At 38.7% G+C, this 60,948-nt stretch overlaps 1 protein-coding gene across 5 annotated transcripts; it reads left to right on the top strand.

Annotated features, from left to right (window-relative positions):
- The first annotated feature begins 7,241 nt into the window (after positions 1-7,241).
- LOC129534543 (uncharacterized) lies at positions 7,242-36,962 on the top strand. Of its 5 annotated transcripts, none has more exons than XR_010134113.1 (5): positions 7,242-7,468; positions 33,268-33,395; positions 34,480-35,824; positions 36,309-36,472; positions 36,629-36,962. XR_010134113.1 is itself a non-coding variant. In XM_063707275.1 (4 exons), exons 1-4 carry the CDS (start codon positions 29,084-29,086, stop codon positions 36,650-36,652), a joined length of 318 nt encoding a protein of 105 aa, XP_063563345.1. In that variant the 5' UTR covers positions 29,073-29,083; the 3' UTR covers positions 36,653-36,962. The 5 variants fall into 5 exon arrangements, 2 of the variants coding, with proteins under 2 accessions (XP_063563345.1, XP_063563344.1); XR_010134114.1 differs by lacking the exon at positions 7,242-7,468 and adding an exon at positions 29,073-29,165 and having other exon boundaries at positions 34,480-35,834; XR_010134112.1 differs by having other exon boundaries at positions 7,251-7,468; positions 34,480-36,472.
- The last annotated feature ends 23,986 nt before the right edge of the window (positions 36,963-60,948 follow it).

Below are 60,948 nucleotides of genomic sequence, written 5' to 3'. Positions count from 1 at the left end.
CAGTAAGGGACTCAAGGGACTTCATGGGAAATGTGTGGTGTGTGGAGGAATCAACAGACTGTACACAAACATCCTAACTCTGCCTTGCCTTTCTCCATGTGTGAAACTTGTTTTTGGTAAGTAGAAGTCGCTTGTATCACTCCTGGGTGGAAGTTTTAAGGGCCAGTGCAGGAGCTGATGATAACAAGGCTGACAGAATGACATTTTTCCTATTGAGAAACCTTTGTGGAAAATTGCACCATGAAACTGCAGCTCGAAACTCACTGAAATCAAAAAGGTATGTCAATAATAGAATATTTCTGGTCTTCAGCATCTTAGTTTTACTTCTGTTTCAGGCAGAAAAGAGGGATACCAAATCAATTACAGTGCTGCCCTGTAAACTCTTCTTCCTACTCCCTGTTCTCTGACATACAGCTGGGCCTGCTGGTTCTTTGCTGGTAACCTCCGGGGATAGGGACACTGCTGTCTCCTTTACTGGTGTGTTAGAAGCAAGGGCTAGTCTTTCCCTGATTTCCTGCAGCAAAGCAGAAACCAAGCTGTACTTCAAAGTAGACTTCATTGAAGATTTGAGGAAAATGGAAGAGAAATGCAACACTGAGAACACTTTACAGTTATTGGCTAGGCACAAGCCTGTCTCCTGGCTCCCTCCCTCTCTCCTGCCCAGATGGAGACTTTCTCCCCAAATACTCTCCATCCCTTACAGTCATCCCAATGTCAGAAATGCTCCAAAAATCTCCCTGCCTTAGACCTCTGGCCCCAAAGAGAAGGAAAATGTTCTCTCTCCAAAGTTTTCTATAAAATCCTTATTTCTTACTCCAGGCCTGATCATTTCCCAGGATGACTGATTTTGGGATCACCTGCTCCTTTAGAATAAACTGCATCTTCATCTTCACGTACCATGATCTTACCCTATGACTCCAACAAGACAATCACATAACTGTGCCAGAAAGTAGAAAATAGGCTCTGCTCTGGCAAGAAACACTCCAACTGGTCAAAAGCAATCAACACAAACATTCATTTCTCATTTATGTGAAGCCTGATCTACATTGAGTAGTCCTACCGCATTACGTACATATACCATCTGGTAGCCTCTGGGACAGCTATGGCAGGAAAAGGAAATTCAGGGGGTTGAGGGGAGTATGGTGGCCTACATCATTTCCACCCAGATAGCTAGAACTCAGGCTCAGGGGTGCAGCCAACCCCAGGGGAGCCAGGGAAGCCAACACTCTCTGTGAGTCCAACAGGAAGAAGTGCATTAGTAAACGCATAGCAGCATCTTTGCCACAGTACCTTTCCCAAGGTTTTAGGTAATCAATCAACAATTACACCCAAGTGAGGGATATTAACAGTCCAGCCCAGATGGAGTTGTACCAAGCTCAGCCTCAACACTTTTCTGATTCTTCTTATCAAGGTCTTTAAAAAAGTTCTAGGATGTTATCTCATCCAGGATCACCTTTTTACTTTAATACTATAGAAACATAAGTCAAAATGGAGGCTCTTGAACCAAAGAGTAGTTCAGTCACTTCTCATGTAGAGTACTCTAAGTGGCATCAGGAAATGAGTGAAATATAAAATATGTTGGATGAAAAACATGTCTCTACAGGTGCCGAAGAGAGAAAAATCTGTAGAGAATTTGAAATGTTTATTCTCAAAATTGTAAGAAAAAGTTACTATATCCCATCAAAAAGTAGATAATATAAGAAGTCACTGGCCTAAAACTCCTAGAGCACAATTTGAGGGAACATAAAAGAATGCCGTAACTAATGGAATAACTCTGCTAGTGAATTAGGAACTGCAGAAAATATGGTAGAAATGATCTCTTTTTTCAAGGGCAGACATTTTAAAAATAATGTCTCAAGGATAGCTTCTTGTTCAGAAAGGTCTTTTACATAGTCTGTGTACTGTATTCAGGAAAATTTCTCATGGTGTTTCTATAGTATTTATTTTTTAGAATGACTTGAAATTTATTAATTCCAGACCTTTCCTTCTTCCTTGCCTGGCAAAATCCTGTTCCTTTGTCAGTTTCTCTGTGAAGTTTCCTCTCATTCTGGGAAGGGTGAATACTTCGATTCTGGGTAATTCTGTTGCATTATTCTCCACACCTGTTTGACAAGATTTTTCACCTTAATATATTGTGATTTGTCTTTTTTATGTCTTTAGATAGTAGTAATACCTTCCCAAGGACAGGAGGTAGGTATTTTCATGTGTCTATCCCAGTGACTAGCACAGTACTTGGCACATAGGAGCCATGTGATCTATGCCAACTGCATGGATGAGTGGCATCTAAAGGTACCATTATTTCCCCCACCATACTTAGTCATATGTGTGTGTTTCGTGTGTTGTGGGGGTATGAATTATATCTGTGTAGCATCACGTATGAAGGGATGTATCTAAAATTATATTGAACCTATCAAAATAGTTCACTGATTAAAATACAGAAAAGGTTTGAGAACTATTTATATAGGCAATTCCACCACAAGAAGAAAGTCTGAGGTTCTTATTTGCCAAATAAAACTTGTCATACTCCACAGTGGTAACCCATATTTACCTCTGAGCCATTTCTTTCATAGTTAAAATCAGAAAATTAAAAAACTTTTTTTTTCTTAAAGGCATGTGAGACACTGTTGTAACCTCAGGTGGGTAGTTTATAATACTTTTAGTGTGAAATAAAAAAAAATATTGAAATTTTTTCTCAGTATAAACTTTTAAGCCCACATGATAAATAAGCATTTACAACAAATTTCTTCATGTGAGTTCTGGTCTTCTGATTTACCTCATATTTTCTGAGATGTAAGCATGATAAACCTTGCTGAAAAACAAAAAGAGAGAGTGGTAGATTTTAATTGAATTATCACAGAACTGCATTGCTATGTTTTCCCATTTATTGTAGGCAATGGTATTTTGTTATTTGTCAACGCCCCCTGCAAATGTTTTTTTTCTTTCTGTAAGTCAAAAAAGTCTTCTTCAGGGCATTTAGGATAAGTTGTAATAACATATGTAATAAATAATTCTCTTCTATCAATGTACACAGTGAATATTATTAATGGGAAACTTTTTGCATGGTCCCTGAAAATAGCCAATAACTCAACTTGTCAGCATTTTGATAACTACAGGCTTCAATTCAGCATGAAGAAATATAGGATTCTATTTAGCAGTTTCAAAAGCAATGAATACAGATGATGAACTCTCTCCTTTCAAGCAAAGAGATGCAAGTTATTATACCTAGACACTTATTTCTAATAATGTCATTTCAATTTACTTCTCAGTTACCTGATATTACAAGTATTTGTCTAGGTGTTGGATCAGAATTTAATCACAATTTCAGAGTTCCAGGCCTGGTCTGAAGCACCAGCTGAAAATATTATTAGCAACTGAGTGACAATGTTTCTCATCCTTTCCCTATGCTATCTTATCTCCTTTCTTTTCTACCTTTCAAGTTTATTTATAAATATCCCAGAAATAGCTATTTGAATGAGAATTAATCATGAAATCAAGATAGTTGTTACCTGGGCATGGCTTTTGTCTTGATTCTCCTTCCATCTTTGGTCACTTCAAGACACAGATTAAGCCTCCTTATTTTTTAATACACTTCCTTCCTCTTTGCCCGAACACCCTCAGTCTGGTTGAACGAAAAGGAATAGATGTCCTCAGATAGCCTAGCATCAAGCTGTTCCCAGGAAGAACTGCACGGTGGCCAACTGAAATGGGCAAACTACCAATACCAGGATGCTCATCTCACTAGTAAGGCCATTCCTCAGACTGCAAAGCCTCCTGGCTCCCATTGTCTTGCCATTGGTAGGTGCCACCTGTTCCTCTCAACTTCATCCAGCTGTAGAGGTATGGGAATCTTTCTCCTAGAGTATAACCCATCCTTCTCCAAAGCATGTTAAGAGTTGAAGGACCATGTACATTTTAATGCTTTCTTTCTATAAGATTCCCCAACCTATTTTAGCTAGCACAAAATGTCGTGTTGTTTATGGTGTTAGTCTCACACCTGCCTCAACACTTAAGTTTGTCTTCTCCATTTTCCCATGCACCTGGGCTTCCCTCCTGTGTCAATCTGCATTGTGCTCATCCACTACTCCTGGAGTGGGCTATTAGGCTATAGGCTCCCCGAGGGCAGGTACCGCATCATATACTTCACTGTACCCAGAGGGTCTAGCATGGTGGTAGAACATGCTCAACACTGTTGAATGAATGCTTGAATAGTCAAAAAGCACCAACAGCAAAATGAGAGAAATGTTAGCTTGGGTACTTCTTTTATACTCATAGATTTCTCACATCTACTTTTTAATGGGATTTTATTTTGCCTGCAAAATCAACTCTGATGTAAAGAGCAGAACTATTCTTGAAGATGGTACCTTGTAGCTAGCTCCAGTGATGTCCTAGCAAATGTTTATTGATATAGCTGATTTCATGCTATCAGCATGTTGTCATCGAGCGTTGAAAAGAGATGTTCAGTAGTACATCATTCAATAGTATTTTCATCAGATAGCTACAATATGAGAAAATTACCTCGAATATAGATAACAGTAAAATGTAGCAAAAATAAGAAGTGAAGGAATACAAGTATTTATGATGTTTGTTTTTAATATAATTTAATTGTAAGTTTAACATATTTTTAAATAATAGATGTATGTAACAATTGGCTTACAAAATTCCTGAGAATTTCATCATTTCCTCTTATTACACTGTAGGAGTTGACTCCAGCACACCACTCAATAAGACTATTCCAATCTGCCTTCAGTACCCAAACCTTCCCCCTCTAGCCTAGATCCCATGCAGGACCACTTTAACCAGTTCTTTGCCAGCATTCTCCACCACAAATATGTGCTGTTTAATTAAAACAACTAGTTGTTTTGGTTAATAGCAGAGAAGTACAAAAGTTTGTAAGAAAAGGGAGTGAGATCAGAAAGAAGGTTGGGACATTCTTTGACGCTCTAAAACCTTACTACATATCTTGAGTTGCAGGTGAATAGCCTGCTTCAACTAAATATTTTGTATTTGGTACCATAGGCCACTTCTGTGCCTCACTACCTCCACAATCCAACTTGATTTCTGTCCCTCATTTTCTGTCTAACTGTATTTTCTGTCATGTGTGCCTCCTTTTCAACCTTCTCAATTGCAGAAACCTTTGAAATTATACTTCATTCCAAAATTGTCTCTTGACTTTGGATGAAAGGTGATGATTCCACCAATATTGCCCCACCATACAACACCAAATTTGCTCTTGTTTTTTTAAACCACACCAAAATACTTCCATGGTGCCTTGATTTTGTGGCTATATTATAAATGTATTGAATATTTTCATCGCCCTTTTCTATATATGCTTCAGACTGTCTGCTCTTCATGGGAAGTGCTTAGGAATCAGATCATGGGGTTTTTTTGTTTTGTTTTGTTTGCATCTCACTCAGTAAAGAATCATGCCCAGAATCATGTCTTTTCATAGATTTCAGAATGGTAATTTTCTTTCTTTTTTTAACTTTTATTTTAAGTTCAGGGGTACATGTGCAGGTTTGTTATATAGGTAAACTTGTATCATGAAGGTTTGTTGTACAGATTATTTTGTCACCCAGGTAATAAACCTAATCCTCTTCCTCCTCCACCCTCCACCCTCTTGTAGACCCCAATGTGTGTTGTTCCCCTCTATGTGTCATGTGTTCTCATCATTTAGCTCCCACGTATAAGTGAGAACATGAGGTATTTGATTTTCTGTTTGTGCATTAGTTTGCTAAGTATAATGGCCTCCAGCTCCATCCATGTCCCTGCAAAGGACATGATCTCATTCTTTTTTATGGCTGCATAGTATTACAAGGTGTGTATGTACCACACTATATTTAGCCAGTCTATCATTGATGGGCATTTAGGCTGATTACATGTCTTTGCTATTGTGAATGGTGCTGCAATGTACATACGTGTGCATGTGTCTTTTTAGTAGAACAATTTATATTCATTTGGGTATATACCCAGTAATGGGATTGCTGGGTCGAATGTTATTTCTATCTTAGGTCTTTGAGGAATTGCCAACTGTCTTTCACAATGGTGTGAACTAATTTACACTCCCACCAACAGAGTATACAGTGTTCCCTTTTCTCCACAACTTTGCCAGCATCTGTTATTTTTTTACTTTTTTTTATAGTCATCCTTACTCATATGAGATGGTATCTCATTGTGGTTTTGATTTGCATTTCTCTAATGATCAGTGATGTTGAGCTTTTTTTCATATGGTTGTTGGCTGTATCTATGTCTTCTTTTGAGAACTAGCTGTTCATGTCCTTTGCCCACTTTTTAATGATTTTTTTCTTGTAAATTTGTTGAAGTTCCTTATAAATGCTGGATAAAAATGGTAATTTTCATGATGAATTAATTGATAGATGTAGATTCATGCATGTGAGCAGCAACACATGAAATGGTGACTCTATCTTAGAGTATGAGTCCTCTATAAAAAGCAAGTGATGATGATGATAATGCTTTCAAACTTCTGGCACTGTTCCTGTGTCTTAGCACATTATTCATGCATGATAACCTATACAGAAATTGTGCCGAGACACACTCTCAAAAACCCGCAATCATCATGTCTTTCCTTATATATCTTCTAAGTTATGGATACATGGCACATAAACAAATTCCAGCTATTTTGTGCATTAAGAGTAATGAAGCCGTTTTATAGTTGCCTCATCCTTAAAAACAGAAACAACCATTAGATTTTATTTCTAAATGTTTAATTCATTGCCACACTCATCATCATCTGGGCTACAGATGGCAGACATACTTTCAAAAATTCTATTTCTAAGTAAACAGCATTTCCTTGAACAGCCCTGAAGAGAGAACATACATTATTTACATTCCTCTCAGTTCTCTGCATTTTGCCCAAGTTTACAAGCATATTTGGGATGAGACTGATATCACTGTAAAGCAAGTGTGTGCTCTCAAATTTGGTTAAGGAAAAAAACCAAACTAGAATAGAGGAAAATCCCTTTAAAAGAGATTCTTTTGGTTAGGTTGCTTTATTTTTTTAAAGTTTGCATATAGCTTACTCAGTCTTTTTTACATTCCTATTTTCTCTGCTCATAAATTCCTGGCCAAATGTAGTTCACATAATTAACAGCTCTCTAAATAGATTGAGTTTTCTGCCTTAGGGGATGAGACACTGGAAGGCAGAAACTCCTGCATTGTCTGGCAAAGCTCCAGAAGTGCCTAATCACATGCTTGAACTGAAGAAATATAACAGACCCAAATGCAGATGATAGGAGCAGAGACGGAGGCCACTGGGCACAAGAGAGATTTGGGATGGAGAGCTGGTGAGCCTTTCTCTGTTCTCCACATCTGAAAGGCTGGCTTTAGGCACAATATTTATGAACTTTAGCAATATGCACGAATCAAATGAGCTGAAAAATCAGACCAGGCAGATAAAAGTAAAATCATCTTACTGAAATTCCTGGAAACAACAGTTTCAGCCATTTGACATGTAAGTATATATCCTTTGGCCATCGAAGTATGAAACATAAAGAAAACTTTAAAACAAAAATAAAATACATAAAATGAAGATAATGGAAATCATCAAATTAATGAATTTACTAGACTTACAGTAATTTATACCTCTCTACAACATGAATATTAGTTATATTTCGGAGCTTTGCTACTAGCAACACTGATTTCTGGGCTGCAAGATAACTGGGGCAAAGGTTGTTCTGGGATCCTATTGAATTGGCTGGCTATGTGCTTTTAAAAAGCAATCACGTATTTCATACAGCTGAGATTAAAGTGGGACAGCAATATTTCGAACTTGAAACATTTGTGACAATTACAGACTTTGATCACATTTTATGTCCTTCTTTATATGTACATATATATATGTAAACTTTTTATTTTAATATATATAGTTTGTATTTTTGTTTCGATGCGGGATCTCACTCTGCCTCCCAGGCTGGAGTGCTGTGGTACAATCATGGCTCACTGCAGCCTCCACCTCCTGGGCTCAAGTGACCCCAGGAGGATCCCAGGAGCCTCCCAAGTAACTGCGACTATGGGTGTGAGCCACCACACCTGTCTAATTTTTTTTTTTTTTGTAGAGACAGGGTCTCACTGTGTTGCTCAAGCTGTCTTGAACCCTTGGGCTCAAGCAATCCTCCCACCTCGGCCTTCCAAACTGTTGGGATTATAGGCATGAGCCACCATACCCAGCTCTTTATATATTTTTACTCCTAGGTTGATCTGATACTTGGCCAACAAGGATCAACTGGAGGAAAAAAAAAAGTATATATATATATATGTTTCTAAAGATAGATTGCACCACCCGAATTTTACCTGCAATAAACTGTTAAATGTTGTTATATTATTAACTTTTTTCCAAAAAAGCAACCCAGTTAGAGAGCTCAAACCCTGCTTCTAACTTAGGGAATACTAGTAACCTGATTTCATGTATTCGATAACAATTAATTATTAAACACCTGCCCTGGGACAAACATAATGCTAGGTCATGTGTTACCAGCTAAAACAACAAACACGAAACTTTGAATGGGAATGGAAAAAGGGTGTAAAGATACAAATTACACTTCGCAGTTTTTCAAAGATCTGATTGTGGCTGAGCAATCCTGGCCCAAGAGCAGAGGCTGGAAAATAGAACCACCGGTTCTTTTGTTTCACCTGCCAGTTGTTTTCTTTTTGAATTAATTAAATATTTTATTTTATTTTATTTTATTTTATGTTGGTTTTTGAGACAGGGTCTCTCTCTGTCACTCTGTTCCCAAGTCTGGAGGGAAGTGATGCGATCTCAGCTCACTGCAACCTCCACCTCCCGGGGTCAAGTGATTCTCCTGTCTCAGTTTCCTGAGTAGCTGGGCGCCACCACACCCAGCTAATTTTTTGTATTGTTAGTAGAGACATGGTTTCACCATGTTGGCCGGGTTGGTCTTAAACTCCTGGCCTCAAGTGATCTGCCTGCCTTGGCCTTCCAAAGTGCTAGGATTACAGGCATGAGCTACCACGCACTACCTGACTTAAATATTTTTAAATTAGGAGATTATGTACCAAAAAATCCATATTTCTATATTCTCTTGAAAAATCAGATAATTTGGGCCAGTATTTCTGTAGCGCCACAACCCACTGCCTCACAGTAGTGACCTTTAAATGGGTCTTGAGTTCTTCAATTTAAGAGTTTCCCAGTTTCCTCAGGCTCAAAATGAATGCCTGGTGTGATTATACCCAAGGACTTCACTCATTTATCCTACTTACCTGGCCAGAGAGGCATTTGGGATGCCTGTCTTAGAATTCCATATAGGCATTGTTTTAGATCCTCTACTAAAATGTGTGTGACCTAGAGCAAATCACATATCCTTTCTGTGCCTCTGTTTACCTCAACCTCTAAAACGCGGATAATAGTATGGCTCATAGTGTTGATGTGAAGATTAAACAACTCTGGCAAAATACCTGCTACATAATATGTGCTATAAATATGTGAGCCATTGTAATTAATTTATTATTAATACCTATATCATAATCTTATAATTACATAATTAAGAATTGACACAATTATTAAATTGTGTAAACTATTAATTCTCTGATAGTTATATATTATCAGCAGGAATATGTCAAGAGTAATCAATAAACTGTAATTAGCTGTGATATATCTTGCTGGTGGTTTGTAGAAGCAGATTTACTGTGAAACTAATTAAACTTCAGAGCTCTTTACTTTCATGGACCATTTCCAAGGGCCTGAGAAGGAACCCAGAAATGTGTTCACATAATCATATGTTTTTGTAAAATATACCAAAGTAAGATATTTTCACTAGTTGAGACAATTGTCTCTTTCCACTGCAATTCTTTCTTTGCCATACTTGCTCTTGGGTGTCAGAGGCTTTAGAATAGCATGGGTTTGGGGTGATACCAACAAAGAGAGTTGATCTGGGAAAGCATTTATTTTTTGCTTCATAGGGCATATAAAGCTCATGGTCATTTTTGGCATTGTTATTTATTGTTAGTTGTCTAGGTATAGGAATGACTTTCAAGAATACCACTATTGTTCATGGTGCTGATGCATCCAACATGAAACATGAAGTATATAGGTCCAGAGATTATGTTTCAATGTGAACATGCAGTATCTACCTAGCCCTGGAACTATGCAGGTTGTTCAGGTAAACAAAGCTTAGGATGTGTAGAACTGGAGCTAGTCTGCTGAAATTTCTTCCAATTATCAGATATGCAAAATTGGAGGATTTGGTTTTCCACAATGCTTAATCAAAATGGACGTTCTAACAGGGACAAACTAAATAATTTAGAATACACCATTTTAAATACTCTATACAGTTTTTCCTTTTTTGATAGGAGTCATGCAAGAGAGGATTTATAAGAATGCTTATGTTTATAGAGCAAAACTATAGCAGCACCACATGCATCTAGAATGACTGTGTGTGAAGTTTTACGCATCCCATTATATGAGGTCATATACTAGCCTGAATGCATCTCATCCCAACAGTAGTTTCAGATGAAAAAGCATACAATATTGACACTGATATAGCAAAACCAACTGATACATCAAAACTGCACATGAATTGCCCCAAAGGTAGTAAAATGGCCTGAATAAAAGAATATTCCCATGATAAAAATCCCTACAGTTATCCATGAACAAGTCAATGTATGTATCATAGGAGTAATTTGATTACTAGTTTATGTAGCCCTATACATTGTAGGAGCATTTTAAAAATTTATTTGAATTGTGCTTTTGTGAACCTTATATTCAGATTAATTTTGTATGTTTTCCCAAAATTATTGGAATTATCAAAATCTAAATAAAATGGAGAGAAGTATCCTACCAAAAGCTAAAAATCTATTCTGAAGAAAGAAGACTTGCAGCAGCTTCAGAGTCTCAAACATATGTTGTTGTATCACAAGGAAACTGAAATCTTTCACGGGCAAAGTCATGAGATAAAGAAAAAGGATCAAAATAGCCAAAAAAAAGGTAATAAAAATTACAACTGAAAAGGTAAATGTTTTTATGAGAATTAGAACACTTTCAAAAGGAAAACAAAAAAAAGAAGGTAAAGGAAAGCAAAAAGGAAAAATTTTAAGTTCAATAGAACACTCCAGATGGTCAGCAGCAGCTCCACTTCGATGAATACTTGATTTTGTTAAGTACCATGTTTCCTTTCATTATGTTCAGTTACAGAAGGCAACAATTTTATTCAAAATTGTTAAATAAATGATAGCTTTTTCAAAATTGTGATCCCAATAGTATGTGCAGGGAACTAAAGTGAATGTACAATAAACAAAAAGATGAATTACAAACAGATATGAAAAAATTGTAAATGGTTAGATTATGATGAGATCTCAACTAGCCTAGACCAACACTAAATATTGCATTAATTGTAAACTGCTTTCAATGAGACAGACACAGCTTACGTAAGATGAGTGTTTAGGCTGAAAGACTCTATTTGGGAATTTCTTAGTCGCAAAGACTACACAGAGTACAAGGAAGCTGTGCTTACTTGTATTACAGTCATCCCTCGGTATCCATGGGGTGTTCACTCCAGGACTCCCTATGGATACCAAAATCCATGGATGCTCAAGTCCCCATATAAAATGGCATAATATTTACATATAGCCAATGTACATCCTCTGGTATACTTTAAATCATCCCTAGATTACTTATAATATCTAATGCAGTGTAAATACTGTGCAAATAGTTGTTATACTGTGTTTAGAAAATAATGACAAGAAAAAATGTTTGTACATGTTCAATGCAGACATAACTACCTTTTTTATTTTTAAAATACATTTGATCTGTAGTTGATTGAATCCACTGATAGAGAACTCATAGATAAGAAGGACCAACTGTATATGCAAGACAAACACACTGGATCAGTGTCTTAAAGAACAACGGCAATTCAGTATTATCTCTGGAGTGCTAAAAGATATTTACAGTTGTCAAGTTTTAAGTGAAAAATTTTTAGTCTTCAGAGTCATGATGAACAGTGAGGTTTTTAAACGGCATAAATGTTACAGGAATCATCTAATTATGGAAGTTAATCCATTGTTGTACAAAGACTTGGAAAAATGTGAAAGTGAAAAAACAAATGTGACTTACTTCCCAAAACACTTTACAAAAAAATAATTGAAATAATGAGTGAGTATGTGCAAAATGAAGTGGTAAAATAAACACCATATACTATTCCACTAATATGGATTCTACACTGGATGTGACACACTGAACACTTGGTAATGGTGCAAAATTGTTACCAAAAAATTATGAGTCATTTAAAATTTTTTCCAAATAAAAATAATGTGTTAATTTCTTCAACCAGTGAAATATGTTCTGGGCAATTGTAACCTGCCATGGGAAAACATTTGCCGTTGGTAGTGTGATAACATAGCAGTTATGAGAGATGAGGACTATGTGAACTCTTTAAAAACATGAATATATTAACATGTGTTGCTTCTTTCCTTCATTTCATCAGATTAAAAATTGCTTCTCAGGATGAGAAGTCATTAATTACTTTGTTATTTTGCAACGATTTTTTTAATAGGATTTAACTTTTAGAGCAGCTTTAGGCTCACAGCAAAATTGAACTGAAGATACGTATTTCCCACATCCCCGCTCCCCTACACCTGCACAGCCTCCCCCGTTATCAACATTCCCCACCAGAGTGGCACATTTGTTACAATTGATGAATCTGCATTAAGAAGTCATTATCACCCAGAGTCCATAGTTTTTACAGGGTTCATTCTTCGTACTGTACCATCTATCGGTTTGGATAAACTTACAACAGGTACCCACCATTATACTGTCATACAGAATAGTTTCAGTGGCCTAAGAATCCTCTGTGGTCTGCCTATTCATCCCCTCCTCTCCTCAATCTTTTGCAACCACTGACTGATATTTTTACTGTCTCCAAAGTTTTTCTTTTTCCAGAGTGTCATATAATTGGAATCATATAGTATGTAACATTTTCAGATTGTCTTCTTTCACTTAGTAATAGGCATTTAAGATTACTTCATGTCTTTTCATATCTTGATAGCTCATTTCTCTTTGTCACCGAATAATATTCAGTTGTCTACATGTACCACAGTTTATCCATTCACCTACTGAAGAACATCTTGGTTGCTTCCAAATTTTGGCATTTATTAATAAAGTTGCTGTAGACATTCACGTTCAGGTTTTTGTGTGGACCTAAGTTTTCAACTCCCTTGGGTAAATATCAAGAAATGTGATCACTAGATTATACAGTTAGTGTATTATTTAGTTTTGTAAGAAACTGACAAACTGACCTCTGTAGTGTCTGTACCAGTCTTCATTCTGTAAGCAATGAATGAGAGTTCCAGTTGTTCTACTTCCTTGTCAGCATTTGGTATTGTCAATGTTCTAGATTTTGGCCATTATAATAGGTAGGTAGTGGTATTTCATTGTTGTTTTAATTTGCATTTCCCTGATGACATATGATATGAAGCAGATTTTCATGTTTATTTGCTGTGTATATTTGGTTAGGTGTCTATTAAGGTCTTTGATCCATTTTTTAATGAAGATGTTCATTTTCTTATTCTTGAGTTTTAAAAGTTCTTTGTATATTTTGGATATCAGTTTTTAACCAGATCCATCTTTACAAATAATTTCTCCCAGTCTGGGGCTTGTGTTCTTATTCTTTTGACAGTGTCTTCTGCAGAGCAGAAGTTATTTAATTTTTACAAAGTTTGGCTTATCAATTCTTTCTTTCATGGATTGTGCCTTTGGTGTTGTATCTAAAAAGTCTATTAGGTTGGTGCAAAAGTAATTGTGGTTTTTACCATTAAAAGTAATGGCAACAACCACAATTACTTTTACACCAACCTAGATATTTATTTTATACTTCGTGTTTTACATTTAGGTCTATGATCCATTTTGAGTAGTTTTTTTTTTTTGTGAAGGTTGTGAGATCTGAATCTATGTTCAACTTTTTGCATGTGGATGTTCACTCATTTGTTGAAGACTATCTCCATCATATTGCCTTTTCTTGTTTGTGAAAGACCAGTTTATTATATTATTGTTGGTCTCTTTCTGGGCTTTCTATTATGTTCCACTGATGTATTTGTCTATTCTTTTTGCCAATACTATGCTTGATTACAGCTTTATAGTAAATATTGACATGGGGTATTATCAGTCCTCCCACTTTGATTTTCTTCAATATTTTGTTGAATATTCTGGATCTTTTCCTTTTCCATATAAACTCTAAAAACAATTTGTTTATATCCATAAGACAACTTACTGGGATTTTTATTTGGATTATTTGTATCTAAAGGTCAGGTTGGGAAGAACAAACATTTTGAAAAAATTGAGTCTATCCATGAATATAAAATATCTCTTCATTTGTTTAGTTCTTCTTTGATTTATTAATCAGAGCTTTGTAGTTTTTCTTGTATAAATCTTATGAATTTTTATTAGGTTTATACCTGAGTATTTCATTTTTCAGCATGTTAATATAAGTGGTAGTATGTTTTTAATTTCAAATTCTACCTGTTTGTTGTTGGGAAAACAATTGACTTTTGTATAATAACCTCATATCCTGAAAACTTGCTATATTTACTTAGTAGTTTTTTTGTTGATTCTTTCAGATTTTCTACATAGACAAAGATGTCATCTGTGGATAAAGACAGCTTGATATCTTCCTTCCCAGTCTGTATACTTTTGTGTTTTTTTTTTTGTTTTTGTTTTTGTTTCTGTTTGCTTTTTTAATTGAGACAAGAGTCTCACTCTGTCACCCAGGCTGGAGTGCAGTGGCACGATCTCAGCTCACTACAAGGTCCGCCTCCCAGGTTCACGCCATTCTCCTGCCTCAGCCTCCTGAGTAGCTGGGACTACAGGTGCCTGCCACCACACCAGGCTAATTTTTTTTTTTTTTTTTTGTATTTTTAGTAGAGACGGGGTTTCACCATGTTAGCCAGGATGGTCTTGATCTTCTGACCTCGTGATCCACCCATCTTGGCCCCCCAAAGTGCTGGGATTACAGGCGTGAGCCACTGCACCCGGCCCCCAGTCTGTATACTTTTTATTTCCTTTTCTTGTCTTATTGCATTAGCTAGTGCATCCATTATGATGTTAAAAAGGAATGGTGAGAGGGGACATGCTTGCCTTCTTCCTGACATTAGCACTAAAGCTTCTAGTTTTACACTATTAAATATGATGTTAGATTTTGTAGATATTCTTTATCAAGTTGAGAAAGTTTCTCTCTATTCCTAGTTTGCTGAGATGCAATACATTTCTAATGCATCTTAGTTTTTAAATTTAACTCTAGCTATATTTTTCTCTGATGGCCATTCAAATCTAGATGGCAATATATTACCCTCAACTCCCTCCTGGGTGAGAAACTTGAAGCTATACTAGGGAAATTAAAAGCCAGGAAACAGTTTAGTTTTATTCTTAGTAAAATAAAAAGAATAAAAAACTTTCGTATAGTCTTGTAAATACTAGACTGCATAAAGCATGTGATAATCACGTAAAAAGCGTTTGCATTCTATAATTATAGTTACTGACTTTGTATCTTTTTTCTAATCATTAATAAATGAAAAAAACTTAGAAAGTAGTGAATAGAAGAAAATTTTTTAAATCATTCAGAATTAACCACGCAAGAATAACCAAGTTTACCATTTTGATGTATTTCCTTTGATTTAAAAAAAATGCATGCTGCTTGCAAATTTATCACAAGTATATTTCATGTATAATAAATTTTGTAACATTCTGTTTTAGTCTGAATTTTTATAGTTAAAATGAAAACAAGACTTTTCCCAAATAGCTTTTAAAACATAATTTTTAGTGAGAGTTTAATATCTTATCATATGATTGTTTTAAATTTTATTTTTAAAATGATTTGAAAAAATTTAAAAATTTCTCTATTATTGTATTTTGTTTTTTTGCTATTATATAATGTTCTGATAAACATCCTGAGACTCACACACACTAACTTATTTAACCTTATATTCAGTTATTATCTTAGGATAGATTACTAAAAGTGGAATCACTAGACCAAGAGATAAAAAATATTTAGAGTTGTTTTACATGTTGTCAAAGTCAGTGGAGCTTAAAATGACTGAATAATTAAAATTTGATTACTGTGAATTTTTTATACCACAAGGAACAGTTCTTAGGGTAAAGGGGTAAATTAAAATTTAGGAGAGAGTAAATATGTGTAACATGATGGCAACATATTGCAATGTATGAGTCAGCCAAGAAAATGTGATTGAAGATTTCAGAGACCTTTGGGCTGCAGCCAGAGTGAGATTTCTTACGCGTTCTATACTAGGTTATTCTATTCCCAGGTGGACTCCCAGCCCCTCATCTGTCTTCACATATTTATAAATGGAAACACTGGCTTTCCTCTACAGTTTCTATGATGTGTGGCCCTTTGCATAGGAGTAGCTATTTGAATGACAAACAGATATCACGCGCTGAAGAAATTGAAGGTTTTAAATTATGAATTTTAGGTGTGTTTTAAACAGCAAGCTTTGGAAAAAATAAAGGAAACAAAAGCCCATTCTTCTTTTTATCACCACAATCACAAATCAACTCTTCCTCACTGTATCTGGCAATGTTTTGCAGTATATTAAGCCTTTGGGGCTTAAATAATGGTTTAGTTTGATTAATGAATAGGATTAGTTTAGGAAAAGATCAAGATTGAAGGCATTGTTTGTTACTAGATACATTTTGTTATGTAAATGGAATGCAAATGAATTTTATGTTCCATATACCTGGGGTGCTGTGGAATCATTAATCATAGCTGTCTTCCCTACAGCTATGATTTCCAGCAAGTGTTAGCACTCCAGGTCTGCATAGCCCCCCAGAAAACATCTCATAGATAAAAAGAACATCATTCTCAACTCATGCTGATGGTAAAATTTTTCCAACATATTTTCCAACATATTTTCATTTAGTCTCCTAGGAAAGATCTTTTTCCAATTGTTTAGTGCAATGTTCTTTATTGCTAGCTACTAGGCTTCCGTCTTAGCTTAATGAAAGAAGAAGTTGGAAGATAAGTAATTTTTCACATAAGGAACAGCCTAGAAGCATATATGAATGGAAGCAATTTAGACCATATCCTTTCTTGTGATTTAGAGTAAAGCCTGGAAGACCCGGGTTGCTGTCTCTACAGCTGCTTCATGTTTTTTTCTTGATTGTTTATTTCTTAGATGAAGGAATCAATAAACTCCAATGGAATTCAAACAGAATAAATCTTACTGCCTGAATCACTCAATTCAGAGTAGCCTCCTGAGGATTTCACATTAAATGGTAGCCTTTTGTTCTATAAAAGAAAGTTAATTAACCTGTCTTGCAGCTTCTCAAGAAATGTCTAATTTGTTCCCTGAATGTGCCTTATACAGAAGTAAAAATGGTTTGCCAGTTCCCAAGTTCGTGGAGTTCAGTAAAACTCTCCATAACCTTATATTTTTTAAATATATATTTGCCTTGAACAATCTTTTTAACCATTTCTTCAGGACCTTTTTTTTCCTTTCTTCACTTTTTCTAGGCCGAAGATGATTGATGACTCTTCAAGTATAAAAAGGCATTACTTATCATATCAATAGGGACCATACATAGCAAATCTCTTGGTTCTTTGCTGGTTTTGCTGGGGTTAAAATATCCTGATCTTAATGAAGTAAGTGGCATTATTGTCCTAGTATTTGAAGTCTGAACAGAGATATTTTCTCTTTATGGTAATTCTAAAATTCAAATTAAAAATAAAACACGAGAAAGTTTAAAACCAAAATGAAATGAAAAGAAACAAATTTTAGAGATCAATCTTATTTTTTCTTTTCTTTCTTTCTTTCTTTTCTTTTCTTTTCTTTTTTTTTTGAGACAGACTTATCTCAAAAAAAGAGTTGTCTTTTCACCCAGGCTGGAGAGCAGGAGAGCAATGGTGCAATCTCGGCTCACTGCAACCTCTGCCTCCCGGGCTCAAGTGATTCTCCTGCCTCAGCCTAGAAGAAACGTTGGTCAATGCAGACATCTATAAAAGTTTATAAACATTTTCCCAAACAAAGCTGAAAATCTAGTACAAACACCGTCTTCCTAAGAGTTGCCTTCTGCCTGACTGAGATTTTGGTTGGGCACTGCTACTTACTGCTTCCCCAGGACAATCACTTACCTTAGTTTCAGAAAGTTTAGTAACCACAGGCTAGGTATAAGGAGTACTGGGGCTCCTAATGAGTGCATGTGTCTCCTCTTCTCCCTCCAGCACCACAGAAGTCATGCCAGTTACTAATGTTCATCACTGAACTAGTAAATCCCGGACGGAGAGCACAAATACTTCCAATTGACAGACTTATTTCTATGGCTACAGTCCTTTTCCCAAAGGATTGAAAAATGAGTGTGAAGATATAATTAAGTCCAATGTTATCTAGTCTTTTACCCTTGATCCTGGATCCTAAATAAAGCCTGGGACTGTGGGAGCAAGAAAGAGCAGTGTTGGTGCCCTACAGCTTGAAGCTGTGTGATTACTTTTGATTTCTCTGGCCTTATGATCTTACTTCAAGATGGTACCAGGTACTGCCAGGTGGACACTCAAAGTTGCACATGATATCTGTGTTTGAAGGCTGTCTAAATAGCCAGTCTCTTATCTTCTGCAGTCCCTCAGAATTCTGACTCAGAGGCCTGCTGAGTCAGAATTGTCTCTGGGATATCCATTAGACAAAACCAGTCCTAAAGGGGAAAACAAATGCAACATACAGAGACCATTAAAGAGAAAAACAAAAACAGAGAGCACATATATGAACAAATGGTAGCAGAGAAATAAAAATCCATGGGCAAGAACTGATTGGTTTACAACTCTTAGATGATCTTTTTATAAATAAAGAATGAGAGAAAGATAGCCCATGCTTGTTTTTTAAAAATTTGAAATGAACCCAGAGGATCTTAAAGTTTATTGCTTAAAACATTGACACTAAAGTTTACATATTAATGCATTTATAATTAATGTAAAAATGAGGGCTTAGTATTAACTAGGAATTTTTTTAATGTTCTGCATGAGGCTCAACTGAGTTTCAAACAGATGCCAAAATATGTGCCATTTCCTTATTAAAAATAACATTGTTTAGCCTATTGACATCATTCATACAACTGATGAAGACCATTTGCTACTGGGTATGTTCTGGATACTGAGATATTGTATAATTTAGTGCAGGTATTTATCTTCATGCCATATGAGTCTAGACCATTTTCTCTATATCTGCTTATTATTTTATTCCTTTCCATTAATATCATGATTTATGATATATGCTAAGAAGGTTAACTACTCCCAGTATTTCCCTGTTACTTGGCAATCTGGTAGTCTCCTTCCTCTGTCTGCCGGAGGCAAGGTACACCAGGAAGACAAGATTATTTTGATGTTCAGCAGTGGAAAGATGTATTTTCTGCATGAAAATTGCAACTCGCTTCTAACCAAGAAGAGTTTTTGTATTATCTGCAGAGTTGTTCATGTTATCATTAACTATTAGAAAATGCCATTTATTGATGGTGACTTGTTGCATTTCATTCAGATTTTGTAAAACTTAAAGAAACATCAATTATTTGAGATGTCAAATGATAAAAATGTAGCTTTGTATATAAAAGTAACTGTGAATGCTTTCTAGGCTTGAACAATAAAATCCGTTCAATTGGTCGGGTACAGGGACTCACGCCTGTAATCCCAGTACTTTGGGAGGCCATGCTGAGCAGATCACTGGGCCCAGGAGTTTGAGGTCAGCCTGGGAAACATAGTGAGACTCTATCTTTGCAAAAAATACAAAAATTATCCAGGCATGGTGGTGCGCACCTGTAGTCCCAGCTACTCAGGAGGGTGAGGTGGGAAGATCACCTGAACCCGGGGAGGTCGAGGCTGCAGTGAGTCATGACCATGCCACTGCACTCCAGCCTGGGTGACAGAGTAAGACCCTCTCTCAAAAAACCCCCGAAACTGTTAAATTATAGCAATCATAATTAATGATAGTTTTTATTATATAGTGTAATAACAGTTGTAGAAATGTAGAAAATTCAGAACAATACAAAGCAAAAATTACCTTTAATGTCATAGCCGAGGTCTGCAACTTCAAATATTGTAGGCTTGCCTTATGATATTTGCGACATTTATACATAACTTTTTAAAAATTGTGATCATACTGTGCATATGATTTTATAGATTCGTTGTAGAGTCAACATCTTCCCTTATTAAATATTCATCTAAAATATGATTATGAATAGTTATATAACAATTGAGCATGTGTTTGTACCATTATTTAATAATCTCCTACTAATACTTCCAAGGAATAAATAAAAAATATGAACTATTTTATACCTCATTCTAAGAAAATGTTTTACATAATTATGTGGGTTAGGAGTATAGTGATATATTAATATTTGAGTTATGTTTAGTTTTAATTCTTAATACATTAAGTATCAAAATAACTATCTCTATATCTGTGTGATTTCTTTGTTTCAGTATACTACACTAATATTTTTATAATTCGTCAGAATTTGTTCCAAGTACTATTAATTTTACTGTGGAGGTGGTGTTTAGTTTTTTCTTTTATAAAAGTATATTTTTTCTCTTTTATATATTATTCACAGTATAATATATAGTATATTAGATTATATTTTTCTTATGTATATGTTTATATTTTTCTTATGTATATGTATATGTTTATATATGTATACACAATACACACATACACACACACACACGTATATTTCCTGAGGAGGATAGGCGTGAGAGTAGTTAAGCAATGCTTTAAATGTTTGTTTTGTTGATTTTTCTGTTTGTTGATGTTTTGTTTTTGTCTTTTCATAATGAAGAGAATCTGCCATTTGAAGGTTATCAGGTACATTACTGCCTTCATTAGGATGGAGACCTCTGTCACTTTGATACAGGTGTCTTCCTTTGGGAAATTCAGTGGAGTGGTGTCCCTTTGATAATATAAACACAGTTAATTCTTGTTACTTGTGGTAGCTATGTTTTCTGAAGTCACCACAAATACTGAATTACCAAATACCGAACCATTGCTTCTAGGAGAAATACAGGATTAGATCCCTGAGAGTCTGGTCAAAACATTTTTGCAAAGTGACCAATACTTGCTGTTCTTTTATGTGTGTTTCTGTTTAAAGACAACTTATTTAATATATATTGATTCAGTAACATTGAACTCATAGCCAATAACACTGACTCATGCCTGAAGTTTATCCAACATTTTTTTCTCCATAAGCTACATCATAGTCTTCTTGTGCTTAGCAATGCTAGACAGAACTTCATCACTGTGCTTGAGGGGCATTATAAACAGCAAAATCACCAAGAAAAGGCACAAAAATGAAAAAATGTGACACTAAATAGAATGCAAAAAGGACACTTATTTTCAGTATAAGAACTGAAACAAGAAGGCACAGTACTGCCTTGTTTGTTCTCAGCTGAAACATGTGACTCACGTATTTGCTGCTCTGGGCATATCTGTGAATGACTGAGAAAGCTCCAGGAGTACTGATTTTGGGGTTACAAATAAATGTTATCCAGTAGAAAATTCACAAATATGAAATCTGGGAACAATGAGGATTGACTGTATTAGGAAAGAAGGTTCCCACTGACATATGGAAAGGGTTCGGTAAACTCCTCTGCGGTCTTACCCTTTAAATCTGCCTTTTCTAGTACTTCTTAGGATGCAGATCTAGTAATTAGAAAATTTGTGCATATTTACAAATTTCTTTGGCACAAAGAATTTTCTGGATATAAAAGGATGGAGAAGTCCTTATTCTTTCCTTATTGTGGAGGAATATTATTCAACTTTATCTTATGGATGGCTAATGATTCCAATTGAGCTTATCTGGCGGGAAATTTGAGTGGGGCTCCTGAAGAATTCATCATAGGGTTTTCTGAACTACTAATCTGTGCTCAATAGGGAACTCCTTGTTTGACATGGAAGAGGAGTCAGTTTTGAATAGAGTAGTTGAGTCTGGCCTTGTAACGGCAGAACCAGCTTAAACCTATGAACCATTTTTTAAGTTGTTACAGGTGGCACAGAGCCAAGACTGAAAGTCATGTAGCCCTGGCATGTGGAATGAGAGACAGCTTTAACCTTCTGGTTGTTAACACCACCAGCATGGCAGATTAGCTATACCGGAATCATCTGGGACTAGTTAGAGACGCTATAAAAGCTTACCCCACCTCCAGAGCGGGAGAAAGATTTGGGTTTTGGTTCCTGTCTCCTTGCCAGTCAACTTGCAATACAGCTTTTTTTTTTTTTCTTTTTCCAAAAGCCAGTGCCATATTATTGGCTTCTATGTGTCGGCCAGTGAGGCCATTGCTCGGTGACAGCCTTTCTGATCTAGCCACCATAGTGTGGAGGCATCCACTGAGAATGATGACCACGTGAATGTAAACAAGCTATGAGCCACAGCTGTGGCACCCAAGGTCATGGCACGATTTTTTCTGGAGTATAGCATTTAAGGGATGGGATTGTTCTTCCTAAATTAGCTATTATAATCTTTGAAGCCTTAAAAGCAGCAGACTTCACTGAAGTCTCCTGGTATCCTTCTTGAATCACTGGCCAAGATTTCCTGCTTCTGCCCAAACACATTTTGGAGTACTCCTGAGGCTTGGTGCTGGTAACATCCATGATAATTGTTGCAGATTTATTTTCTCTTTTGGGAGGTGGGAGTTGTTTTCAGCAGAATCCATCAATTTTCTTAGATTTTTGTGTGATCTTACCTCCCCTTTCTCTGCTCAAACTTTAATTGTTTGAATGCCTGGAACATAACCTCGGGTCCATGTCTTCATGATCTCTTTCTCCCCAGTGATTTGGATCTAGGACTCTCAACTAGATCTAAACGGACTGATCTCTTGTGTTCCCATCTCCACATAAAACTGCTTACTGTGCATCTTGGCTTAAATAAGGTATTTAAAACCAAAACTATCCAAATAAAACCTTATTTCTACAGTCTCCACTCACTCTTGTTTCTTTCCCTGTGTTTCTTATCTTAGTAAAAGGCATCACCATTCATCCAACTGCTCAAAACCAGAAAAATTGGGAGTTATCCTTGTTTCCTTTCTTTACTTCATGCATTGTTTCCAAATCCTCAGTAAGTTCTGTCATCCTGTGAAATGCGCCCAGAAGTATCCATTTCTCTCTATCCCCACTACTAGTATCTTCTTTTTTTTGAGACAGAGTCTTGCTGTGTCGCCCAGGCTGGAGTGCAGCGGCCCCATCTCTGCTCACTGCAAGCTCCGCCTCCCAGGTTCATGCCATTCTCCTGCCTCAGCCTCCCCAGTAGCTGGGACTACAGGCGCCCGCCACCGCGCCAGGCTAATTTTTTTTTGTATTTTTAGTAGAGACGGGGTTTCACCGTGTTAGCCAGGATGGTCTCGATCTCCTGACCTCGTGATCCACCCGCCTTGGCCTCCCAAAGTGCTGGGATTACAGGCGAGAGTCACCGCGCCCGGCCCCCACTGCTAGTATCTTATCCCAACCGCCATGATTTCTTGCCAGGATGATCTCAATTGCCTCCTACTGGCTATTCTGCTTTCACTCCCTTTTGCCTCCTTCTACCAGGTACACAAGAATGATTTTTAAAATGTTGGGTCATATTACTCCTGTTTCACTCTCCCCCTTTTTTTAAGAGACGGGTGTCTCACTCTGTCACCCCGGCTGGAGTGCAGTGGTGCAATTACAGCCTTAAACTCCTGGGCTCAAGAGATCCTTCCACCTCAGCCTTTTGAATAGTTGAGAGCACAGGCATGTGCTACCATGCCCTACTTTTTTTTTTTTTTTTTTTGGTAGAGACAGGGTCTCCCTATGTTGCCCAGGCTGGCCTTGAACCCCTGGCCTCAAGCAATTCTCCTGCCTTGGCCTTCCAAAGTGCTGGAATTATAAGCATAAGCCATGGTCCCGGCTTTGGTTAAACTCTTCTAATGGATCAAATAAATTATTTAAATATTGCTTTCTCAGCAAGGCATTTTCTCATCACCTTTTCTAATGTTGTATGCCCCCTTCAGCACTGTTTATCACACTATCACTTTATCCTCTTTATCAACTCACTTCCATCAGGATGATCTTGTGTATTCTTGTTTATTTGTATATTGACTATTTCCTCCACTACAACATAAATGTAGCGTGCGTGCCTTTTTTTGTTCAGTAGAATATCACAATGCCTTAGCATAAGTCTGAGAAGGTAGTCGCTTTTAAACAGACAATTGCGAATTAGTGAAAGAAAATCTTTCTTTCAGCTCAGAGCAAAGCTGTTCTGGTTTTATGGGAAGAACGGAGGGAGCGGTTAGTTGTAATGGTAGAGAGACCCTCACTCGAACCTTTCTTCCGGTTCCTCCTGAGGCTTCTCAGAGAACAACTTGAAAATCTGGAGCACTGTAGGGAGGGGAGAAGCCAGAAGACAGAGCTGCCTTGGTCAATAATCTTTAAAATAGTTTTAAAACATCACTGTGATAAATCTGTTGTATTGGTCAGGGTTCTCTAGAGGGACAGAACTAATGGAATAGAGATATATACAAAGGAGAGTTTATTAAGTGTTAACTCACATGATCACAAGGTCCCACCATAGGCCGTCTGCAGGCTGAGGAGCAAGGATAGCCAGTCCGATTTCTAAAACTGAAGAACGTGGAGTCTGATGTGCAAGCAGGAAGCAGCCACCACAAGAGAAAGATGTAGGCTGCGAGGCTAGGCCAGTCTCTCTTCAAATTTTTCTGTCTTCTTATACTTTAGCTGAGCTGGCAGCTGATTAGATTGTGCTCACCCAGATTAAGGGTGGGTCTGCCTTTCCCAGCCCACTGACTGGAATATTAATCTCCTCTGGCAACACCCTCACAGACACACCCAGGAGCAATACTTTGTATCCCTCAATCCAATCAAGTTGACACTTAGTATTAACCATCACATTAGTAAAAATAGTAGCCAGGGTCTATTCATGGTTTTATACATTACTTGCAAAATGCCTTTCATTGACACAGAAGCCTCAAATAGTAACAAGCAAACAACTAAAAACTTCCTTTGCTGAGCCAAAACATCTTTGGTAAATAGTTTTGTGATAGGTATTTGAATGTTGCTTGGGAGGGCTATCAGCCAGGCCACTAGCAAACAAATTCTCAAGCCAACTAGGAAAGTCTCTAAAAGTGGGTAGGCAATAACATTGGGAAAACAAATTGTAAGCGTGGTACTGTTTTCTGGCATCAAGTTATTGGTTTTGTCACTAAAATAGTAAACAATTCACTTCCCAAGAAGTTGTCTGGTTTAGAAAATTGCATGTAATAAATTTCTTATTCTGAACATTAAGAAAGCAATAAATAATTTTAAGAAATTATTTTTTCCCGTTATCCAAAAATATATAACAAATATTTTCTTTAAAAATATTGATTTGTAGGGCTACCTTTCCCAAAATATTCATACGTCTTGACCTTGCCTGGAATAAATGCATGATATTCTCAAGGGAATATATCTCATTTGACAAAGCCCACCACACTCCTCCAACCATAATGACATGTGAATCCTGTACAGATGGCTAGACTCTCTCACAAGCCCCAAAGCTCTATTGAATTCTTGCCTTAATGAAAGAATAATTGCTTTAGACTGTAAACTTCCTGATTGCTCTAGTGGAGATGATACTTAGGATGAGAAATCAAATATTTTTCAAGGCATTTGATTTTTTAATCAAATTTTAATTATTTAAAATTTATATTTAAATATTTTGAAATAATGTTTTCACTTAAGTATTACAACTCCAAGAATAGGACAACAGGTTTTGGAAAACAGACCTGTGCCTTGTAAGCATAGGCACAATGCAAATGTTGATTTGTTGACAGCTGAAAGTAGGAAAAAAGAAGGAACCGAAAAAGGACCAACGCTTGGTATTAGTCAGGACTTTTTAGTACAAATTCAGAAACCTCATATCACACTAACATGTATTATTATAAAGGCATTTATTGGCTCATAACTGAAACACCCAGCAGTACACCTGGCTTCAAACACAACTGGAATTGGGGGCACAAGGGATGTCACCAGGTTCAGTTTCTCTCTATCTCAGCTTTTCTTGCTCTATGGTGACTTGATTCCCAGCTCCGCTTTGCAGAGCTTAGACAGCTTCCAGGCTCACACTGTTTTTACCATTATCTGTGTGAGTGGAAAATAGTACCTGCCTCTTCCTGGACTGTATTCGCGAAAGTGTCGGTGGGTCTTACTGGCTTTCTCTGAGCCAGTCACTGCAGCCTGAGAAATATCACAGATCAGAAAGGACTGCTAAGATCTAGGAGAGTCCAGCCATATGTAGGTCAAAGTTACAGGACAGGGACTCAGGTCCAGGGAAGAAGATCCAGTTCCTGCCCCACTGATAGAGGCAGCCTGAATTTGGGCAAGTTTCTTCATCTCTCTCAGCTTCATTTCTTCTTGGATAAAAATTCCTAGTTTATAACGTTTGGAGGATTAAATGAAATAAATAAAGCACCTAACAGAACAGTAGACTCTCAATACATTTTAAAGATGATTTAATTTTTATTCTATTTCTTTTCTGGCCTTTGAGTCCAGTCACTGCATCGGCATCAATGACCACTGTCACCACTAGGTGGCAATCATGTGATGGAAGGTAATGGCCTGACTTTCTGGCCAGTGAAAAATTAAGAATTGGCTGAAACCTGACAATTGGCAGTGAGAGGAAAGCGTGGGGGACTGTGAGTCCAATTCCTGCTGCACTGAAACCACGCTGTGTGACCTTCATCAAGGTCTGAATTGATCTATAGCCTGGATTTCCTCAAGTAAAACTTGGAGGCCAATTCAGTCTTCATTTGTCTATAAAATCTTTTGAATCTGTAAAAAGAGAATCTTATAGAGTAATAACTGTGACCGTAATCTCAAAAGCCAAAAACTGTTCAACAGTCTTGATTGTTAATATATAGTTTAAAAATATGATTGTATGAAGCATAATCCATTCATTTATTGCTAAGTTTTAGCTACCCCAGGGATCCAAAAAGAGTTCATGCAATTTTGTAAGGTGACTAATGGGCCCGCAGAGATGCTGTCAAGTTATACACAGCTCAGAAAATCATCCTCTGAGGCATGCAAGTCAGAAAACTCAATATTAAAAAAAGTCATACTGAGCAGCTTCAAAAGTATTTTTCCGCCATGTAATTATGTTTTAATGTTAGGTTCTTAAAATCACTTGGAAAAGAAGAAGAAGCTTAAAAAATTTCAGGTCTGAAATGTGTTAGAAGTATCTGGAGCAGCAGGAGGATGAATCAGGAAGTGACATTTAATTGGGTTTAAGAACAAAAATGATGACTCTCCACTTTTGCATGAATCAAGCCTTTATAACAAAGTTGAAATAAGATGATATGATAAAAATTAGCATTTATCTGATATAATACATTGGGGGGATATTGTATTTTCTTAATATGAAATTCTTTAGTATAAGGAAGTTATGTGCTGGTTCCATCTTGATTAGTATAAAAATCCTTGTAAAAGGAGAACCAATTGAAATTCCAGGGGTGTCCACACATTTCTTCATTCCATGGAGATGTGGAACAGCCTAGTCTAAATACTTGACCTTTATTTCTCAGCACGCTCTTTTTTTTAGGATAAAGCCTCCTGAATTCTTAAACCTGGAAGGTAGGGGCGAGGATTTGTTGGTGGCGTGTGGATCAAATGAGTTCAGGTTTTCTTTATCCTTTATAAATCTCAACTTTGCTTTACACAGTGCCTTATCAGAGGGGAGAGATCATTAAGGTATATATGTGGGGTTTTTTATTTGTTATTTTTTTGCTGCTATAGAGGTATCTGAAAGAATGAGGACTGTTTTGCTTTTACCTCTCTATTTTTCCCTTCTCTATTTAAAGGAGGTAGCCAGAACCTTTGCCCTCTGGGTGGTTTGTTGTGAGGTCAGAGCAGAAAGCCCTGACCTTTAAGGTTCCTTTAAGGCTTAAGATGCAGCATGCTGCCTGTGCCCCCAGTTTCTGATTCAGCAAGTCTGGGATGGAGTTCAAGAATCAAGAATTGGCCTATATATATAAACTTTAAGTTCTGGGATACACGTGCAGAACGTGCAGGTTTGTTACATAGGTATACACATGCCATGGTGGTTTGCTGCACCCATCAACCGTCATTTACATTAGCTATTTCTCCTTCTAACTGTAACTATCCCTTTAATACCGACGCTGCAAGCCAGGACCCACGTGCTGAGAACTACTGCATTAAGGTAACTGCTCCTCCTGGCCACCTGGAAACCTACCTCCCTTCCCTGAAACCTGAGCTCACTGAGAGGGCTGGCACGTGCGGGAATGGGTCAATGAGTTTGTCCAGGGAACATGGAAGCTTTGAAATGGGAGGAAGGGACATTCCCAAAGCCCATTTCTTGGCACTGCCCCCAGTCAAGCTGCTACTCAGGTGAGAATGCGGCTTGAAGGGAAGCAGCTTGGTGCAGAACCAGGAGAGCCAGCCGCCTCAGTTGGAGCCTCGGAATGAAGATTCAGAGCACCCTGGACCCACTGAGAGACTTGCTCATTTTCTGGGCACCAAATAATCCTCCCAATTTTTAGGTAAACCCAGGGAGGAGGAGAGGAAACAAATAATGAAGATTGAATTTCTTGCAATTCAGTGATAGGGGATGGCAGCCATATTGAATTTGATTTGAAGAAAATAGGTATTTCCTGCCTACCCAACTTTCAGTAAATGCCACACCAACTACATGAATTTCTGGATTAAAACATACAATCTACATATATTAATATTTGTGGCCTTAATACAAGTTCTACCCTTGCCGTGGCTCTGTATTCACTTGGCAGGGAGGGGCAGAGCTTATAAACTGAGCTGTGCAAATCTCACCCTTGTTCAACCATGTCTTGCTGAGCAGGCACATGGGGGCTGAAACCTAATCAGGCTGAGAGAAAAGGGTGACGTTTGCTAATTTTCTAATGTACCCACATAACTCCTGCATAATCTGACACCATATGAATATATCACACTTAAGGCATTTTCTCATTGACTTCTACGTGGTTTCTACTTTTCATTGCTATAACAAATATCCTAATACGTTTCTCCTGCACTTGTGGGTTTTTTTGAATTAGATACCTGAAATTTTGACTTGATTTTTTTTTTTCTTACAGAAATTCTGTCAATGGGACATGCATGTGAGTTTAGAAGCAATTCTTTCTTTAATATGCAGAGGCTTCTGGGAGTGCTCAGGCCATCAACCAAAGGTGTTCATTAGCCCATACAAGCTGCTTTCCTCAATTTCTAGATGAGATATACTGTTATGAGAAAATGGAAGAAAAATTACGGGAGAACAAATGGGGAATTGCTAAGATATGTACATCTGTAGTGAGGAGAGGAGTTGGGGCTTGGGGGCAGGGGTGAAGTGCCTAGCCACTTAAATGACATAAGGCACTGATTTCCTGAGTGTTGAGTAAAGGGATGTTAGAAGATAGAAAATTGCCAAGGATTAGTTTGTAACTCAAAATTATAGCTCAGTCCAATCCCATTTCCCACTAAGAGAGGGAAACATCTTTGTCTCCCTCTTCTTTCCCCTCTCCCACAGGAGTAGCTGACTCCTCCCTGTTCCAGGACCCAGGGCTCAGGCTGACTTGTGTTAAGCTTCCATCTGGGTTAAACAGATTTCAGGAAGATCACGTGGAAAATTAAATGCCACTGCAGCATTGTTTCTATAGGAAATGAGTTTCTCTTTGCAAAAAATTATTTGCTTTCGGTACACAACCACTTATCATAACGAGGGAGCCTGTCTGTGCTTATAAAGCTTAAATTTGAAGGACTCCAGTTATCTTAATTTAAAATTAAAATAGCCTAATTTGAGAAGAAACCATGTTCTTAAATTTCCAATAGATGTTCCAATATGTATTTACTGCAATTTCTATGTTGGGGTGGTTTGTTGTCATTTTAAAAGTGAGGAGGCTGGAACACTATAATATGTCCTGTCTTCTTTTTGCCTGTTAAACAAGGCGAGCTAGGGCAGCTTCTCAAAAGGCTCAAGAGGCACAGTCAGTGATCTCAGGCCACCCTGGATGGCGGGAGGCCACGAGAGGGGGCTTGCACCACCAGCTGCAGGGAATTGTCAAATTCCTGACCTAGTTTTTGAAACTATTCAAGGAGAAAGCAGGGACACAAATACTAGCTCTAGCCTCGTTCAATGAGACCACATTCCTGTTTTCATTTCACTTTAGCCGCATTTGTTCGAGCAGCAGGTGAAGCGCCTTTCAAAAGACTGTCATCTCCAAGGGAAGTCATCTGTTTTACATTAATTGTCCATTAGTCTCCAAGCCTCCATCCATTAAAGTCCTCAGCCACTCATTACGTATATTGTGCAGGAGTCCTGCTGTCAGCTTTTCAATGCAGAGCTGTTTTTCTGCATCTGACTTAATTGCTCTTAGTGCCTGTTCCTTTGAGAGAGCCTAGAGCGTACCAATTAATGCTAACTTTTTTTCCTTGGTAGGTTGAACAGATAAGCCATGGTGAGGCCAGTTCAGCTGCTATTTACTCGAATTTATTAGAGACCCTTCTGCCTTAAGCTCACACAGTGGGTAGTTTACATCAGTACTGCCCTGTTTGCCTGATGACTCCTGGATATGTTTTGAATGGACTTAATTTTCTATAGTGAAAATGCTCCATAAATTTACAATCTATCCATGTTATTTTGATGAGGGGTTTAAATTCCATTTGCTCCTGATTAGTTTAAACATGTAATTTTTAAATGCATGTGGCATTCTAAACAACAGCTTGGATGAAATTGACTTTGTTGATGGAAAAATTAAGCTTTCATCCTTTCAAATGACAGCTCGAGGGGTGGCCGTACAATAATTTAATTACCGTAGCTTCCTTAATTACAGCCGACTCACCTACCTTTAGCTCCATTACCGTTTTCCTTAATAAACATGAATAAATGGAGGAAAAACAAAAATTAAGAAAACCAATCTTAGAGTAGCTTTTATAAAATTTTGATAGGCATAGTGGCAAATACAAATATGTGAGACTCAGAGAAACATATTAACCCCTTCAACTCTAAAAGAACTAGAAAAACCACAATTTTGTTTTTTTCCTTTTTAAAATTGTACCATAGTCCCATTTATTAATACTAAATTTTATATTTTATTAATATTCAAAATATCCAATCAATATAAATTCCTGTCAAGATATGGTAATATATCTATAAATTCAGATTCTGAGTAATGACTTGATATTAATTGAATTTATTGCAGGTTTTTAAATCTTTACTACAGTTTAATTCCATCCTATAACTAAGTTTGTTAACAAATGGCCCTGTTAATATATAGTTAAGTACCTGTGTATTGATTTGCTTAATTACATCTAAACAATACCAAAAAATAAAAACCACACAGATGCACCCAGACTGATTTAAATTGCAGGATATCATGAAAATTAAAGACAGACGTCTGTGTCTTATTTCCTGAGGATTGTTGGGGAAATATGCACTTTTGGCATAAGCAAACTACTTAGAACAAAAATAGCAACCATTCTGGGAAACATTTACATTAGGTGAAATCTGTCTCTGAGGCTGTCTGCCTTCCACCCAAGAGCTCCCTGACCTGGCAGCGTCCCCTCTCCTCTCTATTCTCTCCCCTTCCTCAGCTGGAGGCCAGTCGTGTATCTCATATCACATGGCCCTGGTCAGTAACAAGGCATTATTAGCAAAGACAGCTATTTAGAGGTAGGGTTTTGAACTCTCTGAGGATTATCATTTTCTTCATCTTCACTATCTTCATCCTCATCTTCAATCGACAGTTTTGAGAGCAGACTGTGTACAGAGCATGGAGAGCCACTGAAGTTGTTCCCCTGTCCCCAAAATAGTAACCTTTATCATCTAGATGAATGAGCTCCTCTGATAAATTCTACAAGTATTGTTTCTGCTTCATGGGCATTGAGAGTGGCCTCCTCCATCTTTACAGAAGGAAATTATCACCTCCAAGTTAGACTAGTTTATTCCTAGAAAATTCCTTCAATACCCCCTCATCTGTAGGATATTCATTTAAAAATCCTATCAGCTTTTTTCTCAACAGTTTTCAGGAAGAGAGCTTTGGAAAATACTAAAATATCAGTCTAACAAATTCAAAGACATACATTAGGGCTTTTAAAACCTCATACACTTCCCCTTGGCCTCCAGGATAATGCTCCTTAATCCTAATTAGCTTTTACAGCATGATTAGTGTTTGCCAATGATGATTAGAGGTGCCAAATTCACCAAACCAATTAGTAGCAGAATTGTAGGATCCTGGTGCGGCTTTATTTTGATTCTGATTCACGTTTTACATCATCTTTGTCGCTGCCTCATTTGTCCAAGATAGCAATGCTTCTATATTTCTGTGTTCTCATTTTGACTGTAGTGTTTTGATTGAGAGTCTGGAATGTTGTTCACACAAGGGGAATCGTGCCCAAAAGAATATTACTTCTAAGGTCTTCACTCAGGAGTTTAGTCATGTACTTGTGCTGCCTTTGTATTAAAACCCTTCTGATTATGGTTGAATCTGTTCCCCACCTCTGACAGATACACCATAGGGTGACCCCTAATGAGTCATGCTCTTAATCCCCTTGCCATGAATGTGGGTGGAAATCATAACTTGCTTTTAACCATAAGATACAACAAAAGTAAGGAAATACCACTCCTGTAATTATATTTATGGCAAAGTCGAAGGGACTTTTTTCAGGTATAATTAAGATCCCTAATCAAGTGACTTTTAGTTAAACAAAAGAGCATTTACCCTCAGTGGGCCTGGCCAAATCAGTGAGCTTTTTAAAAGAGGGTCCAGGCCTTCCCTGAAGTTCGAGACCTGAAGCAGTAAAGACTCTTATTTCTGTTGCTGGCTTTGAAGAAGCAAGCTGCCATTAATTCTACAGTCATAAAGACATGAATTCTGCCAACAACCTGCAGGAGCTTAGAAGCAGATCCTAGCATTTCCATTGCATCCTCCAGATGAGAATGCAATCCACCTTGATTTCAGCCCTGTGAGACCCTGAGCAGAGAACCCAGTTATGACATGCCCAGATTCCTGACCCACAAAAACTGTGAGATAACAAATGGGTATGGTTTTTAGGCCATCAAATGTGTGATTATTTATTATGCAGCAATAGGAAATTGATGCACCACTCTTGCAATAAAGATACTTTATTATCCAGTATCCCATATATCGTTTTTAAATAAGTAGATCATTATACATGAACTCCACACAAGGGCTTCTTATACTTTGTTGTTAGAAAACTTACCCAAGTCACATCTCAGGCTCTAGAGATGACTTACCATGTAACCCTTATGTTTCCTATCGACTTTACTGTTAGATAAACTACAAGATTTGGTGCCCAGCATGAAGAATAGTTCCTTTCAAGTACCTGTATGTCCCGAATGTATTCCTTCCAGTGGGTTCTTGGTCTTGCTGACTTCAAGAATGAAGCCTTGGACCCTCGTGGTGAGTGTTACAGTTCTTAAAGATGGTGTATCTGGAGTTTGTTCCTTCAGATGTTCAGATGTGTCCAGAGTTTCTCCATTCCAGTGGGTTCGTGGTCTCCCTGACTTCAGGAGTGAAATCGCAGACCTTTGCAGTGAGTGTTATAGCTCTTAAAGGTAGTGCAGACCCAAAGAGTGAGCAGCAGCAAGATTTATTGGAAAGAGCAAAAGAACAAAGCCTCCACAGGTGGAAGGGGACCGGAGTGGGTTACCTCTGCTGGCTTGGGTGGCCAGCTTTTATTCCCTTATTTGGCCCCGCCCATGTCCTGCTGATTGGTCCATTTTACAGAGTGCTAATTGGTGCATTTACAGTCCTTTAGCTAGACATGGAGTGCTGATTGGTGCGTTTATACAGAGTGCTGATTGGTGTATTTACAATCCTTTAGCTAGATACAGAGCACTGATTGGTGCATTTTTACAGAGTGCTGATTGGTGCATTTACAATCCTCTAGATAGACAGAAAAGTTCTCCAAGTCCCCATTCGACCCAGGAAGTCCAGCTGGCTTCACCTCTCACCTGGACACATCTGTCCTTTGGCTACCTTTACATCAGTGGTTCTTTAACATTTTGGTCTCAGGGTTTCTTTACATCAAAAATAATTGAGGACCCAAAGAAACTGTGTTTATTTGAGTAATCTTTATCATCTACTACATTAGAAATTAAAATGGGACGAATTTTAAATCATGAGAATGCACAGGCACACATTCCGTTAGCAGTCAATAACATCGTCACTCAGCATGGGAAAACCCACGGGTTGCTTGTGAAAGAGTGAAAGAAAAACACGAGGTAACATCATAGTATTATTACAAATTGACCTTGCAGATCTGAAAGGTCTTGGGAACCCCTAGAAATCACACTTTGAGACCACATCTTGAAAACCATTGCTTTATGTTTTTAGCATTTTTTTTGTTTTATATTGCATTAAATTTTATTAAGCCAACTTACATAAGTTTATAAAATATATGAGGTAAACTTTTTTTAAAAAATGAAAAAGGCAAAATACTAGCTATGTAATTGTGCTATTTATTCCCCCACCTGCCCCACAGATATGTGCTCACCCTTCTCTGCTCAGCTCTGTGCCTGGGAGGCTGACCTCTACAGACTGCATCACCAGGCTTCCACCCTCTGGCTTCCAGATGGATTTGGCCAATGGGCAGCACCAGTGGGAAAGGAGAGGACAGGAGGAGAGACAGGCTGAGGTCATGTATTTATCCCCCTCTTCCCTACCCCATGACAGTTCTGACAGGCAGCCCCTCTGTTTCTCCAGCTCTCAGCTGAGCTCCCGTAACAAGCTTCCTTCTCTTTCCCCTTCAGGGTTGGGGTGGCAAGAGCCACCACCTGGGTGTCTCACTATATCTTGTTGGCTTCCCTAATCCTGCCTACATTAATCAGTTTTTTAAATTTCAAACTCTCTTGATGCTTCCATTTGTTTCCCGAGGAATCCTGGCTAATGGAGCAAGCTTGGACACATTCCTTCATTTCACAGGTCCTCAGTTTATTTCGCTGTAAAATGAAGGGCCTGAGCAGCCTTTCCCAAAGTGGATTCTGCACATCAGTCTCACCATATTCCATTTTGTATTCTGTGGTCAAATATGTTTGGGAAACACTGAATATAATGTCCCCTTTTGGAGAGCCACAATTTGTGGCACCGTATCAACAACTCTGAGAGGTCCTGAAGTAGATACACCTGTTTTACCCTGTTTAGTTCAGCATTTCCCAAATATAGTTAACAATGGAACCACTGTTTTTTGCTTGTTTGCTTTTGCAGAAAACCCTAATAACATAGAGAAAACACCAGATCAAGTTGGGCCATGTATGGCATTGTCTTATTCTGTGGAAAGGTATTCATTGCATATTTTTGAATATTTTCTGGTGGCCCCTCAATCCTGAGGTCTAAAATTTCCCACCCATGTGGCTCAGCTTGCTCTAGGCACAATAATGGAATTCTATTTCTGTGACCTCAGTACAATGTTGAGCTTCTCTTCTGACCATGACTTTGTCATGGTAAAGAAGTATCCCTCTAATTAAGATCAGGATTGAAAATAGGATTCCAGGAATAGCTGAATACACAATACACATTTACATACAGCACAATTGCATCCAAGCCCCGTGGAGTGTGGTGGTGCAAAGTAAGGTGTGAATCCCACTGAAACTTTCTGAAAGTGTGTGGTTGTCATGAACAACACTGACAAATCTCAGGCCCTCCTTGCTTCCTGTTACAATAAATAACTACCTTTTCTTCTTTTTCTTTTGGAGACAGATTGGAGTGCAGTGGCACGATCTCAGCTCACCGTAGCCTTGACCTCCCAGGCTCAAGAGATCCTCTCACCTCAGCCTCCTGAGTAGCTGGGACTACAGGCACATACCGAATGCCCAGAACATTTTTTTCTTGTGAGGGCTGGTGGGTAGAGCCTGGGTCTCTCACTATATTGCCTGCGCTGGTCTTGAACTCCTGGGCTCAAATAATCCTCCTGCCTTGGCCTCCCAAAATGCTGAGATTATAGACGTGAGCCACTGTGCCCAGCCAGTAACTACCATTTTGATCAGATCATTTCTAGAGAAATATATATCCCCTCCTGATTTTCTATTGTCAAAGCCCCAGTATCAGGCACTCATCCCTTTCCAATGTGGCACAAAGCAGGGGGCTTACCCCACTTCCAGGGCTGAATCCTGGCTGAACTAAGCCCATTTGTATGGCCCCATTCTCTTTCCAATAATAGGTTTAGGGGTGGGCTTGTGACTCATTTCTAGCCAGTGGGACATGCAAGAGAGGTGGAATGCTGGGAGTTTAGAGGGAGAGTTTTCTCTGTTTCTGAAAATACAAACACCAGAAACCATGCTCCCTTTTTGGCACCCAATGGTATTTTGTTTCTAGATGTGTTACTTAGGAATGTGGCAGCTGTCTTGCCTGCACAGGGAGGACAGCGTCAAAATAGAACTGATGCTGAGGACAGCAGAGGAGAGGACAAGACAAACCTGGGTGGATGGCGTCATGGGGCCTCTGATTGTTCCTGCATCCATTCCATGTGGTTTAAACCAGTTGAGTCAGCATTTTCTGTCTTGAATCCCAAATCTTTATAAATGACAGGTATACCTTTTAATGGAACTATTCATGGCCTCAAATTCTTCCCAGATATACCCTGTGAGTGTTCAGGAAGCAGCAGAAAATTAAACACTACATTTCTTCATTCACAGGCCTCCCTCCTCCTGTGTCCCTGACATACAGTGACAGTGCTGCCCTGCAGGATGGCATATCAGAGAGCTCAGGATGGATGCAGTCAAGGACGACAGCCCATGTCCAAAAAAGCTGCCTGCTGAACATTTGCCCAGCAGATTTTAGAAAGAAAGGAAACATCTTCGTGATTTTCTTGCCTCCAGAAGATTCCCTGATCCAATCTTTCCTTGGCACAAACTTTTAGTTATTGTGTTTACATATACATTTTATATATGTGTGGTCATTATTGTACCTGTTTTATTTGGGGACTTTATCTTGATGTGTGTTATACCTAATACACTGCAATATAAATTATGTAATTATGTGCTTTTTTTTTGAGATGGAGTCTCGTTCTGTCACCCATGCTGGAGTGCAGTGGTGTGATCTCGGCTCACTGCAACCTCCACCTTCTGGGTTCAAGTGATTCTGCTGCTTCTGTGTCTCAAGTAGCTGGGACTACAGGCGCCTGCCACCACACCCAGCTAATTTTTTTTTTTTTTTTAAGTAGAGGTGGGGCGTCACCATGTTGGCCAGGCTGCTTTCGAACTCCTGACATCAGGTGATCCACCCACCTCAGCCTCACAAAATCCTGGATTACAGGCATGAGCCACCACACCCGCCCTGTGCTTTCAATAAGTACTTTCTCACTGCTTACTGACTGATACCCCTAGCTTTTGTATCATGAGGAAAAAGAGGCATAAGAGAATGAATCCCTGGCCCCAGTATCAGTCAGGATTTAATCAGAAAACAGAAGCCATGCTAGGTTTTTGATGAGTTGGAGAGAGTTGAAAGAGGAATTAAGGCTTGCACAACCATTAGAAGGGCTGGGTAAGGAAAGGTCAAAAGGTTGCTCTTAGGGCATCCGAAATGCAGAGATCTCAAGAGAAATTGGGGCTTCTGTTGTGATCAAGTTGCCCATAGCAGGTGCTTCTCAGGAGGACCCTGAGAAGCTGAGGCTCTGAGTAACCGCCTATAGCTGGCACTAAAGAAAAATGGCTTCTCCTTTTCTGCCTCAGACGTTTCACGGGGGTGCCTCTCACTGGACAAATGTAACCTCGAGGCACATAGGAAAAGAACTGGGTAATGAGGTTTCTGGTTTTCCTCCAAGACAGAGAAGAGTGGAGGGCTGGGGAGCATAAGTCACAATGAAGTTGAGCTATCAACAGACCACCCAGAAACAAAACCTCCCATATATTAATGAAAAATAAAAAAAGCAAACAGCAATTGACAAACAAATGTATTTAAGTTATACCAAGGGCAAGATTGCTCTGTCAAAAAGCATTTGATAATCAGTTAATTGGTGAGTGTCTGCTATGCAGAATTAGAGGCAGTTTTTTTTTGTTTGTTTGTTTTTGTTTTAGATTATTTCTTGCTCAAAACTCACTCAGGTTCCTGGGCTATAATACTTGAGCCAGATAGAGCAGCTTTGATCTCACTGGCAGTTTGTTTAGAAGCCTGAGATCTGGAGTGGCTTTCTAAAATCTTCAGCTCTAAAAACCAATACAGTTTAGTAAAAATCTATACATTTGCTTGCAATAGTCTCAAGTACATAGTAAAATGACAGAAATGATTTCAACCAAGAAATTAGCCATTTTCTTCCTCTTGATTTAAGAAGGGAGAAATAGCTTTGGAGGGAAGTGGCAATATTTCTAAATTTACACACAAATTCACACCGACAGTATGCTCCTAATGGTTGCCACATTTAGAGCTAACCTGGTTTTCTGAGATTGATCTGGGATGGAAGGAGAAAGAACAGCTAACTGACCGGAAGCTAAATGCCACAAGGCAAAGCCTTTTTGTTAGAAGCTGAAGATTATCATATTTCTAGGGGAGGCTGGATGCTTTGGTTAAGAGAGACCTAGTTATGAATCCAGCCTTCTAAAGACCTCCAGGGAGAACTCTGCAAGTCTCCTCAGGGCAGGGGTTCTGGGAGTTTCTAGGTTCTTGCAATTCCTGCAAGCAAACACATCAACACACAAAAAAGCACTGGGAATTCAGAGTCCCAGAGAAGCACATTTGGGTACATCCCTCAAGGTTAAGATTTGCTGGAAACTTTGATAAGATATTTGGATGTGGAGAAGACCGGGGAAGTGTTAAGTAAAGGAATATGAAGTTGGGAGTCAATTATTCATTATTTTCCCTATTCCTCTCACCCATTAGCATCAATAATTGAAAAAGAACCATCCGTGTGTGTATGGGGAAGGCAGTAGACTTAGAGGCTGCTAATAACAATTTAGTAAATGAGGCCAAAAATGGGGCTCTGCAGGCAACAAGCTTGACTGGGTAGAGCCAGGCCACCTCAAAGCTGAGGCTTTAACCACCACGGCCTGCCATCTGCAGCACGTGACTCACTGCATCTTTAAGCAAGACTTTGCCCAAATAAGTACCTTCCACTTTGGTTCTATATTGCTGCCACCAGTATAACTACTCTGCTGCCTTTCCTAGGGGTGGGGACAAGCTACCTCCTTGAGTTTGAGGCTTGAGCCTACCTTTGTATCTGTGGTCCTTAAGAGGTGCTGTCCTTCTCATTTAGCTCATACAAAGTGACTCGGGCATCCTGCAGCATCCCTGTACAGGTATCTGGCCCAGTCCACACTGCTAATTGCACCCATTGTCCTCAAAGTCCATCTGTTTACTTAAGCATGTTGGTGCTCATGCTCAATGTGCAAGGTAATACAGATTGATATGGATTCTTTGGGATTTTTAGTTAAGTGGTTTCTGCTTGTGACATTCTTTCCTTTTTTTCTTTCTTTCTTTCTTTTTTTTGAGACGGAGTCTCTGTCGCCAGGCTGGAGTGCAGTGGCATGATCTCAGCTAGGCTCACTGCAACCTCCATCTCCCGGGTTCAAGCAATTCTCCTGCCTCAGCCTCCCACGTAGCTGGGATTACAGGCCCACGCCACCATGCCCAGCTAGTTTTTTTGTATTTTTTTTTTTAGTAGAGACGGGGTTTCACCATATTGGTCAGGCTGGTCTTGAACTCCTGACCTTGTGATCTGCCCGCCTTGGCCTCCCAAAGTGCTGGGATTACAGGCATGAGCCACCACGCCTGACCTGCTTGTGACATTATTTTCTGCCTTCTAAATAGAAATAGAAGTATACAAAAGCATATACCTCAGTGCTTCAGGGAGAAAAGTGTGTTAGATAAATAGACTACCTGTAAGGAAGACTTAGTATAATGACAAGCATGACTGCTTGGTATATTCAGAATTTTGATGTGTGATAAATAATGTGTGTCATTCTTTGAAATATAAATGTTAGAGCTTCTTATGTTAAAAGAAGCCATCCTAACCAAATAATACTCTAGGCTTTCAGTGTACCTGTAAACATGTTCATCTGGTGGGAATTAAGAGATATGCCAAAAAACAGATTTGAATTTGAGCAAAAGAATAGCAATACATTAACTGCTATATTATAGAGTTTGTAAAGATTGCTATAGTGATTATCAGTGCTTCACGGTGTCATTATTGGCTTCACTATTAAAGATATTGCTGTGAAAATGAAAATTCGTAAATATGAATTTTTGTGTTGTATTTTATTTTCTATTTTCACATCTGGCAATTGGTACATGTTGTGTGCCCTGCAGAGCTATTAAGTCCTGGGGTTATTGATTAAGGCCCCAAATGAGTGACAGATCTTAGAGCATAAAGACTGTTTCGACCAGGTGCAGTGGCTCAAGCCTATAATCCCAGCACTTTGGGAGGCTGAGGCAGGCAGATCACCTGAGGTCTGGAGTTCAAGACCAGCCTGACCAACATGGAGAAACCCCGTCTCTACTAAAAATACAAAATTAGCCAGGCATGGTGTTGCATGCCTATAATCCCAGCTACTCAGGAGGGCTGAGGCAGGAGAATCGCTTGAACCCGGGAGGTGGAGGTTGCAGTGAGCCAAGATTGCACCATTGCACACCAGCCTGGGCAACAAGAGTGAAACTCCATCTCAAAAAACAAAACAAAAACTGTTTGGTGAACATGGGACACTCTTGTAACTCCATCCTACTCATTCAAATACAGGCCATCACCCATGAAAATAAAAAGAAAATAAAAGGTGAATAGCACTGTGCAAAGACAATTGGGCTATGTGTGAAGCAACACATATAAGCATCATTTCTGTGTGCTTAGGATAATGCAAAAGGCATTGATCAAAGTAAAATGATCATAAGAAAACATAGGCTATGTGTCTGCTCAGCTCCCTCAGTAACCACTCAGGAATCAGCCTTTCATTCTGGAATCCTGGCTGCCATTTACAGAGTGCTCGTGCCACTATATTCCAGGTGCTATGCTGAGTGCTTTGCCTGAGGTGCTTAAGGGACTCTTGCATCACCTGGGTAGTGGTTAAAGTGAACTCAGGTGGTCTTGGCTTCAATACTGGCCCCACCAAGTGCTCCTATGTGATATTATGCATATTATGCACTATCTGTTCTTCAGTTTTCCTCACTTATAAAAGGGGAATGATAATGCCTCAGGAATTAATACATGTAAAAGGGTTAGTGCAATGCTTAACACATGGTAAACATTCACCATATTAAATACCATCACCACTTTTATCTATGAACCATCCCTACCTGCAAGAACTTATAATTTACTTGAAGAACGAAACCCCACGTATCAGTCTGAGAACAATTAAGACTTACTACAGACCACCAAAACTGGAAGACTTCAGGGAAAATAAGAGAGAGAAATGAGAGCTTGAGCTGTTTAGAATCATCTTCGTGGAAAGAATAGGATTTGACTTGAGCTTTAGAGAATGAAAGGAAGATGAAGAGACAGAAAAGAGGAGGAAGGATGTTCTGATAGGGTGAAGAAGAGGCCAAGGCCTACTGATAGCAATGACTGTGTTGAGGGCAGGGGAAGGAGGCAAAATCAGCCAATGAGGGGTAAGTAAGGATGAATAATACCCAAGGACATAAAGAAACAGAAACGAGGGTACAATACCTAGCCAGCCACCAGCCCCCTCCTGAGAGTTTCCAAAAGGATGCTATGGTTCTTAAAGTGTGGTCCCAGACCAGCAGTATTGACATCATCTGGAAATTTGTTGGAAATCAAAATTCTCAGGCTCTTCCCCAGATCCACTAAAACAGAAACTCTGGGGGGGTGGGGCCTTGCGGGTGATTCTGATACACAACAAAATCTGCAGACCACTGGTGTGGTGAGTTACAAGAAGACCCATGTTCCCACTTTATCCTTCCTGCCCAGGCAGGTGCTCCCTCCCATTGGCAGCCCCAGTGCAGGCTGCTTGGGGTCCACTCCTCAGGCATGTTTCCTTTGGCCTGAAAGAAAATTTCCAAAGGATGAGCAGTGAAGATGGAGAACAGGTCCCTCCTCACATCTTGGGTGACTTTCAAATATCCCATCCTGGTGTCTCCCACTGACATGTGGGAGGGAATTAGACCATTTGGCATCTTGTAGAGTGGATCTTGGATAATGGAGAGTTGGATGAAGAATTTGGGCTGATGGCTGGTACACAGCAGTTAGTAAGCACTTCCTTTTATTTCATGGGTCTATTTAGGAAACTTTATTATGGACAATATTGAAGTGATTTAGATTTTTCCAGAATAGAAAGAAGCTGTAATATAGTCCTCAACTCAATCTAATCCATTTAAGAAATTGTTACTCCTGTGATGGTTTTCTGAAATAATTCATTTCCATCAGCCTCATAAAGATCCATGCATTATCACTGGTTGATACAGCTTTTTAGTCTTTCTTAAGTGCTGGGCTCGTGCAGGTGGCCATTTGGAGGATAGAGTGTGCTATTTGCTGTTAAGAGCAAACAAATGGCCCTTTGATATAAAAAGGAGCATTTGTGAGAGGTAGAGAAGGTCACATGACTTCCCTCAGGAAGGATCTCTGACATCTCCTCTAAGTGCTTTTGCACACTTAATCTGAAAATGTATAATAGGTGATGAAACCGGTAAATTACATTTGCTGGCCTCCTTAATTTACCTTATCTAATTATTTGATTGGTGCTTAAAACTCAGAGACAAGTCTAAATTATTCAAGAGTCTACTGCTTCTGAAATAATTCCAGAGTGTGTTAAATTGCATTTTTTTGTTCTGACACATAAAATAAGTCTCATCTTAGACATAGTTGCCTTTCAGAGGGTTGGAGCGGGGGAGCGAGAGGACAGAGAATTGGGCAGTGGTATTTAGATCTTCAATTCTCATTTTCATCTATTGTGTAAGGGAAGAAAATTAGTTTTTTAGGTGTACCTGCAAAACATTCATCCAAAAGCCTACAGGGAGTCACAGGCATCCCTGTGTTCTTTGGCCAGCAGTTATCCATTTCTGCAGCATCAGAAATCTACACACATTGACAAACAAGAAATTAAAGCAGTGATGTGAAACAGACCTCTAGAACACCTCTCTTTCAATTTAAAATTCATTGCCTAATGGATGAGGTAGAATGGGAAGTTGCCATTTGCTAGTTAATAAAAATTCCTGGTTAATGTCATGTAAAGTGAAACTCATTAGCCAGGATATATTTTTCTTTTCAGAGCTGAGATGACAAGGAAGGGGAGAAAAAGAAGACAAAGCCTTCTGAATGGAGTGTTGTTCACTTACGTTTGTCAGATCCAGTCAAGCGCCCAGTCTTGTCATGTAGTTCTTGGCACTGACAGTCTTATATAATAATAAGGATAATTTTTGCTTTATTCACTTGACATAAACCTGGTCCAGAACCTCATCAACCACTCAAAGATTACCGCAACAGTCAACTAATCCATCATCCAGCCATTGGTCTCGCCTTGTTCCCATTTCATGAAGCCTACACTTCCCTGGTTAGTTTTCCTAGTAATTTCAGGGTCTGCCTATTTCCCTGAATATGTATGGTTTATGCATGAATATGTATGTAACATTTATATATATGGCATACAAACTCTCCATAATGACTTTTGATGACCCTCACAAGAAAGCCTCTTTCTATATCACCAAACCTCAACTACATTGCTGCCCCTTAACTTAGCTGTGTACAGTTTATCAGAATTAAATGGTGCTCATCTCTTATTGTGCCTCCTTTGCCCCACCTCACAGCCTATGAATGAGCTAAACCAAAAGACTGGAGGTCCAAACAGAACTTCTTTCTAGTCCATGTATGCATGAGGTGCCCTCACTGTTGTCTTTCTTAGCGTGTGCCAATGTCAGGCTGAAAAATACCTACTTATCTTTTATAACTTTGCTCAGGCATGTTTCCTTTTAGCCTCCTAAATTCATGGCTGGGGCACCTGTAACAAAAGACACATTAACAAGAGAACCCTGTAACAGAAGACACAGTAACAAGAGAACTGCATACAAATGTATTCGGTTAATCTAAGTTTTACATGGTGCAGGAGTATTCATAAGGAAATGACCTGAAAAAAACAGTTAAATACTAGTGTTTTTGATAGTAGGTTTGATGAAGAGTGAACAGTTGTGGAGAAATATGATAGGGCAAAGAGTATGTGGCGAGTGTAGTAAGCTAGAAGAAACTTAGCAAGGCCTGTGTGTTCAGATTCTTCACTGTGTCCCTTTGTCTTTTGAGATAAGAATGCTGCTTCCCTCTGGTTATAGGGAGGGCACCTTTTGTGTGGGAGTCTTGTGACCTACTTCAGAGGAAAAGGGCAGGGGAAGGTCAGAGAGATCTTCCTGCTTCTGCTGTTTTCTCAACTTCCTTTAGCTTAAAATATGCCAAGGTGCCATATTTTCTAGTAGTATGTCCTGAACCTTATCAGACATCACCTCTTCTAAGTGTCTTTCCAAGTCCCTAGGCTCAGGAGCTGCTTTGGGTTTTGTCCCCATGGGCCTACAGCTCTGAAGTCACCCATCACACTTTTTTTGCAACTAATTTGTTTGTGTGTTTACAATCCCCTCTAATATGTAAGTTCACTGAGGACTGCAGCCGTGTCTTATGTTTGGTTCCATTTCCAAGGCCTGGCCAGTTTCTAGAATGTGGCAGATTCTTATAAATATCTGGCAAACTAAAATGGATAGAGGGTCCTGCCAGATCAGATGGGAAACATTTAGGAAAAGAGATACCTTTCAGGCCTTGGCAACACAGGCCATCACCACTACATTAAAAATGGTCTTGGTCAAGCAGCAAAATGACAGTGGGAAAGGGGATTTGAGGGAGTCCAGAAGATGACATCTAGATTAAATTAGCCTGGAATCTTACAGCTTCAGGTCTGAGTTTCAAAGGATAAAACAGGTCTCTGCTCAAAGTTACCTCCTCTGAGAAACATTCTTCCCCACTGACCTCTTAAAATGTGAGTCCCTCCCCCTCCCTCAAACCCCTTGTCTTGCTTTTTCTTCATCATTCTCATCAAAGTCTGACCGTGTATTATGCATCATTTCTCTACAGTCTGGTCCCCACTGGAATGTAAGATCCACAACGGCAAGAAATGTGTTGAATTCACAAAATCTATGACAGCACCAGGTACATGATAGACCTTCAACAATATTTGCTGAAAAAATAATTATTTTTTCCAGGAATCAATAAATCCAGTTTCTGCTTGTCCATAGTATTCATTACGTAATATGCTTGTTTTTAGGGGGAGCTTCAGCTAATGGTAAGAAATGAAATAGAACCAAAAACAACTGTAAAAGTTAAGCAGCCTGAGCCATGAAGGGAAGGGGTCATCCTTGAATGCATATTCATCCTCAGCCAATCACTGTTACTTCTAACACTGACCCTAAGTCAAGACATAGCTTGTGTTCTTTTCTCATCATTTATCTTTCAGTCCTATATTTATTGAACTACTCAACGAATCTATCTTGCGCACCTACCATATGTCAGATGATGCTGGGTATATTGAAGATACAAATATTTGATTCAACAACACTTCTTCCTTTAGGCCACACATTTACAAAACATGAAGTGATAGGTGCTATGATAAAGCTTCCGTAAAAAACGAAGGGAATACAGCTGTGGGATCATTTATTCTTTCTAGACAGGAAGGAGGTGCCAGGAAATATTTCACAGGGAGGTAATCTTTAGACAGTCTTAAAGGATGAGCAGAAATTCTCCTAATAAATGCTGCTGTCTTTCATCTCCACCCCATCTTTACCATATTCCCTTGAGTCTTGACTATGACCCTAATTACCCCTCCCAGAATTAACCTTAGTGAACCCTGCCATCCTACTTCTTGCATCATAGTAGATGACGCTATAACCTTGTTGATGACTGGTATTGACCTTCCTGCCTCAGTTTTCCAGGGCATCTATCTTAACCTCAATGCCTTAGTTTCCTCACTTGAAAAATGAGAATTTTAAACTTTCCAGCTCTAGAAATCCTTTAATGATGACCGATAGAAAAAGTATTAGCAAAAATATACAAAGTGAAATCACCAGATATCCTGAAAGTTATGCTATCCTGAAAATTTATTCACCCAGAAGAACTTGTTCTACCCAATAATGCTTGATCACTGAGGTATTGCTGTGATGATGGTCCTCAGTATTATCTTTGTTGCTGGCAAAATTAAACTTTTGAGTATACTCCTTCCATAGAATGAGCCAAGAAGTTTTTTTCTTTTTTGTGAAAGCCCAGAGAATCTTCTGGCACACACTGTGAGTCTGAGATATCAGATGGTGGCTGCAGAATGCCCTCTAGATTTCCAAAATGCAGAGCCTTGGACAATCTCTAGTCACTTGGTGAAATGCAGGAAATTATGCAAAACTTAAGCTATTACTAAGGTTTTGTTTTTCCTTATGATTCTGTTAATTGTACACGTAAATGGCACAGTTCCTTGGGATCTATCACATTTCAATTCTGGAGGTTGTTTTAACAAGTCTAACTCTACCACACCCTGAAAGGAAAATAATGGTCTGCTAATTACATCAGGCTGCTCTGATCCAGCCATGGGCCATCTATAGAGAAATCTAAATGCGTGTTTAGTGCCACTTACCGGGTAAGTATAAACGAAAGAGAGCTTCCATTAGGTTCCTGGCGTACCAAGGGCTTCACTGCGAAGAAGGCTGCTCCTAGTGAAATGTTAATGCTCCATAAATACCATCACCAATTATAATGAAATGTTGCCTGGGGCCTTCTCTGAAATCAAGGGTACTCTGGCATTGTGACTTTCTCCTCCAAAAACTTAGGACACATGACCAAATGACCAAGACCTTCTATTGCTTTTTATCTTCCTAAATTTAATTTTTCCTTTCCAGGCAAAGTGACATAAGTATAAACAATTAATTACTGATTTGACAACTGTTCTAGTCAGAGCAGACTTTTCAAGTGTTGTTTTTCTTGTCCCATTAGAAATTAAAATTTGCTATCCCTTTCAATTAAATCTGGGACCAGCAATATGTTTCTGGGACTCAATTTAGTTATTAAACAGAAAAATATGCTATTACATAACTGAGAAAATTGCATTGTTTTATAAAGTTTGGTGTTTAAGAATTAAAAATTAAGAGTGCTAATAAAATCATAATATTGGACTTTAATGAAAATATGCATTCCTATTGTTTTAAAGAAGTATTCGATTTTTCTTCAAATACATTTTAAGCTACAATTTGATATATACATTTTTTACTTCTCAAATGAGCAAAGATCTAAAAGTATGATAACACACTTTACTGCAGAAGGTGTTAGGGAGACAGGTGCTCTTCAACTGGCTGTGGGATGTAAATTCATAGTCTCTCTGTATGGCAATTTGGCAAAAAATTTCAAAATTAAAAACCTACATAGCATTAGGTGGGGGCTGAGCAAAGTAGGCCTCAGCATATGGCCTGAGGGAGATAGAAAAGCCTGAGCAGCAAGAAGGGGGACCACACAAAAGAGTGACCAGGCACAGGTGTTAGAGCACAAGCAGTGGGAAGGGTGTCCAAGTGGTTGGATGGTAGTAACAGCTGTCCACTGCAGGGCATCAGAGTGGGATGAGGAGGACATTCACACAGCACAGGGCAGTTCGGCACAGAGTGTCAGAGCCCAAGTAAGGTGAGGAAGGCATGTGTGGGTTTGGGAGTAGCTCAGAACCAGGCATCAAAACCCAGGAAGTTCCAGTGGACAGTGTCAGAGACCTAATGAAGTGAGGAGGGTGTTCATGCATACAGGGTTGGAAGAGGGTAGCAGCAGAGTATGGAGAATAGTAGCATGCAGGGGTTTTGATCAAATTAGTAAATATATTTAGGATAACATGAGACAGTATTCTCACTGTTGGAGAATGGAGTTACAGACGTGAAAAGGGAGAAGACTAGAATGAACCTCGTGGTGTTGGATTGGAATTGGGGATATTAATATGAACTCATGGTTTTTAGTATGCAGAGATAGTCGTAGACATAAGTATGATGTAAAGTATATATGTGTATGCATGTACGTGTGTGTGTGTGTGTATGTTAGGTTGCTAGCTTGGTTGACTGAGAAGGCCTAGGAACAGAAACACCTCAATATCAATGAGCACACTTCATGCCCAAATTACTTTTATGCACTAAAAGGAACCAAAGACCCTAGGGTAAATGGCTGATATCAGGGCAGAGGCAGGAAAAGCAAAAGCCAAACCTGAACGTCTCGTTATGCAAGAAAACCAGGAAGTGCTCAAAGAGTGATGTGCATACGTCCAAAATCAAAGCCAGCCTGAATGGGCTCTTATTGACCAAGTCTGGGATAATCTGAGCATCAAAATAAGTAATGATACTAATGGATTATAGCCTATTGAATAAACTAAGAATTCATTAATTCATAATAATATAAACGAATGAACGAATAAATGAATCAAAAGAGCAAAGAGGAATGGGATAGATACATGGTTTCAAAATACCTTCCTACAAAATTCTTATTAATTATCAGGGGCAAAAGAGTCAGTACACAGTATAGAAGACTCATCAACCCCCTAATTAAGCAAAGTTAACACCCTCATTAATAGGACAAATTGACATCATGCATGATGTAATAGGATGTAAAGAGAAGACTGCAGTGAGGCTTCTGTAATGTTGTAAAAGTGCTAACCATGAGGAAACCTCAGACTAACCCCAACCGGGAGACATTCTACCAAATAACTGACCTGTAATCTTCAAAGCATCAAGGTCATAGAAGTCAAGGAAAGCCTGAGGTCCTCTTCCAGAGTAAACAAAACTAAAGAGAAAACTAAATGCAACATGTGATTCTGGACTGGCTCCTTTTGCTGTAAAGGATGTTTGGGACAATTGGTGACATTTGTATAGAATCTAAGATAAATAATGTATCAGTGTTAATTTCCTGATTTTGATGGCTGTATCTGTGGTCATACAGAAGAATGTCCTTGTTCATAGGAAATATACAATAAAGTATTTGGAGGCTGAGGCATCATGTCAGCAATTCACTTTCATACAGTTCAGGGAAAAAATTCTTTGCACTATTCTTGCAGCTTTTCTCTAAGTTTGAGGTTGTTTCAAAATGAAAAGCTAAAAAAATGCACATACAAATTCCTCTTTTATAAGGAAGTTACATATGAAGGTTTCTTCCTACAGACATATACTTCCATTTGTGCAAAATATCGTATGTACCTTAATATTCATTGACGCATTGCAGCAAAAGATAGTACACAGTAAGAGCTCAATAAATGGAAGCTTGTTATTATTACTGCTACTATTCTTCATTACACAGCACCCAGTGAGATTACAGAGGTTGGCTGGGATAAGGAGGGCATCTTTATGGGGTGGAGGCAGCTTGGCTTGAGCAGGGTGGGGTGGCCTAGAACAAGATGTCAAATGGCTGTCAAAATCAAATGTACAGATAGGTAATTTCCTCTTTGCCTACTAGTCTATTAGCTTCACTGTATACTTAACTTAGAATATATACATATGTATATACAGAGAGAGAGGCTTCAAAAGTTAGTCTTGAAGCTCGTTTTGAAGGGAATTGACGACATCTAGTATTAGTGGTTTCCAACCCTGGCTTCATGTAACAATCACCTTGGAAGCTTTAAAAAAATACCCATTCCTGGGGCCTCACACTCAGATATTCTGATTTAATCAGTGTAAAGTGGAGTCTAGTCATCAGCATTTTAGAAAGTTCCCCAGGGTTCTAGGTACAGCGATGGTTGAGATTCACCTTCTGTTACCTTGCCAGTGAAAAGTGCATATCCAGCCTTAAGGATCCTAGAAATGGGCTCTTGAGGTGGCTAAATCAGTACTTCTCAGACATTACTTATTTAAACTACAATTTCATGAATTTTTACCAATCTGCGTGCCATCCACACTATTATTAAATATTTTAACTGATCCTGTTTTATTTAAGTTTATTATAAAAAAAGTTAAAGAATAAATGATAGCTCTATACGCAAAATCAAGATTGCTTGCCATAAAAGAAGGTAAAGGTAAAACAAATACCAAAATTTATCTGAAATGTTGTTACATTTTTTGAATTTAATAATTATATAAAATTTTTTAATGAAAAACAACAAAATAAGTCTAGTTTATTGACATAAAAAGGAATATCTGAAATTTAGCTTCTTCAGTGAGATTAAAACTATGATCAGTCAATAATAAAAGACACCATTTGGCTGGATTTCCCTTAGTTGAAGGAGAAAATTAAGTTCTAGGCCAGAGAGATAATATGATTGAACTTTTCGTTTCACTATTAGCAAGGTCAGAGAAATTCTACTAACATGTTGTATAAAACTGGAAAGGGCATAAAGGCTTAGTTGAGAATATTCAGTCAAAATGTTGTATGGGGCTTTTGTTCAATGAAATGTGGTTTCAGGAAGTAACGGTAAATGAGTTCCAGGAACTAATGAACCAGGAACCAGAAAAATAAATTGCAGTTATTGGTTCAGTTAATGGGCGTGGGTCACCCACCCAACCTTCCTCTTTGCTTCACTCCCACCCCCACCCGCGAGTCTCAGCTACCTCCACTTAAAATCAGCAGTGTATGCCAACAGTCTAGAAAACTCTAACCAGATAGTTGTCTGTTAACCTGTTCTGCCAACAGTCTAGAAAACTCTAACCAGATAATTATCTGTTAACCTGTTCTTACATGACGGTGCACATTTCAAACATCTCTCTACCTCTTTCTTCTTTTTCCTTGGCTTTTAAGAACATACTATTTTCTGGAATTGGAAAACACTCCTTGACCCCAGTTTCTAAAAAGACAGCTATCCCCAGGCAATATTTTAAACTAGTGTAGTCTTTCTCCTCCTCTCTCTATTATGGATATTTGTCTTTTCTTTGGTCCATTTTGCAACCCTGCCCCTGTACCTAGGGGCTGAAGGTCTCTCTCAGTAATCGAGACTACTCTCACCTCATCAGCCTCAGGATGGAAGCATCCTAGGTCCCTGGACCACTACGTGGAGGAGAGCTGCCTAGATAGCCACCTCGCCCAAAGTGACCTTAAATTTATACATCAAAGAAAAAAAACCTTGAGCCACTAAGATGTCAGGGTTTGCTTGTAAATATTTTGCAGCCTCTCGCAAGAAATACAAACACTCATGCTTATAAAAGACTGGAATTATAGAAAGAAAAATGTAAACAGTGGCTGCACTTCAGGGTAGGCTTACCAGTGATTCACACATTCGTTCATTCATTTCAACAAAGATTTACTGAGCCCACAGAAAACAGCACTGTGAGAGATGCTGAGATTCAATTATGAACATGGTATTGCCTTCGCCTTAGAGAAGCTCACAGCCCTTTCACATGTCAGAATAAAATGCAGGTAGGATATTTTTCATATAAAAACTGAAGAAAAAGAAAAGAAAAGAAGCCCTACATACCAAAAGGAGAAAATTCTACATCTGTGGCATGAAGAGCTAGAAGAAACTGGGCCCAACCTTGTGTACCTTTGACGATGCATATTTTGTACAACTTAGTTTGTACAAACTAAGATTAAAAATACAGAGGTCCAGGATGTTCTGTCATGATTGGACAAACTCAGTTGTGAGTATGGTTTGTAAAAAGAGATTTCATTAGATTGTATAAACATGTCACCTCTGTTTAGGACTAGATGCTTGTAATCTTTCTGCTCTATTTGCTGCATGAACATTCATTATTTTAGATCAAAGAAAACAGAGGAAGCCACTCACACTTCCCTAGTGTCTCTCTCATTAAAATTAATTATTTTCCCAGTTCAGTCCTCTTTGTTCACAATCGTGTCCAGTGAGAGAAACAGGTCTTAAGAAACCCAATTATGTCTAAGGCAGTTTCAGAATCAGATAAAAGGGTTGGGGGCTGGAGCATAAGAAAGGCCTAGCAGGGAATAACTCCACATTTCCAACAACCTGCCACATTCAGAATTCTCTTTCTCCCTAGGATTAGTTTTGAAAGCACTTTGACTTAAATATAAACATTTTCCAGTTTAAATTTCTAAAACTGAGAAGAAAGAATTTCATTGAAAAAAGAATGAAACTATTTTCTGTATCACTTTATAGCACATGAATTTAATTAGTACATCAGTCAATAAAGGAATCACAATTTATTCAGTGAAGTATTTTGGTAATACTGTGCAGCTATGGGTTTCACTTGTTCTATTTAATGAACCTACAAAATACACATAAATGATTCCTTCAAACAGAGGAATTTGATTATGAGTTCACTGGGGAATGAATATATTGATTATTATCAATGCATAAACCATGCCCAATTAAATGTTTCAGTGGAAATAATCTTGCAGAAAGGACTTTTGACAGCATAGCTTAATGTAATTTATTTTAGTTCTCATTTGCTAATAGAAAACAAGAGCTTTGTGTTCCAAAGACAAAAATAATGTGTTTAAAATTTCAAAAGAGTGGTGACAGTGAAAAATTAGTGCTATCTCTCACTTGCAGAACTCATCTTGATAGAACAGGAAAGAGTCAGCATCACACAAGAATCTAAGGAGACAGAGGAAGGCACTGGAGAGCTCTGGTGTTGTCTCCAGCTTCCACCTTTCATGCTTGTTAGCGAGGTGCTTACTGGCGCTTTTCATCTATACCTGGAAAACAATAACAATCTTCCTTCTCTAGGATGCAGGCCTAGTATAGTCCCGATGGTGATTGAGGCCTTGGGAAAGGCTCAGGAGGAATCTTCCCCAGGGGAAGGGAGAATGGCCTGGGTCTTGAACTTGATGGATCCTGCCATGCCATGGTCAGGCAGCTGGGCAAGACCTCAGGACATTGGGGGATGAAGGCGGGTAGTGGGAGGACAGGACTTTCCAATGCTGCTGAAAGCAGAAGCAGTGCAGCATGACTATTAGCAAGTCAAAGCCAGGGGGTTGTTGTTTTTCTTTTTACTTTTCATGACAAGTATTGCCTCATTTTTGCTATACAATATCATACGTTCATTGTAGAAAATGTAGATTGCCTGAATGAAACAGAATAAAGAATATCTTAAAACATGTACATTCCTATCACTTCAAAGAAATAATCATTAATATTTGTGAGTCTGTCATTCTAGATTTTTTCTATATATTTCCTACTTTATAAAATGTATACATTTTGAACATTATTTTTAATTTAATTTTTAAATTCAGGAGTATTTCAACCACATCTTTCTCTATTGCTATGTACACACCTATATAACTTTTCATCGCTGCATGCTGTTCTGTTGTATAGCTATAACCTAATTTATTGAAACTAGACTATTGACATTAGGCTGCTCTCATTTTATTCTATTCTATGCCATCCATCTTAAAAATGCTTGCATTCCTATCTTTGTGCATTTGTTCAGTTCTTTACTTGGGATAAAGCAGAAAATGGGAACTGATATATCAAAAAACGCACACTATTTTGTATGCTTTTGATACAAATTGTTGAATTATCCCCTGGGGTTAGCAGCCTCTAAAATGGACCCTAGTGATCCTCCCTCCTGGTATTTATGCCCTCAAATGTATGGATGGAGACCTGCTACCAGTCCCGGCAGGGAGCTGGGAAGTAGAGCTTCCTCTAGATGAGCTTTCAGATGACTGTGGCCCTCACCAACTTCTTGACTGCAGCCTTGCAAAAGACCCTAAGCCCAAGGACACAACTAGGCTACACCCAGATTCCTGACCCACGGAACTTGTGAGACAATAAATGTTTCTTGCTTTCACCTGGCATAAACCTCAATCCTTATAAGACTACCCTAGCTGTATTTCTCCAAAAGACTATCCTAATTTAGAATCACTTCAGTGGTGGACATATGAGTGCACCTTTCCCACAGACTCAACACTGTGCCTTTTAATCTTTGCCTGACTCTTTGCATGTCTTTTATTATTACCAAAGTATTTATTTTTTATTGAATCCCCCATCCTTAGCCTTTGCCCATTTTCCTATGAGGGATTTGTCTTTTTTCTCACAATTATAAAGAATGCTTTATATATTAGAGTTACTGCAAACTCCCATTCCACCTCCCTACATACACATACATGAGTTTTCTATATTTCTACTTTTATTTGATATTTTTGTCGCAATCTTTTCCAATCTGATTGGTACAAATAATAGCTCATATTGTTTTCATTTGCGTATCTTTATTCCACATATGAATGTGGTCAAACTTTTACACAGTAGATTTTGTTCTTCCTGTCTTCAATATTATACTTTTAATCCTTCCTTGCTTCTTAAAATACATTTGTATTCTGTTATATTTTCTTCCAGTACTTTTATAATTTATACATTAAAAATCTTAAATATTTCAAGAATATAATTTAGCATAAAGTGTAATGTTCTATTTTAGCTTTTTCTCATGATAATTAACCAGTTGACCTAATACTATTTATTTAATAATTCTCTTTCCAATCACTTTAAGTACTGAGGAATTATAATCTTTTATACTTCACAGAGAAAATTTGCTATTACTCTTTTCTGTGAAACTTTTCTTAGATATTTTTGTATATTTATTCTTATAGATCATTTTAAAATTATTTTATAATGGCTCCGATATAGAATTAACAACTTATAAGAGTAACTATTCCTTTCCAGGAGTATAGAATTATCTCCATTTATGCAGTCTGTTCTTTATGTACTACAGCTGAATATTAGGATTTGCTTTATAAAGATCTTGCACATTTCATTTGTATTTCTTTCTCATGATTTTCTGTTGTTTAAGTTATTATTATTGTGGTGGTGGTGGTTGCTCTGTGGATGGATTTTAAGTTCCACAAGGTGAGGATATAGTCAGTTTTGCTCATCATTATATTCCCAGTATCTCATATTTTCCTTGACTCGCAGAAAGCTTGCCATCTACTTCTGGAATGAATATATGAACAAGTAAGGGAGAAAGCAGCCAATATTCCATTATGCTTTCTAACAGCTTATTGATAACATATAGGAAAGCAAAAGGAATAGGAACAATTGCATATATAATACAACTTTGTTGCACATCTAAAGTATCATTAAAAAGTCTATGACTTGAGGAAAAAATAATTAAAGCTTACATAAAAGGAAAAATCAATACAATCCCTATGATATGAAGAGTACTTTCAAATCAGAGAAGATAACACAGGAAAAAGTGGACAAAGGACATTAAAAGGTAATTCATAAAAGAAGAAATGCGTATGGGCAATAGTTATATCAGAAGAAAATAAAGATATGCAAACAGAAACAATATGAGCTAGTATTAAATTGGCACAAAAGTAATTGTGGTTTTCCCCATTAAAAGAAATGGCAAAAACTGCAGTTACTTTTGCACCAACCTAATATTTATACCAATCAGTACAAAGATTTTAAAGTTGGATAAAAACTGTTATTGTCACAGATAGGGAAACAGGTAGTTTCCTGTGTTCTCAGCAGATAGGGTTTTAAACTGGGACACCACTTACGGAGGGCAATCTCAAAATATATATCAAAATTCAAACTGAGCTAATTAGTTGATGTAGCCATTCCTCTTCCAGTAATTTAATCTTAATTTCATATTCATCTTAATTTAAATCTTTAATCTTAAAATAATTACATAGGAATGTACATCTCAAAGAAATTTAAAAAACTAGCCATTAGGGAAACATCTGCTTGGATAAATCATCTTGTATTGTTTTCATGTGAATCTGTGTCATCATGAAGTTTTCCCTCCTTTCTCTTCTATGCCTTTCTCTTCTTCTCTTCACCTATTCCCCCCCCTTCCTTTGAACACAAATAAAATGAATGTTAATTGCAAACACCAGTAAATAGTAGTTGAGAATGATGAAGAGTTAGTTACTATTTGTATGCCCAGAAATGTAAATTCCTTTAATCATGATACTACTGTTAATAATTCATGTTTATGTTTCCTCTTTTTGTAGGAAAATTGAATTTACTGTACTGCTTATTATTGTAATTTGTGCACATATGAGATCTCTTCATTCAGAACTTAAGCTAGAACCCAAGCCATGGATTGCCTTGGTGGCAGTGTCCGGACTTACACAGAGCAGGCAGGAAGAAACAAACATCCCTGAATCCAAAACAAGCGTGAAACCTGTACACATCTCGTGACCTTTTCTGACTTTGAAATTGCAACAGCTGATTTTCTAATGTTTTCCTTTAGCTGTGGCAAGATACCCTGGGAGCTTCAGGAACAGGAGCACTCCCTATTCTATGTGGAATGAGGGATGCTCAAAGGATGAGCCTTACCTTGCCTTGCCTAGAAGAATGATCCTTATCTTGGCTTCCCTAGAGAAGATGCCAACTTAAAAAGTGACTTGATTTGAAATGAATTCAACTCATTTATTCAAGGTAAATAATTAACCAGTCCTACAGAAAGGAACAAACAGCATTGTACCATCCAGTCACTCCTCCCTCACCTCATGCAATGGGTGGCCCTCGGCTGTGGCTCTGCTGCCATCTCTGATACTGTCGGCAACAGTCCCTTTGCAGAGGGTCATTTCTAATTTGGCCCTTCTAATTTGAACCATGTCCCAAAACAGAAAATGGACAGATGCTGGGGATTATTTTTAATTAGTCTGTTTTTAATCAGGGATATGGAATCTTGATCATCGATTTCGTGTTGTTTTTCTCCTCTTCCTCTGCAGCAGTGTTTCTCAACCTCAGCACTATTGACATTTGTGGCCATACAGTTTTTTGTTATGGAGGGCTATGGTGAACACTGTAGGATGTTTAGCAGCATACTTGGTCTCTACCCTCTAGATGATATTAGCATTTTCTTTTCCCCAACTGTGACAACCAAAAATAAGTCCAGACACTGCAAAGTGTCCCCTGGAGGCAAAAGCATCTCTAGCTAAAACTATGGCTCCATGCCCAAAATGACTTACTGAATACATTTACGTGCATAGCATATGCTAGGCATTTGTAGGAAGGAAGGATGGGTGTATGGAAAGAAGGAAGGAAAGGAGGAAGGGAAGAGAGAAAGAGAGACGGGGTGGGATGTAGGGAGGGAGAAAGGGAGAGAGAGAGAAAGAGAGAGAGAGAGCCCCAGTGCAATATCTCAAGGCACCCGCATTTCAAACAAGATACTACACAGACAAAAATACAGCAAAAGCTTACTATTATGGAATTGCCTTTCACATTCAAAAGAAAATAAAGGTCAACTTTCCACTCCTCTTTATCCAAAAGAAAGTTAACTTTTAAATTAATATCTTCCACATGAGCCCTAGTTGAGACACTGACATCACTTCTAGATTCTATCAAACTTGCACACTGGTTTAAAAATGCAGAACCAGAAGTCAAGGGGACCAGGTGTCCAATTCTGGTAATGTCACTAATGCAACGATTTTAAAAAAAACATGTCAACATTTTGAACTTCTGTGTTCTCTAAAAGATCATGTATCTCCCAGGACTCCTGCTTATGGAAGCATTTTCAAATGTATCAGGTCCTATCCAAATGGTAAGGAAGATATAACTGTCTATCCTGTGTGTACACCTCAGATTATCTTCTCAAGGGAATGATGCTTTCATTTACTTCTTTTTGTCTTTCTATTAGCTTAGAACACATATTTAGAAGGATTTCATTTTATTTGAGATCATAGAGGGAAGGAAGCCACTTTTTCAAGTGGTCATAAGAGCCAAAACAGAAGGCCTCTGAGTCAGAGTGGGATGACACAGTAGGCTGTGAAGCTAGTGCACGACAGAATTGTGCCACTGACTCCACTCTGGTCTAGAACTGGTGGTCATAGGCCCCTAGAGGCCCCTAGTGGAGACCTACTTAGAGGAAGATAGAGTTGAGGCACTCTCTGATGAACAGGGCGTTGGCATTGAATGGTCCTGTGCTTGGTGTAATGCTCTGTGGGTGTTACTTTGAAAGACTTTTTTAGCAGGAGGCTCTCTGCATTTTTTTTTTTTTTTTGCAGTGGGCCCCACAAATGATGTAGCCAGTCCTGCCAAAGAAGAATGTTTTCTTAGGGGTACTTGAAAACCAAAATGAGCTCATTCACTTCACTTGAAATTGTCCCTCCATCTGTCCCTTGACAATAACCATTCCTATCTCTGAGGCTCCTTGAACACCAATCGTAATAAGTACAGGTACATCTACTGGGTACTTAGCATGTGCCAGGCACTGTACTAAGCATTTTATACATTCATTACAAATTTGTTCACCTTCATATCTCCACAAATTACTGCTCCTCCATTTTACAGATATAGGAAGTCAGGGAAGGTGCCCAAGGTCACACAGCTATGAAGTGGAGGAGCCAGCCTCCAACTCCCACACCTGATCTACAGTCTGTGCATTTGTTCACATGATTCTGCCTCCACAGACACCTCCCTGGAGGCCTAAATGTATAAAATCCATACTTCTGGCACTATATTACCTATCTGTGTTAGGCCATTCTTGTACTGATCTAAAGAAATACCTGAGACTGGGTAATTTCTAGGAGTTTTAATTGGCTCGCAGTTCTACAGGCTGTACAGGAGGCATGATGCTGTCATCTGCTTCTGGGAAGGCCTCAGGAAGCTTACAATCATGGTGGGAGGTGAAAGGGAAGAAGGTGTCTCACATGGCAGCGGCAGGAGCAAGACAGGGAGCACGTGGAAAGAGGTGCCACATACTTGTAAACCACCAGATCTCCTGTGAACTCAGAGTGGGAGTTCACTTACCACCAAGGGGATGGCCCAAGCCATTCATGAGGGATCCTCCCCCATGATCCAAGCACTTCCCACCCGGCCCTATCACCAACACTGGGGATTACAATTCAATATTAGATTTGGGTGGGGACAAATAGCCACCACATTATATCATGATCACTTAAATGTAGCTAGTAAAGGGCAACCTCGTGGGCCAAACATCCTGGTTATCCTTGCCTCCTTCACCCTTCTTCTCCCACCTCACATTCAATTCCTCACATATTCTGTGAGCTCTATTCCTGAAAAGCTTTCAGAGTTTGACTCCTCATCACCTTCACCACTTTCCACTCTGTCCACGCCACCACCTTTCCTTCCATGGGTAACATCTGTTCTTGTGGCATTCTGGAGCACCTTTAAAACCAAAGTGTAATCTGTCTCTCCTCTTTCCAACAGTGCCCCGATCACTCAAAATGGAGGCCTTATTGTATGCAGCTGCGTGGCCCTACAGAACATAGCCTCATCCCCACCACAGTCCACCTGGCTTACTCCACTCTTATCTCATTGGCCTTGTAGTGGCTCCTCAGAACAAAACAAAAGCACCAGAAACTTTTTTCTCCCAGGTATCACGCAGGGCATTCAATCTCTTTCTTCATGCATGTCTCTGCTCAGATGTCCTCTTACAACAAAGGCCTTTTCAGACAATGCATCAAAAGCAGAGCCCCTCTCCTGCCCTACTTTGCCTCCCTACCCTGCTCCCTCTCCTTAGCACCTAGGTTATGTTCATGAACCAAAGACTGATTCTGTGTATTGACCCCTACCTTGTTTATTTCCTCACTGCAGGTTAAATTGTCAGCTCAAAAGCCTGCTGATACCAAATGCAAATTTTTGCACATCCAGTTATTTAAAAAATAGCACAAACAAGCAGATTTTTAGCCATTTGGAGCCTGCCTACTTTACGTACCCTATGAGGCCTCACCCAACAGCTGTTGCTCATTGATCAGATGGGGCCTTGTACTTATAAGGCCCTGAACACTGTGGCCCTTCTGAGCTCTCTGACCCAGACTCTCTGCTGTACTGCTGAGTGACATCACTTAGATCCTCTAAGCCCCCTTTCTAATCCCCCTCTCTCTTGATTTTCTGTTTGCTCTTCTCCCCTTCTAAACAGTGGCTCCCTTGCCCTAAACCTCTGGATGGTCTCACACTAGGAGAGACATCCTCTTTCATGCAACCCCATCCAAGAGCCATTCAGTAAAGCATGTTGTATGTTACTGCCCCCTGTGCTCACTTCTTTTTCCTTGATCATCTCCCAGATCCCTCCAACTCAACTCCTACAACATAGCACCCTTATGTATTTTCTGTCTTTCCTCAAGGTCAGTCTCAAATAGCAGGAATTTTGTTTTGTTCACTGATGCATCTCCAATCCCCGGAACATGACTCCATGTTGCTAGTAGACACCTGATATATACATATGTAATAGGTATCAAATATATATATGTATATTTGTTGTAGTAGGAAATGAGTGAATGAATCATTGCTGCATCACTGTTCTTCATTTCTCTTTCACTCAATCCCATTCTTTTACACTTCATCATTACCTTCGAATAATCTGTTCTCTTCCACAAGATAGCAAACATTATATAGCCAGCATTATAGTGGAGAAAGATACGGGAACGTACAGTAAGGAAGTAAAGAAGCCACTCCCAGATAAGGGAAGCTAGACTAAAGTCTCACTACATACAGCTGTTGGGTTGAGATCTTCATCCTCCATCTTGCCACTCCCAACAACACTTCTTTCAAATCAAGAGTTGATAGAAGAGAAATGGAGGCTACTACCTCACAAACCATGTTGTTCAAATTCTGCTACACCTCTTTGGGCTTCGATCTCAACACCGCCATGCTGCCTCTCACCAAGATTTAAAGAGATACAGACAGGCTTCACCGTCTTAGAGGAGAACCAAATCACCCACCTCTTATAAGAGATATCAGTGTGCTGGCAGAGAATGTAAGGTTCCTATCATGTGTGGGTACAATTTTGTTTGCCCTGTAATATTTGCTAGCAGGCGTTCATGCATCCCTAACTGCTTGAGGAAGAATGCTGAATTCTACTGGGCATTTGTTGGTAATGCAGGAGAGAAATTGCAGCTTAGCCCTTTCCTATATTACTCAATAGGAGCTGAACCCCCATGCAGAAGAACACAGTTGTGGCTATGGTTGACTGGGGTATGCGCCATGCATTAGCCCACTTCCCATTTTCAATCACTTGCTCGCAAGGCCACACTCTTGCCTTTATCATCATTTTGAACTATGCCACCAATGACATCTTAAATTCTACCAGAGACACCCAATGTTTATACACATCATCCCCCACTCTCACAACTCCTACTCAGCCTCCTTTCTTCCTTGTCAGGACCTCCCAGTTCTGTCTGCCCTCCTGGACCACAGAATCACTCCCTTGAACCACAATTATCAGCACGTTCTTC

Source organism: Gorilla gorilla, chromosome 5 (genome assembly GCF_029281585.2).
Source record: "Gorilla gorilla gorilla isolate KB3781 chromosome 5, NHGRI_mGorGor1-v2.1_pri, whole genome shotgun sequence".
Lineage (NCBI taxonomy): Eukaryota > Metazoa > Chordata > Mammalia > Primates > Hominidae > Gorilla > Gorilla gorilla.
The sequence above is the reverse complement of the archived record's forward strand: the minus strand, read 5'-3'. Positions and strand labels throughout refer to the sequence as shown.

What these genes read in the sequence shown, in the direction of transcription:
- LOC129534543 (XM_063707274.1), top strand. Translation starts at nt 29,084, where the DNA reads ATGGGACATGCATGTGAGTTTAGAAGCAATTCTTTCTTTAATATGCAG. An exon ending in TGAAGCCTTGGACCCTCGTG is followed by an intron (nt 33,396 to 34,479) that starts GTGAGTGTTACA and finishes CCTGCCCCACAG; the next exon opens with ATATGTGCTCACCCTTCTCT. An exon ending in AGGAGGAGAGACAGGCTGAG is followed by an intron (nt 34,633 to 36,628) that starts GTCATGTATTTA and finishes CTTCATTCACAG; the next exon opens with GCCTCCCTCCTCCTGTGTCC.